The following is a 72,089-nucleotide window of genomic DNA, read 5'->3' as shown; positions in this document are numbered from 1 at the left end:
TTTGGATCCTGGGACCTGGTCCCAAAATTGGTTTTACCACTTATTATCAGTATGACTGTAAGCCAGTCATTTAATTCTAGACCTCAACTTCCTCCTCTGTAAAATAGAGGAGTGTGTATCAGACAACTTTTATGGTCCATTCCAGATCTTAATCTATGGTCTTTTATGATACAAGGTGTATAAGCTGATAGAGACAATACCAAAATGTCAAAGAAAATGCTGACAAAGAAGAGCTTGTAAGGGTACTAGAAGGTCACCACAATCCTAGTCACTTCACACTTTTGTCCTCTGACCAGACACAGACACAACTACAGAGAAAATGCTGGTTGACTGTGTTCCTCTTTCCTGGGAACTGACAAAAGCAATCCTTAATTCTTCCATACTGATGTTTTTCAAAGGATTTGACAGAATTGGGCTTTGGGTATAAGAGAATTCAAATTCAGGGAACACCCTTTTTCTCAGAGAAAAGCATCCAGATGAACAAAATCAAGCCAGAAGCTATCCTTGGCAAGAAGATGAAACTACATTAAGCCACAAATTGGGAATGGATTTCTCTACCACACCTAATCACATTCGTTATTTGTCAACATTAGTTTCATTCATCCATGTGACATGCCAGCACAGACAAATACCCGTGCAGCAGTCAGATCCCATTACAACATGCTACAAGGGACTGTCTTTCTGAGTTGGAATCTTATATCAATAATAGCTCACATTTTATACACCACTTTACAATTTTCCTTAACTGCCTCCTTTACAATAACTGTAAGCTACTTCATAGGGTTATCAAAATTGCTTAAAACAAGTGAATCAATGACCAGAGATTTAAAAACCTTTAAAAAACAAAGACTTTTTTTATTTCAGAAAATTCAAGCTGAAATGGACTTTGGAATCATAGATTTAGAGCTAAAAAAATATCTCAAAAGCCAGCTAGTCCAACTTTCTTTATTTACAGGTTAGGAAATCAAGACTTAGGAAATGAAATGCTTTGACCAAAGTCACATAATTAAAATTCATTAGAGGCTAGATTTGACCCTTGGTCTTTTGACTTCAAAGTCTTTCACTAGGCTTTATTTCCTATGGGATAATATTGAAACCCTTCATATTTTTTCCCAGGATAGTGAGGAGGTAAAATTACTTGCCCAATATCATCCAATTAGTAAGTAATATAACTAAGTCAAGAACCTTATGATTCCAAGTGCTCGTTTAGATATCCAAGTTTTTTCCACTAAACCATGCTGCTATCATCAAAAGAATTTGTCAAAAGAGGATTTGGCCCACAATAAGCAGAGATATTATTTTATTTACAAAGAGTGAAGCTGATGGAGGCCTATAGCCATTGGCCCTGTCCCATTGAGGATGAGCTATTTAGGCCTATTCAGTCACTGCTGGCTCAGACTTCATAGGAGCAGGATTAATAAATCCCTGTCCAGAGGGAACTAGTTAGAGTGTCTTTCTAAATCCTCTAAGACAAGTTCTCGTAGTCATCTTCTCACGGATTTTGATGAGTTGTTTATTGGACTTATCACAACACTTCTCTTTTGGCACCCTAACAAAGCTTTCTCAAAGTATATTGACATTTTAATGTAATTAAAGTAGCTCAGAGATCTTACTTCATATTCTTCAGATTGATAAAAATGACAAAAGATAAAAATTTCAAATAGTGGAGGGACTATGAGAAGACAGGCATACTAATGAATTGTTAGTAAAGATATGAGTTACTCTGCTCATTCTGGAAAATAATTTGGAGTTATACAAAAATCATTAACAGCAAAAATATACAGAAGGTACACCTCCAAGGAGAAAATTCCCCTATATTGTTTTCAGTCATATCTGACTCTTTATGACTCTAAAATACTGAAGTGGTTTGCCATTTCCTTTTCCAATGGATCAAGGCAAACAGAGATTGAGTAAATGACTTGCCTGGTGTCACAGTGCTAGTAAATGTATGAGATTAGATTTGAATTCAGATCTTTCTGACTCTTAGCTCAGCACTATATTCATTGAGCCAACAAGCTGCCTTAATATATATGCCCTTCATATATACAAAACTATTTATAGCAGTACTTTTAGTAGTAGCAAAGAACTGAAAGTGAGTGTAGATTGATTGTGTACTAGCTAAACATATTGCAGTATATTAATGTAATGGAATATTACTGTGCCAAAAAAGACAGAACAATTTCAGACAAACTTGGGAAGAATTAATTGTTTGTTACAATAGCTTGCATGGTACCACTAAGTTGGGGCCACAGGGTTGGGAATCTTAACCAATTGCTTAAAGTACTTCCTAGGTTCATTATCTAATGGTTAACTCCCTTATCAATATAAAAATTAGTCTTCCAATGCTTCAATTCTTTCTCCACCAATTCCTGAAGAACAACTTTATTTTTGGCTCTTGTTTGAAAGAGGAGAAAATAACAAGATACCCAGAGTAAAAACATGATTTGAATAACAAAGAGGCAACTTTATTCCCAAGAAAAAAAGGGAATGAAAGAAACAAAGAATCATAGAATGATTACAGTAAGTTGAGAAACTGGTATTTAGGCTTCCTAGGACATTTGTAATGGAGCTGCTCATTAACCATTTTATATTTTATCTCTGGTCAATACAACTCAGTCAAAACCAAGTATACTCTTTCTTCCCTATGCTCTCTCTCTTCCTCTCTCTGTCTCTGTCTCTCTCCCTTTCTCTATCTCTCTGCTTCTGTGTCTTTGTCTCTCCTTTTTCTTTCTCTCTGCCTTTCTCTCTCTCTCTCTTTTTATCTCTCTGTTTCTCTCTCTGCATGTCTGTCTCTGTCTTTCTGTCTCCTTTTCTTTCTGTTTCTCCATCTTTCTTACCCAGTTCTACCACAACTTCTCCACTTCACGTACCAAAAGAAAATAGACATAAAGAATAAGCAATTCCATCTCAAACACACTTGTCTAGGATGCCATGTGTTCCCAGCAGGGAAAAGATATCTGAGAGGTACAAGATTGCTCATTGATTACATCCATGGAATTTTGTCTCCACAGACAATCAATGTGCATTAGCACATTAAACATGAAAAATTACCAGTATATTTACATTTGCTTAAAACCAGGAGTTGAAGCAGTTGATGAGTCCCATATTCCCTAACATTCCCTTGAGGACAGGGATTCTCATATGAGAAGGGATACATTAATATAAACATATGAAACTGTCAAAGACTTACATTTTAACTGGGTTCTGGCCTCATTCAGCAATGAGGCATTTGATCCGTCTGCCCTACAACAAAGCCATCAGAATTAAAACATTTTTATTCAGAACTATTTAGAAACCTGTTAATTTTGTAAAAGTACCAAATCCATGTAATGGGATGCTAAAACTAGTTACCTCAATTAAATGCTATAATAACCATGATTTAGAATATTTTTTTTTTATATTTCTATTCACTAACTACACATTTCTGCTCAAAGCAATCTATATCCTTCTAGTTGCCCAAGTTTGATTTGGAGTCTACTCTTTCCACTAAGTCCATCACAAAATGTCTGAATTGGAAGGGAGAGCTCATTTCAGGTCCCAACCAATGCCTGAAAAAGAATCCCTATAACATGCTCAACCTGTGGTCATCCAGCCTTTACATGAATGGCAATGAGAGGAATCCATTTCCTCTAAAGATGAGCAAGAGAGATTTTAATTGATCTGTCAGTACTAATGTAGGGTAGAGGCTGATAATAGCAAAGCAAAGCAAAACAAAGCAAAACAAAGCGGAGCAACTGGCTGCTCAGTCAATAGCCATCAGTGAAATACCTAGATATGATGAAGAGTTTTCTTTGTTTCAGTTGTTCTAGATTTCCTGAGTCTTCAGAAGAACTCTGAGATAAAATGAATATCTTAGAGCTTTGAGGCTCACATTTTTATAAGAGAAATCCCTTCCTCAACCTAGTGCAGATGGTAGTGAAATTTTCTAAGACATTCTTGTAAGGATATTATATCTTTGTGAAATAGAGCTAGATCGTAATTAGTGAGAATAATGAATCTCATGATGTGACCATATTATTCAAATTCACCTTGCATATTTCCATAGGGATAGAACCATTTGCCATAGTTTACATAATTATATCTTGAATATTACTAATTTGAAAACTTGCAATGACTTTGTGACATTCCTTGTTTGTACTAATCAGGACATAGCTATATAAGATCCAGACTTCTCATAAGAACACTGAATTTGGAAATATATATATGTAGGTATGTATGTGTGTGTATATATATATATATATATATATATACACACACATACATACCTACATATATTCATACATGTATATATATACATATATGCATACTCAAGATTTTTATATATTTTAAATATTTATTTGTATTTGCATTTCATAATACCATATTTTATAAATAAATTTTCTGAAAAAGATCTAGGAGTTTAGCCTATAAAGCTAATTCAACCTTAAACCATACTAAGAAGCACTTAATGTCCCACTACAGAAAGCACCAGGTCTGAAATTCAAATCTGGGTCTCAGACACTCACTAACTGTATATCCCTAAGAAATTTACTTACTTTCTATTTGCCTTAATTTTCTCAACTATAAAATTGAAATAATCATAGAACCTACCTATGAGTTGTCATGAACATCAAATGAGGTAATATTTTAAAAAATACTTAGCACAGTTCCTAGCACATTATAGATACTCATGCTTTTCCTTTCCCTTCCTCTCCCTCACCCAAGAGCGATATTGCTTCTAGGAATAAGGAGGCAATGATTCCACTCCTGTCTATCCTGGTCTATTTCTATTGCCTCTAAGAAATATTGTGTTCAATTCTTGGAACTACATTTGAGAAATGTTACCAATAAGTTGAACACTATCCAAAGGAGAATAACTGTGAAGGTCATAGGCCTTGAAAATATTCCACAAAAGGATCAGCTGAAGGAACTTAGGAGTCTTTGACTTAGAGAAAAGAACATTCCTGGATGATATGATAACTATCTTCAGATATGTAAAGGATTATCCTGGGGAAGAAAGTTTAGACTTATTCTGATTGGCCCTGGAGGGCAGAAATAGGAGCAATGTGAGGAAGGTAAATTTCCATTTGACTTAGGGGAAAAAAATGTCCTAATTATTAGAGTTAAACAAAAAATGTAATAAATCACCCTTAAAAGCAGAGAAGTTTCTCTCTGGAGACTGTCAAGTGCAAGCAGTATGACTTTGTGGGAGTTGTTCTTAAGAGTATTCTTTTTCAGAAAGGGTTGGATTAGATGGCCCTAAGGTCCCTTTCAACTTTTAAATTTTATGGGATTTTGTATCAGAAGAACTGAGTTTGAATTTTGGCTCTACTTTTAATATGTTTATGACCTTGGACAAATTATTTAATCTCATTAGACCTCAGTCTTTTCATCTGCAAAATGAGAAGGTTGAACAGATGATATTTAAGGTCCTTGTTAGCTTTGATTCCTATGATTATAGATCAATCTTTTTTTTTCCCATTGAATCAATATCTGATCTACCAGGAAAGAATCTCTCAGTGATGCCTCCCAGACAGTATTAAAGTTTCAGCCAAAAAAAAAAAAAAAAAAAGAAAGAAAGAAAAAAGAAAAAGAAAAGAAAGAAAAAAAGTCAAAGAAATAGAGAAAAGTAATGCTCAGGAAATGTCAGCACAAGGACTATAATGAGAAATTTTATGGTTTTTAAAAAAAAGCTAATTCATTATCATGGCAATTGGTAGATTACAATTTCAAGGTCCTTTATATTTATGAACATTTTCCGCATTCATTTAATAATTGGAAATGAAGGTGAATCTTTTAAAGCTAATTTTATTTTTGGCCTGAGCTGGATTTTTTAAAATGGTAATCATTTCAATTTTTACCTTAATAAAATCCAGATAAATTGAGCATGTACAGGACAAATACTGGATCTCCCATTTCAGTGATAGAATAGCAGATGGAACACACATTCCTCTTTGCTCATTCAACTTTGACATTCATTCTATCTTTTGTATTTGTTCATTCCCTAACCAGCCAATCAAAAAACTTTATCAGAAGCTGTAGGACAAGAAGGGACTTTAAAGTCTTCTAAATGACCTTTCCTGTCATGATCTATATTAGCATCTCTCAGAATTGAGGGATCCTTTATATCAGTGATGTCAAACTCAAATGAATATGCACTAAACCATACATAAGCATCCCTGAGGCTATATATTGTTTTAGAAAATTACATGTTAATATTATCTACATTTGATCATATTTTTATTTATATTGTCAAGTATTTCTCAGTTGTTATTTAATCTGTGTCAGGGAGTGTTGTGAGCTGCATGGACCTACAGGCAGGATATCTGACATCTCTGCTTTACATTAAGGAACCAGAAACTCTGAAGTTTAAGATCAAACTTCTCCTGCCTTTGAGCTCCTAACTATAAAATTTAAGAAGTTAACAAAAAATGTTAAGACTAGATTTGGTCTTACAATCAGGAAAAAAATAAGTCCTTTTAATCAAAGAAAAATTCACTTTGAACTTCTTCCTCATTTATGAGAAACAATATGGTATAATGAATTAAAACTTGGCCTTGCAAATCCAGAAGATCAGAGAGCAAGACTCCTTCCAGACATATTGACAATGTGACTTTGGGCCTATCATTAAATCTCACAGTGCCTCAAGTAGTTCTCTAAGATTCTAAATTGCCCATATGATGTTCACCTAAGTTGGTAGAGTGAATTTCTCAACCCTACATTAAATTACAGAGCTGGTCAAAACAAAGATTAATCAAATTTAGAGCTAGGAAGAATCTGAGTAATAAACTCATTTTATCCCCTCTCATCTTGTTCAATTTTTCTCTTTTTCAGATGAGAGAACTGGTGTTTAGAAAGTTGAAGTCACTTCCTCATGTCGCACAACTGGTATAATAACAGACCAGCATCCAAGTCTTCTGGTTGCTAATTCAGTGCTCCTTCTACCATGTCACCCTGACTCTGAAAATTTTTTATGTATCAGTTTATGAAATTAATAAAAAGCAATCAAGGACTAAAGTAAAATCTTCTTCCACTCAAGAAACAATAGTGGTTCCTTATAATCAATTACATCAGTACTAATTTTTCTGCTTGGATACCAGCTGCTCAAACACTACCTATTCACTTGTATCTAATATGATATTTCTCTTTGCTTCCTTCAGCCACCATCTTTACAGAACCTAATAAAACTCCTGAATTTCTTTTAGCTTTGTTCTTCCTTGGTGAAGATCATCTGGAAATGGTGCTATCAAAAAGCAATGGAAATTTACATGGAACATTTTAAATTCAGCCATTTTCCTGGTACTGACTGAAAATTGATAGGAGAAAATGACTTACATGGACAAGTATTATATTGGCTACACTGTTATCAGTAAGCAAAAACAAACAAACAAAAAAACAAAAAAACACCACCACCACCACAACAACAACAACAAAACCCAGCTGTGTTCTAAGTAGGAAAGTGGGGAATAGCTGCTAAAAATGATACAAAGGAGATGATAGACTTCTATTTATATGTTATATACATTGTTACAATCCATTGGGACAGATCAAGGGTTGAGATTTTCTCAGTACTTTTAAAGAATACCTGGTTTCTTCAATGTAGGTACTTAATCCTTGGTGCAATTCACAAATCAGACACTTTCCCATTCTGGGCAGCTCTTGTCTGTATCTGCTCATAGATTTTTCATAGGTGGTCCAATCAGAATATTTTCTTTGCATCCCCAATGCTTAGCAGAATGATCGGCACACATTAAGTACTTAATAAATGTTTATTTTATTAAATAGCTACAAGTGAAGTCCATAAGCTACACTCATTATTTTTTGTTTCTGTTGAACAATCATCCTTCCCCTTTTCTGATTAGTACATATCTCTGATGACATTGTTTACCATTTCTTTTCCATATTTCTTCTTTAGTAATGTATTACAATCTACCCACACCCAACATATGCCTCTCATTTCCACAAGTATAATTTTGGTCTTTTATAACTTCTAGCCATATAGCATTATTAGAAGAATGTTGATGTTGAAAAGGTGGGTCTTTGTTTCAGGGAAAAGATGGAATTCATTAAAAGCACTACATTCTTTTCCAAAGGCAATCTTGCCTATTTTCCTCTACCTATTCAGTTCTTATCCTAAATTAGTGTTCATCTCAAACATCTATCAAAGGTAGAGATTCCAGTTATGATGATGGCATGATAGATTTTAGAGAAGCCTAGCTCTCTCACATATACTCTAAAAATAATCTTTAAAGGGTACCAGATCAAGTAATATTAATAAATCTCAAGAGAACCATCATTAAACTCCTTCATACAGTCTAGAATTATCCAAAAATACAACCAGAAGCTATGAGTGATGAAAGAGGCATCCCTCTAGGAATGTCAACATGAGCTCAAATAGGGAGCTTAGAAACCTAAAGTGGCAGCAAAACCAGGGAAACTGTGGGGAGGATGGAAACCTGAGTAATAGCAGAACCAAATAAACCCCCCAAAAAGATGGAAGGAAGCCTGCAGCTTGGAAAAGTCAACCACAGAGCTCTGTAAGGAAGACAAGGAGAAAATCCTAAAGGCTGCCAATATTCTTAATCCAGACACTTCAAGGGAAGTGGAAGCCAAAAGTAAAAGTTCAGAAAGTTAAGATCAGGGACAAACAAGCCCTGATCACCTCATTCAAAAGCTTGGGAGAAAATAACATCTGTTCTTGACATAACTCAACTGGGGTTGGTTAATACTGCATTTTTCAAACACTATAAAAATATTAATAGGCCAAATGACAATAACAATATTATAGGAGAAAAGACAAAAAAAAAATATTATAGGCCTCATAGTTTTGTTTTGTTTTGTTGATCTTAATAGAGGTAAAAATAAAGAGAAGGAGAAAAAGGAATGCAAGAAGAAGAAGAAGAAATCCCAATTTGTTATGCCTCCTAATTAGGATGTGAAAAAGATTACTATATTAATATTCAAAATAGATTAGATACATACATACATAGAACATTTATTAAGCTTGTACTATGAAATGGTGAGGAGGTATCATTCTTACCAGAATAGGACAAAGGAGAATTGAATACCCTTTCAAATTTATATACACAATGAATTTGGTGTAGTAATTCATTAAACCCAATAAAGAAACAAGCATAAGGAAAGGAAGAGGGAAGATAGAGTTAAAAGAGGGAATAGACACAAAAAAAGACAAATTTCAACTTTGGAGGATAATTCATAAAGGGGGTAATTCAGAGAAAAGAAAATATAATAAGCAGGGATCAGAGTTTAGATATGGGAAAGAAAGGAATGGAAGCAAATTTCTTCAGTTACAGATCACTAGTATTAGCCACGTTATTTATCTTTTACTAGTCTCTTCTTTTTTGTACAGAGACTCTTAGAGGAAAGAAAGAAAAACAAACAAAGAGTATAAATATGATGGTAGAAAAATATAAATAATAATTATGATTTTGAATGTGTGTGATAAACTCATCCATAAAACAGAAGAGGATAATAGAATGAATGAGAAAACAGAATCAATAATTTTTTGTTTATACTTTTTTTTAAATTTTGGCTGAGCCAATTGGGGCTAAGTGACTTGCCTTGGGTCACACAGCTAGAAAGTGTTAAGTGTCTGAGGTCACATTTGAACTCAGGTCCTCCTGACTTCAGAGCTGGTGCTCTATCCACTGCACCACCTAGTTGCCCCTGTTTATACTTATTTTGCTTTAAAAATGGATCTTTCCAAATTCACACAAAATAAAAATGAGGAAATGGAGTAGACTGTATTATTTTTAGTTAAATGAAAAAATTTAAAAAGACAGGAGTAGCAATAAGAATCTTAGGCAGGGCAACAGTAAGGTTTGTTGTTTAGTCATTCAATCATTTCTGATTCTTTGTGGCCCAATGTAAAATTTTCTTGGCTAGAGTGCTAAATGTGCTAGATGCTAGAGTAATTTATTATTTACTTTTTTACAGCTTATTTACAGATGAAGAAACTGAGGGAAACAGGGCTAAATGACTTGCTCAGGGTCACACAACTAGTAAGTTTCTGAAGCTAGATTTGAATTCAGGAAAATAAATCTACTTAATTTTAGGCACAGTACTCTATCCACTGTACCAATTAGCTATTCATAGTAAAGTTAAATAAAATTAAAAGAGATTACTAGGGAAACTAAATTATGCTTAAATGTACCATAGATGATGAAATAATTTAACATTATACACTGAATGGCAGATGTACTTAAAAGGAAGAGATAGAAAAAAAAAATACCACCCTATAATAATTGGGAACTTTGATATACCTCTCTTAGACCTAGACAAATCTAACAAAGAGTTAAAGAAGAAAGAAGTTAAAGACCTGAATAGAATTTTAGAAGAGCAAAAAAAAAAAAAAAATGATCATGCTCTGATGATTACTAAATGGACACATACACATGCAAATAGATAGATAGACAGATATAGATATATAATTATGCATGGCATCTTTACAAAAACTGACCTGTGTTGTTATATATGCACTGTTCATCCAATTATATATCATTGCCTGCACAATAAGTATTCCTCAACCATTTGATTTTCCTATGTCTATACTTAGAGTATATAGTTAAGCTAAGAGTGATTATGGATCTCATTTAGACAATTTTGCAGTGTTCCAAAACCTGAAGCCATTAGCACAATAGACAACATTTGTCTGTGGACTTTACTTATCAACTGGAAATGGTTATTCAATTTGGACTTTAAACTAGAAATGTTTTACAGCATTGCTAAATATCTTTAAGTAGCATACATCCCTTGTTTTATGCTTCACCTGATATTAATAATCATCAAATAAGTTTATCTCTGAAATTTAGCTTTCAAGGAATCTTGCATGATTTTGATATATGCATTGGAAATATGTTTTTTGTCTGGCCTCAGACACTTAACACTTTCTAGCTGTGTGACCCGAGGCAAGTCACTTAACCCCAATTAAGCCCCAATTGGCTCAGCCAAAAAAAAAGTATAAACAAAAATTATTGATCCTGTTTTCTCATTCATTCTATTATACTCTTTTGTTTCATGGATGAGCTTATCACACTCACATTCAAAATCATAATTATTTGTTAAATAATTATTTATTATTTATTTGAAAATTAAATACTTTTTTGCAAACAACAAGCACAGTGTAAATGCTTTTTTTTGTAGTCAAACAACAAGCACAGTGTATTTTTATATTTTTCACATCTATCATTTCTGTGTTATAATCTAATTTAGAATATGGTTTATGAAAGCTTTCCTTTTTATGTCTAAAATCTTTACCAGAAACTCTCACTGTGGTTTATTATTCTCAAAAATATTTTCTAGATTATCCTCAAAAATATTTTCTAGAAATTGGAAAATAGGAATCATGAATTATTTAATACTCTCAACATTTTGTCACCTACAATGCCCTATCATATAGTATCAGCTATAGTATGCTCGAGCTTTCTCTGTTCTTCCCATCTGTTTTTAAAAGACATTTCTTTTTTAATAATATTTTTCCATTTATATGTAACAACAATTTTTAACATTGATTTTTGTTAAAATGCTGATTCCCAAATTTGTCTCCCTTTCACCTAATCTAAAATGGTAAGCAATTCAATATAGGTTATGTATGTTGGATCATGTAAAACACAGTTCCATATTAGTCATGTAATAAAAAAAGAAACAGACCAAAAGGAAACACACATTCACACACACACACAAACAATAAAGAAAGTAAAAATAGTATATTTCAATTGCCTTAAAAGTCCATAAATTCTTTTTCTGGATGTGGACAGCAATTTTTCATCATGAGTTCTTCAGAACTGTATTGCTGAAAATAGTTAAGGTCATCACACAATGTAGCTGTTACTGTGTACAATGTTCTCCTGGTTCTGTTTATTTCAGTTTGCATAAGTTCATGTAAGTCTTTCCAGTAACTTCTTATAGAATAATAAATTTCCATTACATTTCAAGTTATTTCTAATCCATCCTGTATCAATTTGAGAACTATAATATCAGAGTCCAGATGTGATTATTGTGCTGTCATTTATGAAGAAATCATTATTCCATAGAAATTTTTACAGATCTTTTTAACTTCTGCTGTTTGTTGTCCTTCTTCCAGAGTCATTTCTAAATAATCTCAGAATATGGTTTCATTGTGCTTCTTGACAAGTTTTATGTAAACTTATTTTCTCCACTGCTTCTCAATGACTTATAAAGTGATAGTATTCATAATCTTCTCCTCTCTTCTGTAAATTTTTACAAATGCCTTTCTTGTCTGTCCTTAGCTGCCATATTATTTCATTTGGCTACTAGGGTTAAATTTTTTCCTGGATGATGCCATTCTCAGTTATTTTTTTATATCCACCTACTTAAAACTTCTTAAGAAATGGTGACAGTTTGTGTCAACATTTATTCTTATGCCAATCTCTCATTTTTTGACGTCAACAAGTAGCTTGCCTAGATCATATTAGAATTATCATAATTGTAAACAATATTTTCTCACTTTTAATTTAGTATTGGTTTTAATATTTATCCTAACAAGTTAGTAGATTGACTACATATAGACAAATGATTCAGAAATTTTTCCCATATAGGCAATCAGTTTTGTCTTTTCTAATAAACTGTAAGCAAAGTCATTGCTATGATGTTTTTGGGTGCCCACAAAGTCCAACTCTTTCAAATTTTATTTTCAAAGAAAGTGTTCATTTTACACACACACACACACACATATGCATGTATATGCACACACACACATATAGCCATAATTTATATGTAGCACAAAATCTTATATTCTCTTTCATTTCTTACTTCAGAATCAGCTGTCCTAATTTTTAAAAATAGTTTCCCCTATACCCAACATTGCATGTAAGTTATAGAGTTCTCAAGTATGTACTGATTTAATTTGAAGAGTCTTCATAGAATTTTTCTGCTTTCTGATTCTATGCAACAGATGCTGGCACAGAAGCTGCAATTATCTTCAAGGTGGTCTTGTTGCAAATACTTCTCAAGAGCACTGAACTACAAGATGGCCAAGTGTCCCGTGAAATGATATTTCTTGTTGTCTTTGGATATATGATAAAATCTACTCCTCTATTTGCCTCTCCAAAGAGCTGTGAGGCAATTTTCCATTTGACTATAATTTCCATCTTTCCATTTTATTTATACTAAGAATGTTATGATTAAGTCCCTTCAGTAGTTTTGTCTACTCATGTCAGTGAACAAGAATCTCATATTTAAATTTCCAGGGACTAAATTAATGTTTCTAAATAGTTGAAAAATTATAATTTAGCACCCTTCTCCATTACTGACTATACAGCTATCTGTTCTAGCCCCACCCACTTATCATCTCAGAAATAAAAACAAGAATAACAATGATTTTAAATTCTATATTTATGTGTGGTCTATTTAGAACAGGATAAAATAGTGACTTTTTTTTTGTTGTTGTTAACTCCAACCCTGCTCAATTTAGAGCTCTTATTCCCTAGACTTTCTGACCTCGATCCAATGCCCTCCTTTAATCCTTCTAAGTTCCCAGAACCTGTCCCCTCCCCCAGAAAGAGCTCTCCTTATCTGATATCTTCTTTTAATTTTTCAGGTATGAAGTTATGAGAAAATAAAACTATGAGGCTATTTTAAAAAGTAAAACTTAACGGACCATCTATTTTTTTTTTTTTTTAATACTCCCTTGTTAGAAAACTTCACACTGATTTCAGTGAGGGTACCATTTGTCAAAACTATTGAAATTCCCCTTTGGAAACTGCCTCCAAAGTACCTTCAGCCATATTTTTAAAAATATATATATCCTTAGTAGGAGCAAATATCCATCCTTTGAATGAAGATTTGATTTTAGAATCAATAAAAAAGTTTAAACATCATAAACTTAAACTTGGTAGGGATTTTAGATGTTATCTAGTCCAATCTCCTCGTTTTGCAGATGTGGAAATTAAAGCACAAATTGATTAGATGATTTTTCAGAGGTAACACAGGTATTAAAAAATGGGATTAAATCCTACATCTTCTACCTCTAAAGATAGAAATCTCCTTTATCATACCACAAGTTCTTTGGTCATTTTGAGCCAAATTTGATGAATTATATCATATTTGGTCAAACAATTTGATTTTCTTTTTTTAAAATATCATATCTCATTGCCTATTCTTGTTGCCTATTCTTGAAAGGTGACTTTGGATGCATGATAAGAAACAATACCTCCATATTCTTTTAGTGGCTAATCTGTGAAAGACCTGTTAGCCATGCTTTCACTTAGCTGTGATTTTTTTTTTGTCTTCTAATACCATTTATACTTAAAGGACCTAGCTTAAAAAGTACAGGGTCTTCCAGTGCATCCAGGGCCAAATCTAGTTGTTCTGATGTATATCTTGCAACTGGACCCCAGTGATCTAGAGGAGAAAGTGAGGCAGGTGATCTTGCACAGCCTTCCCTTCCTTAAATCCAATTTACTTGTATGTCATAACATCATCTCCCTTTTGCAATGGTCTTCTTAAAGAACAAAGGACAAACAACAAAAGCAAAAACAATCATTCCTGGAGGTGTAAAGTCAAATAAGCAAGTATTTATTAAACACCTATTATGTTCTCTATGGCATGTTAAGAACTAGGGATGAAAAGAATGACAAAAAAAGTCTGCATTCTCTAGGAGGTCTAGAGGTTCTGCTAGAAGGCTTCTAGAAGGGACAACATACAAACAAGTTCAAGATATACAGAGAGTAAATTAGAAATAACCTCAGATGAAAGGCAGTAAGACTAAGGACAATTGTGATATCTGGGAGCTTCCAACAACTGATGATATACCATATGACATGGTATATGGAGTATTTGGGTGGATAGTTTAGTATGAAATATGAGAAGTTGTGGCTATTCTTTGGCAGACTTCTCAATCTTTGTCCAGAGCAATTTTAGGGCTACCACTTCCTATTTTAATTGCTAATACTAGTGGTCCTTACCACAATAACTACATCAAACAGGTTGATGATTCAGATATTCTATGGCTTTGCAGTAGTAATAAATTCATGACCTTCTCCAACATTAAAATTCAAAAGCAGATATTTGATATGTCTTTCTTGAGTGAATAATTAGCTTTATGTCAGTGAAATAGCAGTTACCCTGAAAGAACATTCTTATAACCTTTTGTCAAAAACCTTGCTGGATCCTGTTTGCCTAAGTTTGTGTAAGCATCCTATGGGCTAATTTACTTTATGGTTTCTTGGGTGAGATAGGAAACTGTTTATCCTCTAGAGTCCGGCAGTTGTATTTAGCAAAGATTTTTCTCTAACTCCAGCATTTTGTTTGCTCTACAAGCCACTTCAGCTCTGTAAGGGATATTAGAAAAAGAAATTGAAAAATGAGACCAGTGACCCATCGTAGGTGGATGATTAATTGTTGAGAGATCGCAAGCTTGATTGCTGCGCTTTCATCTCTATGTGACACTAATTAGGTTTTCGGGCTTTCTGCCGGGCAAACGTGACATTCTGAGCAAATTCTCCCTGCAATTCTCTGGACTGGCTTGCCGTGTAAGACACCTTTTATTTATAGTCAACAAGCAAAGAGTCTATATTTTGGAGAAAAAAAAGAAATCTGGAGGCAGAGTGGTAGAATAGAAAAAGCAGTGGCTTGAGAATCACAAGACTTGAGTTCCATTCCAGTACTGGCTTTTCCATGGATTAGGTCTATAGTATTAAGCAAGTCCCTTATATTCTTTTGGTCTCAGTTCCTTCCCCTGTAAAATGAGATGCTCTCTAAGGTCCCTTTCAATTCTTAAATTTTATCCAATTCTCGTTAAAAGCAGCATGTCATTTACATCCACATTAGTGAGAACATGGTCTAGGGCAAATTTAAATTGAAAAATATTCTCAGTTCTTCAGTGAAACAATCAAGCTGTTTACTCATTTCTGCTTCTCTATCTTTTTGAACTGCCTAATTTACACACCACACACATGTACACACACTAGGGGGAGGACCAACAGGAAAAGATGTTTTCTAATACCCAAAGAGCCTTTGTTCTAAATTGTTGAATTAGGGAAATTCCAAAGTCGGATTGGAGACTGTGACTGTCTTTGGAAAGCAGGTGTGTCTGTAAGCAATTTCAGAGGTAGAAAAAAAAAATGAGAACACAAAGGAAGTATAGTGAATTATGGTTACAGATCCTGGTTTAGGACCCAGGACCTCAGATTCTTAGTCTAGTCTCCTTCTCCTTATGTAGGTCTCCCAGAGTAAAAGGAAGCAGATAAGGAGAGAAGACTGAAGCTTTTTTTCCCCCTCCCAATCAAAAGCAGGGAGTGGAACACACTGCTTTGCAATAATACACAGTTAATTAAAACAAAATTTAAAAAGAGTTGGAACCCTTGATGCAGAGTCATTGCCTGTGGACAGATTAGATAAAGAGAAATGAAGGGTTTTATTGAGTGAAATATCAGCAAAAATGGTTCACAGGTCTCATTAAACTGATGGACCATGTTGCTTTTCCAAGGGAGGCATTTTTGGTGTTTGCATGTGACAGGGCATGTTTCCCCAGTGGCCTGTGTGGGCCTAATGCAAATTTCCTCCAGCATAATAGCAAACATCTACTAACTGATGGTTAAAATGTGTCCTTTTCCCTATTATACATCAGTGAAGCATGTTACTTCTTCCACAGTTGGAAATTTAGGACATGTCCTAAAGAAGTAATTTAGTTTCTCCTATGGACAGAGACTCTTTTCTGTAGCCACTGCCAACAGGTAATTAGTGATTCCTGCTGTTGGTGCAAGTTGCAATGGAAACTTCATAAAATATTCTTGTCTCTCTCTCTAAATAATCACACCAGTAGTCCCCTGGAAATAGGCAAAGGCCTAATTTGTGGGGAGAATCTACCAAGCACACTGATATTATCCTAAACGGTCTTACTTGCTCCCCTTTACCAGATAATTTGCCAATTCTCACTGACTCTGCTTCCAGAAGAGCTCTCACAGTCTTGTTCTTTCTTATCTCTTGTCAATTGGTGACTACCCTTATGCAGGCCCTTATCATTTCTTGCTCAAATTATTAAAGCAGCCTCATAATTCATCTCTGCATCCAGTCTCTCAATTTTCCTATCTCTCCTCCACGCAGCTGCTGAAGAGAGATTGCTAAATTTCAGGTATGACCATGGACTCCCCACAAAAGTTTCAGGGGCTCCCTACTGCCTTTTAAATAAAAGTCGAATTTCTGTTTAGCATCTGAAATGCTTTCTAATATAGCTCTTCAGTCTGATCTGGTCTTTCAGTTTTCAGGATGATAATACATTATTCTCTCTCACATAGTCTGTGTTCCAAATGAACTTCCCGGATGTTCCTGCACACAAGTCAATCTCTCACTTTCCTTGATTGCTTTGAACAAGCTATCCAGCATTTCTGGAATCTTCTCCTTTCTCACTTTCATATTCTGGAACCCTTAGCTTCATAGTTCCTCCTACAAAGGACTTTTTCTGATTCCTCCATTTACTAAAGCTTTTTGTATCTATATTGTCTACCTTTCATATTCCCTTATTTGAATACAAGATTTTCCAATTCCCCCCTTCCTCCTATGTGAGCTCCTTCAGGGGAGGTGACTATTTTGTCTGTTTCTATAACTTCAGATCTTAGCACAAAACACGTGCTACATAGTAGGGACTTAAAAACGATTGAATTTGATCAAAATGAATTGGTTTGGAAGGGTGAAAATACTCCTTCCCAAATGCTTGAGGGGCGGGGGGAACATATATATGTTAATACAAGAATAGTTACTATCATCACAGGTACCAATGGATGATTCAGCATTTCAATGACTTAAGAAGGTGGCATTTAAGCTATTTTTATGGAGCTACCTACCATGCATAAACACTATAATACTGATTTCAAAAAATCATTGCATTAAAAGATTTAGAACTGGAACAAAGCCTTAGAAAGATGATATGAAATGCCAATGGTCACGTAATTAATGGCGGAGTCAAAATTCAAATCCAGTTTTTCTGACACTGAACACCACACAGGCTTGATTTTTTTCCCACAACAACATGCTCACTGATAGGATTTTCATTCTAAAAATTATGAAATAGTTCAATCATTTCACTGTACAGGTAAAACACTGAGGCCCAGAAAAATGTGAAGTGTCCTATCCAAGGTTATATGGCCACTTAAATGAGTGGATGTCTTTACTGTCTCCAATGGCTGAAAAGAGCAATTTTTAACAAAATCATTTCCCACTCAGCTTACATATGGAAAATACCATTCAATTTAGTTCAATAAGCATTTATTAAGTGCCTGCTATTTATTAAGCATCATGTTAGGCACTGGAGATACAAAGACAACTACAAAAAGTCCTTCCCTCAAAGACCTTACACTCTAGGGGGAAAGGAGAAGAAGCATAAAGATATATTAAAAAAATAACTTTTCAGACACAATAGTTTTACCTATTAGATTTGTAGTTGCTGAGAAGCTTTTGTTCAAAAAGAACTCCAAATTCCAGAGTGTTATCAATAAGTTAAATATTGTGATTTCCCAGCAAGTTGCAGCAAAGCAAAGTCATATAGAACTATATAACATACTTCATGGATCTGGGAATGGTGTGGATAAAATGGCATGGACTATTCCATGCCCCATCAGGGTATGAACTCTGAATATTGTAGGGATGGGAAAATGCTTTAAGGAAATTACTAAACCATGACTTAAACATACAAACTGTATCGTTTTTTATATTGTCAGTGTATTGATTTGTTGTTCTTGACTTTTTTTTTTTTTTTAACTACAAGGGAGGGTTTCTATTTGAGGGGCTTGGGAGAGTTAGGAAGTAATGATGAAGGAGAGACAGAGAAGAAGAGACAGGCAGACAAACAAACACAAAGAGAGAGAAAAAGACAAAGAGAAAGAGGAGAAAGAAAGGGGGAGAGAAAGAGAGAGGAGGAAGAGTAAAGAGAGGAGGAGGGGAAAGAAAATAAGAGAGAGGGAGGGGGGAAGGAAGCAGGGAGGGAGAGGAAAGGACATAGAACTTGCTTCAAGCCATCTCCTTGCTGTATTCATCTCCTACATCTAGTTACAAATCAAGTCTGTTCGGTAGTGACAGCCAGCATTCTACCTTGAGTAGAAAACAGCTTCCTTGCTCTGCCATGATTCATGAATATCTATGGAAAGCAACTAGTCTGAGTGTTTTAATTAGCACTCTGAATGTCAGGTCATTATGGATTCATCAATAACCCTGACTTTCCTGGATGGATTTTAGCATTTGTGTAGTGAAGGAATATTTTCCCAGGCATCTAACCCTGCCACAAGTCAGAAAGACTATGAGTTCATAAGGAAGCCAATAAATATATATTTATTTTTATATGTGTAGACATATACATAGTCTATGAATTCACACACAACTCCCTCTTCATCTCTATTTTTTTTCTTATACAATAGGTATATACACATATACCTATCTATAGATAGATGTGTATTAAAGTTTAAAACTGCAATAAGACTTTTGGGATACCCTGGATAATTATAATTATATTATAAATATTTAGTATTGATATTAGGGACAATGTGGCTGATCCTAGAACCAGAAAGATTTAGGTTTAAATACCACCTCTGACATATATATATATATATATATATACATTCTGGCTGTGTGATCCTGGAAAGGTCACTTAGCTTTCATTTCTCTGAGTAATTCTTTAAATGGAACAATTAAACTCCAACCAAGAGATTCAAATTCTCCTCCTCCATCATATTCTCCTCCTCCTCCTCCTTTTTCTCTTCCTCCTCCTTCTCCTCCACTTCCTCCTCCTCTTCCTTCTCTTCCTTCTCCTACTTCTTCTTTTCCTCTTCCTCCTCCTCTTCCTCCTCCCCCTCCTCCTCCTCTAAATGGAACAATTAAACTCCAACCAAGAGATTCAAAGAAATTCCACTATCTCCTCCTCCTCTTCCTCCTCCTCTTTCTCCTCCTCCTCTTCCTCCTCCTCCTTTTCTTTCTCCTCCTTCTCCTCTTCCTCTTCCTTTTCTTCTTCCTCCTCCTCCTCCTTTTCTTTCTCCTCCTCCTCCTCTTTCTTTTCTTCCTCCTCCTCCTCCTCCTCCTCTTCCTCCTCCTTCTCTTCCTCCTCCTCCTTCTCCTCCTCCTCTTCCTCCTCCTCCTCCTCCACATATGTGTGTGTATGTGTGTATGTGTGTGTGTGTGTGTGTGTGTCTTCCACACACACTTCCTTTTTCAATCATTTCATGATTTCATGAATATGAAAAGCAGGGCAGATTGCAATTCCTCCATGCCTCCTGTAATTCTTGTCCATATCTTCCCATAAATCCCCTATAGAGGATCTACCCAGCATATTGGAGCCATTCCTCCAGGTCTTTAATACTTTATGAATATAGAGCATCCCTTGAGCATTCCCTTCTCTTGTTGTATGACTGAAACATCTATGTTTCTTAGATGATTTCTTTTATATCATGTCTTATCCATACAACACTGTCAGTTAATATACTGAAGCCTTGTTACACCTACCATACCTCCATTGACCTTTAGATCAACTGCCATTTTGATATTTTAGAGATTTAATTGTTCTACTATTTATAGTGTTAAAAATATGGGCTTTTGCTTTGGGTAGTATTGGATCATTAAAAACCGTTCACAACTTCACAAATGAAATTCAGTTCATACTCCTCCTCAGTTTGGGACTAAGTTCATTATCCATCTACAGTGCCTGTCCAAGATGTACATATTGATAAATTAAATCAATAGATTGCCTACCCAACCTCATATCATTAGTCTGGACAATAAGTATTTTTATCTATTTTCCCCCTTCCTAGATTATTAGGGTGATCTCTCTTGAGTACTTGTGGATATTAGTGGGGACACCTTGTAGTATTCTAGGAAAAACACCATGACTTCTTCAAACAAGAACAACCAAAGGATCTTACCCTCCATAGCAGGAATTCTGAACAATTTTTGTGTCCTGGACAGTTTGCTGGGCAGCCTGCTGGGAAGTCTGCTGAAACCTATGAACATTTTCCGAGAATAATGTTTTGATTACATGAAATAAAATACATAAAATTGCAAAGGAAATCAGTTACAATGAAGTAGTTATTTTTAAAAAACACTTTTAAAAAGTTCATAGACTTCAGAGTAAAAACCCCTGATATATAAAGAATTCTTCTCTAGCTTGGGATCTCTAAATCTCTTTGATGGTAGCAATAAATGTCTTTTTGCAAAATAATATTTTAACAAATTAAAAATTCCTCCTTGTTTTATACTTTCTTTGATATTGATAATCAGGGAACCATTAGCCAAAGTTTCCATAATCACATCTATGAATTGATCATATATGATCTTTTTTTTTCCCCTTGAGGCAATTGGGGTTAAGTGACTTGCCCAGGGTCACACAGCGAGAAAGTGTCAGAGACTAGATTTGAACTCAGGTCCCGACTTCAAGGCTGGTGCTCTATCCACTGTGCCACCAGATGCCCTGATCATATATGATCTTAATATGTACATTGGCAATATCTTCTAGGCTGCATTTTGATCTAAAAGAACATTAGGAAAAAACAGTGCTCCTCTTCCTTCCCAAATACTAACCTGGCTTTCAGCTCAGTCCCCACAGTCATCTGAAAGAGATCAACCTTTGTGGAGGTCTTTGGCTTTGACTTGCAGTTGAGACCTCCTAAACTTTGTGAATCCCCTATTAGAGTAAAAATTCTGTCTTATTTTTCCATTTTTATCTTACATACTTTGCATATAATAAATTACATTAAATATATTAAACATAATTAATATATTCAGAAGCATTAATCAATATTTTTTCATTCATTCATACTAAGGCAACTATCTCAGACTCAAGAATCAGAATGAAAAGTTGTGTTCTCTATATCTTTCAGTCAATTGTGTGATTATAATTATAATAGCTAACATTTATATAGTTTAAAGTTTGCAAATCACTTCACATGTTATTTTGTTTGATTTTCACTCCAGCTGTGAAGTAGTTATCATTATTATTCCCATTTAACAGAGACTGAGACCACTTAAGTGATTTTTCCAACTAGGATGTGTCTGAAACAGAATTTAAACTTTGGTCCTTCAGTTTCTAAGTCTGAGATTTTATGTATTGAACCACCTAGGTGGCATAGATAATAATTTGTTATAGAAAATCATTTATACCTGGAAAGATTGATGCTAAGTAAAGTGAGCAGAACCAAGAGAACATTGTAAACAGTAACAACAAGATTATGTGATGATCAGTTGTGATAGATTTAGCTCTTTTCAACAATTAGGTGATTCAAGGCAATTCCAATAGACTTGTGATAGAAAGTGCCATCCAAAACCAAAAAGACTATGGAGAATGAATGTGCATTAAAGAATAGTGTTTCCACCCTTTTTTTGTTTATTTGCTCATTTTTTTCCTTTCTCATGTTTTTTTCCCCTTCTTTGATGATTTTCTTGTACAGCATGACTAATATAAAAATATGTTTAGAAGAATTGCACATATTTAACCTATATCGGAGTGCTTGCTTTGTTGGAGAGGGGATGGGGGAGAAGGAAAAAAAAATTGGAATGCAAGGTTTTGCAAAAGTGAATGTTGAAAATTATTTTTGAATGTTTTTGGAAAAATCAAATACTACTTAAAAAAAAAAAAGAAAGAAAATCAGTTATAGAAACCTACCATTTATCTTCTTGTTACATATGTAGATCACCAATCACAAAAACAATAGAAATAAGAAATAAATATATTTAGGTCAATATACTGAAATGTTCTAAATAATCTTTTTTGGTATATTATAATAATATTAAAATTTAAAACCAATCATTTGCTTTTTTTTGGCCTTTTACTGATATTTTCAGAATTAGCCATTTGATTCTTTTAAAATTTTGACACTTTTTAAAATAGCTTTTTTTTTTCAAAATACATGTAAAGATTGTTGTCAACATTCACCCTTGCAAGGGTGCTGAATAATAAATGAATAATCAAAGTTGTTTTTCTGACTTTTATTGACAAGTCTGGGCATTTTGTGAGTTCCACCTGCTTAGAAGCTTTTCGTGACTCAGGGCTGTGGTCATAAACCATTCCAGGGAGATATTTCTCATACCAGGCAGAGACTGTGTGAACCATAAGAGTTTCCTTGCCTATTACAGCTGCTACCTGATACCACTATATGGAGCACTGTGACTTGACTAAACATAGCTAGTGCCAGAGAAGGCTTTTGGTAGGCCTCTGGTTTCCTGTGACCACTGTCTTAAATGATTCATGGAAAGGGCTTGTGCCATATTCAATTTAATTCTGCTCTTTCAGGCTAGATCAATGTTTAGCTGTGTGAAGATGAGTTCACACAGCACTATCCCAATGAATCATTCCAATTCTTAATGTGGATGCTTCCAGGGCAGCCAGGAGAGTATTCCCTAACTCAGCTTCAGAATTAACTTTAGAGTTAACTTCAGCCAGCCAATAACCCCTTCTAATATCTTAACCAGACAAGGTTGGACCCTTTCCTGCTACATCTTTCCTTTAGTGTATATCTGGGGAAAACATAACCTTAGCAGCTTTGATAGGATAGTAGTTATAAGAAAAACATAGGTGAATATGATATGAACTTATAATAATAAATATTATATCTATAATTATATATAATTAACAATTTATAGCTAACATTTTGGGAGGTCAGCTAGGTGAGACAGTGGATAGAGTTCATATTATATTCATCTATGTTTTTCCAGAATTCAAATCTGGACACTTAGTAGCTGTGTGACCCTGGGCAAGTCACTTAACCCTGTTTGCCTTAGTTTCCCAAGCTATAAAATGAGCAACCAGAAAAAAATAATGGCAAACTATTCTAATGTCTCTGCCAAGAAAATTTCAAAAGAAACACAACTGAGCATGCTTTAAAGTTAATTTATGTGTATGAAGTTTATAAATATATTCTGTTCCTGTGATCCTCACAACAGTCCTATGACATAGGTACTCTTGTTATCCCCATTGTACAGGTGAGAAAACTGAGGTTAAAGGACTTGCTCCAAGGTTACATAAATAGTAAGTATCTGAACCTAAATTTGAAATCAATTCTTTCTAAATCCAGGTCCATGGGCATCCCATGGCCACACTGTCTTTTATCAGATCAGGTCAAGTCCTTTTGACCACATAAACTACAATAACTACTGTTAAACTAGAATAACACTAGTCATATAACCATTGTCTAGGAAAAGCATGATCTGAATTGTCACCAGATTTGGAGGACCATATGTTTTCCAAGGAGAGTATATAAAATGTTTTTCATTACTGAGATTATTATTGTTATAATCTTCAGCTTCCTTCTTTGTTTTTGCTCTCCTGCCAAAGTTTCATGCTTCTTTATTTTTGCAAGATCAGCTAGAACAAAATATCACAGTGGCAAAGACTTAAATTGGGGTTGTATTTGTCCTCATGTTCCCAAGACTGCTTGCTGGGTTCTTAATGAAAAAAGTCATCATCCACAACATGAATAAATCATAAGGCTATGAGCAATAGTGTCAACACAAGGACAATCCAAACTGGTTCACCAATGGATATGAGCTGGTTGAAAGATATGTATTAAGGAATATATAAGTTTGATGCTTGCTAATTGCTTAGGTCTCAGATATGGTAGAAGAAGACATAGGTTTCATGAAAGAAGCCAATATTCACAATAACATGTCACATTTATGTTCATCTCAAAAGGCCTTCCTATATAGTGTGATAATGATGATGATGATGTTCACATTTTTTTTTTTTTAGTTTGAAACTCATTTTACAGACATTATCTCGTTTAGCTCTTGCAACAACCTTGTAAAATAAATGTTACAGGAAATATTTTTCTTGCTTTGTAGATGAGAACATTGAGACACAGAGTTGAAATAAGTTCTTCCTGATTCTAAATCCAGTATCCCATCTACTATGCTACACTGTTTCTGTCTTAATACCCACAACAGTTCTCTCACCCCCAGCAAGTATCATTTCTCAGATACAGAATAGATGCAGAAAGACTGATACTGGTTTGATGTGTCCCTGTCCAAGCAGTCTTGTAAATAGTTTTCTATTGTATCAATAGTTTAAAGATCTATGATTGGGGGTGTGGATATTCCCTCCACCAATGCAGATACTAAACTCTTCCCTCACTTAAGTAGAAGTTTCCTGAGAATTGTTATTACCAAATAATCTATCATTCTAGAATAGCCAACCTGTTAATTAGCTGTCTGTCAATCAATCATTAAAGATTATTAATTGCCAACCACATGCCAGGCACTGTGCTAATTACTAGGAATACAAAAAGAAACAAACAAACAAACAAACAACAACAACAACAATAAACACTACCCCAGTCTCTGCCTTCAGGGAGCTTATAATCTAATAAGAAAGACAACATGCAAATAAATATATATGAAGCTATTTACATACAGGAAAAATAAGAAATAACTAACAGAGGGAAATCATTAAAATTTTTTAAAAGATTAAGGAAAGCTACCCATAAAAGATGGGATTTTAATTGTTACTTACAGGAATGTAGGGAGGTCAGTAATTGTAATGAAGGAAAGAGCATTCCAGACATGAGGAACAGCCAGAAAAAAAAAAAATGTCCCAAGACTAGAAATAGAGTGTCTTATTCATAGAACATCTAGGAAGTCAGTATCACTACATTGAAGACTATATTTGGGGGAATAAGGCATAAGAAGTCTGGAAGGATAGAAGAGAGTTAGGGCTTTGAAAGTCAAACAGAGTTAGAGAAAGTTCTTGGTCATAAAGGTCACAACTTGTCTGTCTGTTTTAGTATCATTTGTGTTACTCCCAGGGTATTCTGGGAAAAGTTTAACAACCACTGCTAAAGGGGAAATGTATACATGATGCATTTTAATTTAATAAGCATTATTAACATTTTCTTAAATATAGACCATCCACAAAAAAAACAAACTGATTACAATTTTCAAGGTGTAACTATTCACTCTGAAAAATTAACAGTTGAGTCAGTTTAAGGGGGTTCCATTACAAACTTGGTTAATTTCCTAAACATTTTCACTTTGATTCCCCTTCCCATATTTCCTAATTCTTCTCTCTTATCTCCTTGTTCTGTACTCTCTACCCCAGAGCCTTAATAGTCATTAACAACAAACATCCTCAGAGCTCTTCCAGAAGGCAAAGATATAGATGCATGACACTTGTGTGCACATACACACTTTTACACACACACATTCACACACACACACTTACACACACACTGACACACACATACACACACTCTTACACACACATTCACACACACACTTACAAACACTCATATATACACACACTGACTCACACATTCTCTTACACACACATTCACACACACTTACACACACACTGACTGACACACATAAACACACTCTCTTACACACACACATTTACATATACTCACATACACACACACACTGACTCACACACATACACACACTCTCTTACACACACATTCACACACACTGACTCATACACATACACACACTCTCTTACACACACATTCACACACACACATACTGACACACACATACACACAATTCACACACACTCACACACACTGTCTCACACACTCATACACACACTCACACAATTGCACACTTACACACTTTCTGCACACTCGCCCTCTTACACACACATTCACTCACACACACACTCACATGCACTCATTTATACACACTGATACACACATACATACTCTCAACACACTTACACACACATACTCACACACACACTCACAAACACTGACACACACACTCTCATGCACTCATTCATATACACTCACACATTCTCAACATTCACACACTCACATATACTCTCACATACATACACTGATTCACATTCACATATACACACATTCATACTCACACTTACACATACACTCCCTCATGTACACCCACACACTCTCTCTTACACACACTCACACTCACACACTCTCACACACTTATGTATAGTCACTCTCACATACACTCACACGCACACTCTTATACACACATTCACACTCACACACACTGACTCACACACATATACACACTCAGCATACTTACACACACTCACATACACTCATTCACATACACTGACTCACTCACATATACACACAATTCACACTCACACACACTCACACTCCCTCATGCACACTCACATACACTCTCACACACACTTACACATACACACACTCTCATACAATCACACACAGTCACACATTCTCACGCACGCTCACATGCACACTCTTACACAAACATTCACATACACACACACACTCTTCTATCTAGGTCCCTAGGAATATGAGTCAGACCTTATTTTTGTGACTACAATAAAGAGGATGTAGACTCCGAGATGGAAGGCTTCTTAGCATTGATAACTATTCATCTGAAACAACCACAAGGGAAGTTCCCTTTGTGTTCTGAGAACTAAGATTACTAAAAAATCAATAACAATATACAACAAGTCACTGGGTTTTCTATAGAACCTATAATTCAGAGGAACTGTATACATTGACTTGAGATATTTAAAAAAAAATACAGATTTGACCAAATCATTTTTTCCTTTTGTGTTTTTTTCCCCCTTCCCAAGCAGTCATTGCAAATAAGCCAACTTAATTATTCTTTTTTAAAGTCCTTTTCCTGCTCTCTCTGTCCACTTGGCTCACATAAGGCTCACTCTCAGCTTGCTTTCTGTTCCCTGCTAAGTTACCAGATTTGATCCTTTGTCATGGGGTGGCTCAGGAAAAATTCCAAACTCCTCCTGCTCATGGAATCCTTAAAGCCAAAAAAGCTGCCAGAATAAAACCATCATGTGGAGCTGACTCCAGGCAGCTGTTCTGTTGTTAGGAACCGAGGCAGCTAGGCCATTTGCCCTTTCACATTTGCAAGCACCCCTGAGGTTGAACATTCTAGGGCCACCAAAGAGTTAAAAAGAACTGTCCCTGCAAAAAGTTCCAAAGTCTAAAATATTGCAGATTGGAAAGCAAATTGAAAGTGAGATATGAAGAAAAATCAAAGGTCATTAAGCCAGACACATATGCTTGGCAGAAACCAGATGTATCCCCATAGTAATCTGAGCCAGAAGGGAGGAATCTTCAGATTGTAAGCTTTATGCAGAATATTTTCTCCTTGAAATGCCTATCAAATGAGAGAAATTATGGGTTTTCCCAGTATTTTTCTGCCCAGGGTAATGCAGCTGAATTTGGAATATCTTTTCTACATATCCTCTTTCACTTTTCTCATAAATCCCCTTTTCTCTTATATTCCAACCAGCTTCCAGTGTTGCTATTTTAGAGCTATCCAGAATATGTAGGGAAAAGAATAAAATGTGCATCTTGCCGCTCATTCTCCCTGAACCTCCCGCCCAATGGATTCCTCTTTTGGACAAACTATTACAAAATGGAAGACAAACTCCTTTGTTTCCAAAGGACTTTATTTTCCATCATACAGTATAATTCATTTACATTTAATTTGAATAGATCATTTTTCTCCTGAGAAATATTTAACTTTTATATTTTTTATTTTATTTTCTTATTTTTGGAAGATGGGGAGAGAAGGAGAGGTAGAAGCAAAGCTTGATTAAAAGGCAGGACAGCATCTCATACTAATAATGCTAGAGGTGATGTTTTTAGTAAACAGGAATACAAAGAAACCTGATCTCAGTCAAGAAGAGGGTTGTGTGCCATCTCCTACAGGCATCTCAGGGCTTCCCAAAACTCTCCAAGTAACTGAGCAATTGTTGATATACATTTGATGAAGAAATTTCCTCACTGGGTATTGTCTATAATTATGAAATCCCAGTTTCATCCTTCACCACCCCTCCAAAAGATGCAGACAGGGTAGTCCCAAAATCTCAGTATGGTTTACATTAAGATTTTTGGAACACCAATTAGGTGTATTGGGCCTATTGTCAGTAAGACTTAAGTTCAAATGAAGCTTCAGACTTTCACTGGTTGTATCACCTTAGACAGGTCATTTAATGTCTGTTTGCCTTAATCCACTGGAGAAAAAAAATAGCAAACCATTCTAGTATCTTTGACAAGAAAACCCCCTGAACAGTATTGGAGTGCTATGATCTACAGAATCACAGAGAATCGGACAGAACTGAACAACAGCAACAACAATATATGTGATGTAGGCAATTAACTCAACAATATGACTTCAAGGTCACCAAAGAGAAGCCCCTTTCCTCTCCTTAACCCATAATCATCTCACCCACCCATCTTTTCAATCCCTTATGTTTTTATCATAAAAGTTCATTCTTTTCGTTTAAGGTATCGTAGCTTGAGGTTTTAAATTCCCTGAGGATCAAACTCTGTCTTATTGATAGTTGTACCATTCCTAAGCACTTTTATGAACATAAGAGGTATACAATAATTGCTTGAATGAAGGAATAAATGTCCAAAGAAAGGAAATAACATTTAATAAATGAATAAGAATTAGCTTATTCATTATCTCACAGATTTATTATAAAATTAAAGTCTCACCCTATCTGATCATAGACTCAGAAATAGAAAGGAAATTAGACATAAGCTAGTATAAATTCCTCATTTGAGTTCAGAGAAGCAAAATAACAGTGAGTCACTGCATAGTAAGAATTTGGACCTAGATTTAAACACATATACTCAAAACTGCATTTGGATATAGTCTTCTTTGTATTAATGACCTTCTTTTATACATGACCTTCTACTCTCACTTTTTTGTAGACTGGATCTGGGATTTCATTGGTAAAGGAAAAATCTGGGAGGGATGCTCTTTGTACGAAGGATTACCTTGACACACATAATCTTAGAGAATGTAAGGGGAACTTGGGAAGTTAACTTGTCCAGGTTTATTCAATCAGTATGGATTTGAATATAACTTTTCTTAATTCTGAGGTCAGCTCTGTATTCTTTATTTACAACTGCTTGTTCCTCACTTAGCTACTATTATTATTAGCTAATCACTCACAATCACGATTTGAAATAGAAATGATGAATTTTCCTAGGCAGGAATGGAGAGGGAAAGGAATTCAGGAAGCTGCTCATTTTATGAGATCCAACAATAGCATGCAATGTGCAACTTAATGGGGAATATAAAAAGAGCAGAGAAAAATTTTTAAATGAGGGTATATAATGCAATGATATATATATAAAAAGTTTACACCAAATAATGGAATATAACGAAAAGATAGTTTTAGTGGAACTTAGGAAGATTTTTATGAACTGAAACATTATGAAGTGAACACACTAGGAGAACAATTTATTTATACAATTATAATGATGTTGTAAAGACGAGCAACTCTGAAAAACTTTAAAACTTTGATCAATACAATGATTCCAAAGGAGAAAAAAAAAGATAAAGCATGCTACCACTTCCTAACAGACTCAAGATAAACTTAGAATGCAGATTGAGATATTTTTTTTTGATATGGACAATGTTTTGTTTTTCTTTGGGCCAGGTGAGAGGGAAAGAAAATGCATGTTATTAAAAGAAGATTTTGACTAAAAATAAAAAGAGAGAGGTCTATTGTGGAAATATTCCATTAAAGCTCTACCTTAATGTCTCACTTTGGCATTGAGGTGATCTTGAACTCTACCAATGGAAGAAAAATACTAGAGAAACTTTGAACTAGTAATTTCTCTAAAATGATAAGTTTCTTCAAAGAGAAAATAGTCCATAGAAAGCTTAAAATCATTCATTACTTTCTTCTAATTAAGAGGACATTGAGGATATTTCTAGTTTCTTCTAGTTTTAATATGCTATATAATTGCAGCATGGAATCTGATTTGTTTAGCTAGATGGAATAGTGGTTAGAATGCTGGACTTGGAGACAGGAAGACTCGCCTTTCCAACTTCAAATTGGGTCTCAGATACTTAATAGTTGTGTGACTCTAGGTAAGTCACTTCACCTTGTTTGACTCAGTTTCCTCATCAGTAAAATGAGCTGGAAAAGGAAATGGCAGACCAGTCCAGTATTATTGCCAAGAAAACCCCAAATGGGGTCATGAAGAATAGGACATGATTGGAAACAACTGGATGATAACAAATATCTGACAAATACTTCCAAAGATGGAGAACCTCAAAGATAAATTTAGCAATTGATTGTGTTTACTATTAGAATAACAGCTTAAGAATGTAGCAGTTCATCACTAAATTTATTGGAAATAATGGTGGAAATTTTAGTCTGACTAATTGCTAAGAGCTACTATCAAGTCATAGCCTTGTTCCATATCACTGAAAGAGAAAGGAGACATTATGGACACAGGCCTGGACACATGTCAAGTCAGCAAACATTAATTAAACACTTACTATGTACCAGGTACTTTGCTAAAACAAATCAAAAGGTAGACCCTGCCCTGGAGGAGCTTACATTCTTATTTCTAATAATAACATATAAAAAGAAAGTGAAAAGTTGGGGGAGGACATATAGGAAGAGAAAGTAGTAAAGAGTGCTTAAGGAAGAAAGAGAGTCTAAAAAGTCAGGAATGAAAAAGTGAACGTGGCTGGTCTGAGCCCTTCCTTAAAATGGAGGTTGTGGGAGAAATTGAGCACTTGGAGGAAGAGCCCAATAGGATACAGTAGTGAAAGAAGTCCAGAGAGTTGGGAACAGAAAAGCCTGGAGAAATATGAAAGAGGAGGCAAGGAGGATCAGTCCTGAGTCAGGAAGACCTGAGTTCAAATCCAGCCCCAGATAATTACTAGCTGTGTGACCAAAAGCAAGCCACCTGATTCTATTTGACTCAAAAAGAAAAAGAAAGCAATAATGATGATTTTATCAGCTTCCCCATCTCCCTTTACCTCTGTGGCAGGAGCAGTTTTTGAGCCAGTTAGGATGAAAAAATATTACCCATCATGGACCATCCAATAGGCTGATGTCATCCCTATATTTTAAATAAATCTTCACCAATCTGAGAATGTAAATATTCATTTCAGATTTTGAATGTAGAAAAGACACTTGAACAACCATGCTCCCAATTTGGTAAATTTCAATGTTCGTGTTGGTTTGTGCTATCAAAGACTCAAAAGGGAAAAGAGAAGAATTATGGGTAATCTCCTTTGCCAGAGACCTTTAACAATAAGATTAATTTTCATTGATTCAGGCTGCTTTATGTGAGTCTTCCCTGGAAGAAGAGGTAAGAAATAAACTCTAAATTCTTCTGGCCTGAAGATGTTGTAAAAATCTCTTATATTAGTGAGTATTGAAATGACCAATTATTTCCAAAATGAAAATTTTTAAAATTATTTCCAGGTGCATGTTTGGTAAAGATAGAACATGTTCTGATCTTGAAACTCCATCACAACAAATTATTAAACTACAGACCTGTGTAGATGTCATTTCTTCATTAGAAGTTTCTGATGCTTCTACTTAATTCTCTACCTCACCTATACCACCTACCCAATTAGCCCTAACTCTTCTATATCATGGGATGTACTGGCTTGCCAGATATAAATAGTATAAAGTAGCACAATCTGAAATCAGCAATATGCATAGTTAATTTTAAATTAAGGGTGATACGATCATAAGGTAGGCTTATTCTATCCAGCTTTATCACTCATTTACAACTCCTTAACTCAGTTAAAACTGTTTGACCAAGTCAAGGTTGATTCTCTGTTACAGGAAAAAGATTGTCCCCAAATTACACACTTGCTCGCATCTTCCATCTCATCATGCACACACACACTAGTTATCTCATTATAGGAATTACAGCTTCAAAGGAAGTGAGATCACCTTATAAAGAGGTTCTTAACATGGGCCCCAGAAACCCTTTGTGGATCCAAGGATAGATTTCCGGGATTCCATGGACATGGATAAGAAAAATTACTTATTTTCCCTTGTAATGCCATATATTTTATTTCATTTCATTAATTCTTCTGAACTGTCCATAGACTTTGCCAGACTGAAAAAGGAATCTATGAATAAATTTCAGGGAGTCTATGAACCTGGAAGAAATTGAGAGGAAATTATCTCTAGTTCTGTAGAGATAATTTCCTCTCAATTTCTTCCATTCTTAAAACAGGATAGGTTCTGTTGTCTCTTCCAGCTTCACATCTAGGATACTATGACATATGTGACTTTAAATAAGTCAGTTATCCTCTATGTACTTCAGTTTCCTCATCTAAAGAGGGAAAAAGTCAAAGTAGATGACCTCTACTTGCAGCACTAAATCCACTAAAGTTGGATCAGTTGAATCAAACTCTCCATGACGCTTTTATTTTCTTGACAAAGATAATGGAATGATTTGCCATTTCCTTCTCCAGCTCATTTTACAGATGAGGAAACTGAGGCAAACTGAGCTAAATAACTGGGCCAGGTTTCCACAGCTAGCAAATATCTAAGGCCAGATTTAAACTTAGAGGTCTTTTAGATAAAAATGAGAGATCTTTCCAACATTCCATATCACTGTTTATAAAGAAGACTAAAGGAAAGATAAGGGTTCCTCAATGCTTTTTAAAATAAAAAAATGCTGATCAATTATCTATGTCATCTCACTTGAGGCAGATAGTCTATTAGTATTGACTCCACACATTCATTCACTTTGTGAATACACTTGAATTAACTCCAGATATTGATATCTGAACTATGAGCCTGCAAGATCTTTACTGTAGCATACTGAGCTTAGAAATCAGAGATCAGGACACTGGGGACCTAAGCATCCAGCAGGAAAGTTTTGATAAGGATACGGGAGTAAGAAAGAACACTAAGAAACTGTGTGGGGCAATGTTGAAGACAATTCTATTAGGAAATCAGGGGTATTCTGAAATCAGCTTTTATTGACCAGGAGAGCTACTTGTTAAGATTTCAGTGTCAGCATTAACATCTCAGAAATCAACAACAATGCACATCAGGTATTGTTTATCTCGACTTAAGGAAGTCTTTGGGGAAAATATTAATAATGACAATTACACTTAAAATTGTACCAGGCTTCCATTTCTTTTTCTTTTTGGAAAGCCAGCTGTTAAACAGTTACCAGCACACCCATCTTCACCAATGGGGATCTTTGGGCAGCCAGGAGGTCGTATGTGGGGAATAGGTTCCATGTGATAGTGGAGGTGGGAGGGATAATTCACTGAAAATGTTCTTGACCTCTTCATCAATTCTACCTATTACTCTTCCTGTATTGAGCTAGACCTTCATTTCCATGATAAAGACTTCGCTAGGAAGTATGAATGATGAACATTAAATAATATTTCCCTCCTGACAGTTGGATCTACAGCCATTTAATACTGTCATAGTGATGATAATAATAAGTATTGTAAGGGAACCCCTGAACTTGTTTTCTCGTGTTACTCAATTTTGCAGAGATGAAATCCTCATTGAACTAACTTAACAGTGATCTTTTGCAACTGAACTTTATTAAATTTTCAGTACGACTCTAGTCAGCTACAATACTGGCACTCACCAGACTGATAAACTGCTTGTGCAGCTGGGATCCTTTCCAAAAAGCAGAACATCCTCCCTCCATGGTCCAAAGTTCAACCCCTCCTGTTCCCTCTGCTTCCTTTTCTTCTACTGCTCCCTCACTCCTCCCATATCACTCTCATTTGGGAGGGGATTGCTTCTCACTGCTTCCCTCTTTGTGGTCACCCATAAATATCCAAATCATTGTCTGTTGTTCAGTCTCCTTTGTATACGTTCCCACATGCATGTATTTGTTCTTATAATAAATCAAGCTACTATCCAAATCTTGTGGAGTCATGACTTTGGTTAACAATATTATAATGATAGCATACATGGCATTTTCCAGTTTGCAGTTTGTTTTTTACGTATTTTATCTCATCTGAAACTTAAAACAGCATTGTAAGGTTTACAGCATGCATATTTATCCGCATTTTTTCAGATAAAGAAATTGAGACTTTGGAGAGTCTAAGTGATTTGTTTAAGTTCACATGGTTATTAAGTGGTAGAGCTCAATCAGAACCCAAGGACCATATAACTCCAAACTCACATGTCATCGAGGAACAGTAATCTTAACTTTCACCTAAAAGTTCCTGGGTTTCAATTCAATTCTGCCTGCGTGATTCTGGGCAAAATCCTATAACCTCTCTGAGCCTTCAATTTCTCCTGTATAAAATGAAGTTGTTGGACTAAATGACCTCTCAAAATCTTTCTAACTTGGCATTTATGATCCCCAAACTCTATATGCATTGAGCAAATAACAGTGGTGATAAAAGGCCTCTCTAATCTCTATTTTTCCCCAGATTGCAAAAACTTTATGTTCTTCCCAGGAAGCATGCTCATAGTGTTCTCAACAAGGAGATGAAAGACAGTGGATGATTTAAAATAACTTATTGATCTTGACTTGGGAAAAACTCAAACAGAATCTACTGGGGAGGCAGTAATATAGTGAATAGAATACAGAGATAGCTGGGTGGGTCAATGTAATGCCTCAGACCTAGAGTCAAGAAGATCTGAGTTCAAAATTAACCTCAGATAATTATTGTCTAGATGACCCTGGGCAAGTCACAACTCTGCCTCAGTTTTCTCATCAAGGTGATCAATCATCAATCATCATTGAAGGATTGGAATATATTGTCTCTAACATCCTTTCCAATTCTAAATCTATTATCCCATTAGATAAATCTATGTCACTATGACATTGAAGTCTACACAGGTACAGCCATCACCAAAAATATGTTTGTAATCCAGAGTATGTCTGAAGCCCAGAGATTACAAGATCAAAGTCATAGGGTTAGATTCCCTTATGATTTAATCAGTTTAGGGATTTAATTATTTTATTTAACAATTTTTTTTAGTAAAATCTATTTTTTCTTCTTTTTCCTTCCCTCTTTGAAAAAAGGAAAGGAAACTTTTGTAAAAAAAAAAAATGCAGTCAAGCAAATTAAATTCCCTTGCTTTGATCATATCCAGAAAGAATATGTGGAAAGCTATACCCTGAATCCATCACTTCTCTGTCAGGAGATTAGTGAGCTAATTAATTTTTCAGGGGAAAAAAAAGAATTTGTCCCAGAGTCACAGATCATACATACTTCAATCCCATGGTGTGATAGAAAGAATATTAATTCTGTTGTCAGTAACCTTAGATTCAAATCTCATCTCTGATGTTTACTACCTAAGGTTCTGATTTACTTCTATCTCTTAATAGCCATGTGAACATGGACAAATCTCTTAGAATCTCCAAAATCTCAATTTCCTTATCTAAAAAAAATGTGGATAAATATGAACTCTGTAAACCTTACAATGCTGTTTTAATTTTCAGATGAGATAAAATATATTTTAAAAATTTGCAAACCGGAAAATGCAGACTATACATGTTAACCAAGAATCATGACTCCACAAGATACGGATAGTAACTTGATTTGTTACAATTTTGGCCAAGTCACTTAACATTCCTGTATCTCATCTGGAAAGTGAGAGGGTTGCCCTGGATAACTTCAAAGATTTCTTCCAACTCAAATCTGTGATCTTATAAAAATGGGAGCAAGTAGAAGCCTCATCATTGATAAATTAATTCTGATATTATTTTTGGTTGATGATGGATCATCTCAGTTATGCAAAGGATAATGCTTTTTTAAAGGGGTTCTCAAACCTCTGTTTGAGAATATTTCATAGATCTACAATTCTCTTGATATTAATTGGCTCCCTCATTTCTCAACCAAAAATTCTGGAACTCTGCACAGTATGTTAGGCATTGTCTTCTCAATTAGTAATCTTCACATTCTCTCACTAAAAGGAAAAAAAAGATGGAGCTTTAAATAATGAATCCAGAGTCCCTGAAATTTGTGCTTGATTTTTAGATCAGAGACATCCGGGATGCAGAGTGAGGGACTGGGGTAAAAGATGTGATTGTTATGAGATACTTAGAATACTCTTTATTCTGTCCTCTTAAGCGTTGTCTAGTCAGAGTTGAAATGAGTCACATGCTCCTGCCCTTGACCTGAGAGAAGGTTTCTAATGATCTCATCTCCCTGTCTTTGATTCAAACCACTCTCAATTGAATGTTGTCCAGTCATTTTCAGTCATGTCCAAATCTTTGTGATGCCATTTGGGATTTTCTTTGCAAACATATTAGAATGGTTTCCATTTCTTTCTTCAGCTTATTTTACAGATGAGGAAACTGAGGCAAACTGGGTTAAGTTATTTGGCTAAGATCACACAACTAATAATGAGACTGGATTTTAACTCAGAAACATGAATCTTCCTAATTTCAGGTCTGGTACTATCTAGCTACTCAGAATTTACCACATAATGGCTCATAATTCCAAAGTTAGCCCATATTTTCTTTTCCTTTTTTAAAAAAATGTATCCTCATAAGTCGGCCCTTCTGAAGCCTTTAATCTTCATCTGCTATTGTCTTCATTGGGATGCTTTATAAATAAATCAGTTAGTATTTGCTGCAATTTAGCTGGCTCTAACTAAAAAACATTTCTTCCAATTAGATATCTTTCTTTTCATAAGAAAGTATCCCCTTCCCTCCTCAGTCCAATCATCTTTGGTTCACAGTTTATCTTAAAGTAAAATAGCTATTGACCTAAGACCATTATAGTCCAGAAAATGTAAGATATGGAATTAGACATCATTTATTCACTCTCTTTAGTGAACAGATAAAATTATACTCTCAAATGATTGTTTATAGTCATAAAAGGGTGGGAAACAGAATCACTTAGTTTCCATAACAGATGAGATACAGGAAATCTCTAACCAGATGAAGACAAAGTCAGTCTTAAATACCAAATGGAAAACTTGAGCAGGATTATTACTTGTCTAAGTGACTGTGGTCATCCAAAAAAAAAAAAAAAATTCTCTTGTTTTGTAGACCTATTCTTTCTCAAAACAGAATGTCTTTTCTCTAGACATGTCCTTCTCTTCCTCTCTGACACCTTCTTTTCTGGAATATTCCAGGCTACTTCCGTAGCCCAGATAACCTTTAAAATTGGAGGGTTTTTGCCTGTGACCCCACAAATGATAAACCAATGAGATTCATTTAAGTGAGACCCTTCCTTATAAAATTCCTGGCTTTTGTTTCTGACCCAGCTGACTTACCCTAGAGGAAGAATTTTTATCATTTTTTGTATATTATGTTTCCTAGGGACTCTTCAGAACGTTTTGTTGCTAGAGGTTAATGAAAATAAAGATGTAATTTTTCCCCTGATCCAAGTTCACAGACCCTCTGAAATTTATCACCAAGTTAAGAATCCTTGCCCTAGAGGCATGCAGAGTACATTGTCCTGCTAATCAGGATTATACTAAATAAAATCCCTGTTAAAAGTGAGTGAGGATTGGATTTCTCTTCTTTTTTAAGTGTGGGTACATCAGGAAGTAATTAAACATACTCTGCTCTGATCTTCAATTAAGGGAAGGAAATCCAAGAAGAAGAGACGGGTAGAGGGAAGTTGAGAAGGAAATGTGATCACAAATATATGCAAATCCTTAAAGAAAGGTGAAATGGGACTGTGAAAAGGGTGAGAGAAGAGGTTGAAGAAATCAGAAAGAAGGAGGAGAGGGAAAGGGAATAAGATAGGGGCTTTGAAACTCTCTTTGAACTTTACCATGATTGTCCTTCCCCCAACACATACCCCATGTTTATGTCATGTCCATGTATTGCTTCATGCTATTCTCCACCCTTAAAATGCTAACCTAGTGTCTCCAAAATCTAGCCATCTCAAGTTCCATGAAATCTTTCTTGACTCTCAGTCCACATTGACCTTTCCCTTCCTATTAGAATCCCTAAACTATGTTCATCACAGTTTAATACTCAATTATATCTGGTCTTCTAAAAGGGTGCAGGGGATTGAACCCTAGGGGATTGAAAACCCTAATATGTTGGAGTTTCAGACTGATATTGCAATGTGTCTCAAAAGAATTTGTAAGTTTAGACCATCTCCGTGATTAGGAGACAAAGATTTTATTAAGCTGTTGGCAGGAGGCTAAGTTCCAAAAGGGAGTCATTAACAAGGGGAAAGATTTGGGCTAAGTTCCCCAGTGGAATTCAAAATTGGTAAGGGTGAAGATGCCATAAGGAGGATATGGGCTAAGTTACTAATGAACCCACTATTGTGGTGCTCAGTGATCAGGCAAGGTTCCTAAAGAGCTTTCAATGCCTTAAGAGGGAAAGAACTCCAAATAAACTCTATAGTCAAGTTCTCTCTTAAAAAGTTTAGATTATATGACATGAGAGTTTAGATTATATGACATGAGAGACCCTGGCACAGGACTGACCACCATGGCGTGCCCTCATCTATGAACAAAGCAGAATTGAATTAACTCAGAAGAACCACGAGATGTGCAAAGTTAGAGAAGCCATCCCAAATGTTCATAGGGACTATTTGTCTCTGACCTGTGGCTTGTATTGGTCAGATCAGCCATAAGCAGACATACTGAATTGGACTCTATCATTGGGATGTCTTTTTGGTCCTCTTCAACAAAAAAAACAACCAACCTCAGGGATTGCAATACAGGAAAATGAACAAGGGACTGTTGTTCCCAATTAACTTCTAGGGAAAGGCCCTATTAAATTCTACTTAAATTCAACAAAGGTCGTTTTCTATCAGTGCCATCCCTATGACCCACCTAGCCCCTCCAAGGACCTGGTCTTTTGCTGGAGTCTTATTCACCCCATCACTTCTAGAGTAGCAAAGTGGATAGAGTACCAGGCTTGGCAAGGGACTCATCTTCCCGAGCTTAAATTTGGCTTTAGATACTCAGTAGCTGTGTGACTCTGGGCAAGTCACTTCACCCTGCTTGCCTCAGTTTCCTCATCTGTAAAATGAACTGGAGAAAGAAATGGCAAACCAATTTGGTATTTTTGTCAAAACAAAACAAACAAACAAACAAAAAAAAAAACAAAAAAAAAAACCCTGAGTCCCTGAGTCTTTGTCTCATGATTTGGAGATGGTCTAAACTTACACATTCTTTTGAGACATACTGCAACATCAGCCTGAAACCCATGACTAAAACAACATTGTCCTTGGAATTGCTTCTTGGGACTGTTTAGGTTTTTAATTCCTGGAGGATAGGCAACCTCCTTTATACTTGTTCTGTATTGACACAGCATCAAATTTATTTTATCAAATCATTGTTGATTGATTTTGTGTAAGAGAGCCCACTATAATTCCTAAAATAGTAGAGGGAAATGATACCTTCTGTATTATAAAAAATCATCACTTTAGGATCATAAATCTAGAAGGGAACTTAAAGGTCATTCCTCTTGTTTTTACAGATAAGGAAACTGAGGTCTTGGGAAGATAAATTACATCCCCATAGTCCCAAGAAAGTGATAAATGAACAAAAAAAGTACATATTAAGTTCTTGCTATGAACTGCCAAAAACTATGATAAACACTGTAGGCAGGGGGCAGCCAGATGATACAGGGGGTAAAGTACCTGCCTTGGAGTCAGGAGGACCTGAGTAAAATTTTCTTCCATCTATGTGAGTAGAGGTAGATGGGAGTTCAAATCTGGCATGATACTTGATTCTAGCTGTGTGAAATTGGACTTCACCCTGTTTGCCTCATCAAAAAAAGAAAAAAAAAAGGAAAAAGAAAAGAGTAAACACTGGGAATATTAAAAATAAAACAAAATAGCACAATACTTCCTGGACTTACTAAAGGAGAAAACAAAACATAAAGAATATTGATGAGTGAGGAGGGTGTATTGATTTTTTAAATTACAGAATAATTTAATAGGTTTACATATTTTTCAATGACAGAGCAATGACAGAGTTAATTTGATTGTAAGTCCAAAAATTAAAAGGGAAGGGACAGAGACTAGAACAGCATCATGGTGGTTGCTGAACAAGTCAACAAGAAGTAAAGCAGAGCCTGGCTGTAGCTCTTGTCCAAATGTGACTGGAGACTCAAACAACCACCAACTAGCACAGGCAGGCCAGCTGTTCTGGGCAAGAAAAGGTTAAATCCTCTAAAGTCAGTTTGAGGCAGCTGACGAAATGTCCAGGGAATGAGGTGAAACTTGGCTCGAAGCTGAGGTTAGCTGTAGGGAGACAATTGAGACAACCAGGAATCAGCAGGGAAGGAATTACAGGAGTGAAAGTATCAGAGAAAGTATCAGTTTAAACTGAACCTAGATCCTTACAATCCTGACCCATCTAACAGTCTTTGGTACTTAATAGCTCTTCAATAAGCTTAGTCATTTGACATATCAGAATCATAATTTTTCAAGGTTTCAAGATTCATGACTGGGGAAGATGAGCAATTATGGAGTTGGGTATGGCTTTGCTTCATTTAGATTTGAAGATTCAGTGAACTGGAATCCTCTTGCTTTCTTTAATGGACATCCAAAGATCATTTAAATGACAACAAAGACTTTGCCAATACCTGAATGAACAGTGAAATAGTGTTTTTTTTTTAGATTAGATTGATGATTAATGAGGATAAAGGTTTAATTATGAATTTGCTGATGGAACCATGTGCTGAATCCAGAAAGAAAAATGATATACATTAAAAAATAATCCCCCAATTAACATTAGAAATGTGTCACTGAAGAAGGGGGCTAAGGGTTGAGTTCATCTGAGCCAACTTTGAGGTATTTGGGGATTTCTGAAGAAATTCTATGTGGGAGATTGTCTGTATGACTCAGGAAAAATAATAAGACTGTTTTTACAAGGCCAGTGAAAACATAGTCATAGTTTATAAGGAAACTGCAGCTCTGGGCAAGAGGGAATAAAATCATATCCAAATAATACTTTAACAGAAGAATGAACTTGTCCTCCTCTATGATGCTGGTGGTAATTAACAATATAGAGTGGTGAAAAAAGCAATGGAAAATTAGATTTAAATCCCACTCCAACAATTGCTAGCAGTGCAACCTAAATTTGAAGGAAGGGAAAAAAAACAAGCATTTATTAAGTGCCCAGTATGTGCCAGGGATTTTTCCAAATATAATCTCATCTGATCCTCACAAGAACTCTGGAGATAAGTTTTATCCCCATTTTACAGTTGAGAAAAATGAGACAGAGATAAAGTGACTTGCTGACAGTCAAACATCCAGTAAATGTCTGAGGCTACATTTGAACTCAGTTCTTTCTGTTCCTAAGCCCAATGCTCTATATATTTACTGTACCTCCATTTATTGCCTTTAGTCACTCTATTAGTCTTAAACTACTTCTTAGGTAGAATTTTGACCATCTGAGTGAGTAGAGTTAGAAGGGAGGGCCATTGCAGTTCAGAGTTGTTGTGAAAAGACTTCTTGAGTTTAGCAGCAGCAGATTAAATTTTTTTTTTAAGGGAGACCTGGATTGCTTTACAGCCTTGGGAATCATGGCACATCATTCAGTAAGTGCTGGCGAGTTTGATTTGCTTCATGAAAGTGAAGCTGACAGTTATGTAGACACATGTTGTAAAACTTGGTTAGGAGAATATTTTGACTCAAGGGGTTCTTAAGCCACAGGCACCAGCAATAGAAGTTTTCATATAAACAAATGAATGAACATTTATGAAGTGTTTCATACATTTCAAGAAGGCACTAATCTCTGAGTATACAAATACAAACAAGAAACAGTTCCAGCCCTCAATAAACTTGTATTCTAACAAGGGAGCTATATAGGAGAGTGGTGACCAGACAGGATTATTTTGACTTGGAAAGTCACCTTGATAATCAATGGAAAAATATTGAGTTGATTATTGTTACAGAACAGAAAGTAGGTGAGAGGATGATGGTAAAATGAATGGGAGGAAGATAGGAAGATGATACATTTGGATTGTGAAGGGCTGCAGGGAGGGATAGTTTAGATACTGTGAGCCTTCTGAGTAAGGATTGGAAAATTCTTAATACTAGTATCCTCAGTACCTAGCACAGTGCCTGGAAAATAGAATATACTTTAAAAATAAAAAAAACTTATTGATTATTTCAATCAGGCAGCACAGATATCAGGAGTGGAGTTAATAACTAGAAAGGTAAATGGCAAGAAAATACTCGGAAGCATGGGAAGGTCTATGTTCAAATTCAGCTCCAGATACTTTCCAGGATTACTTAACCCCCTAAGTTTACTCCATCTGTACAATGGAATTACTAACAGCACTTACTGCCTGGGATTGCTGGGAAAATCAGATGAGATATCTGTAAGGTACTTTGCAAATCTTAGGACACTATGTAAATACTAGCTGTTATTATCACTCAAATAGCCAATTCTAATCATAATCTTCAAATTCCATTGAACAAATTAAAGAGAGAGGGAGACTATCTATCTATCTATCTATCTATCTATCTATCTATCTATCTATCTATAGTGCTATGGAAAAAGTTTTAGATTGGAAATCAGAACAGTACTATTTCTACCTCTTAAGAACAATAGATTTTGAGCTAAGGGAGAAGGTCTGTTAGCTCAATCAGATCATTTTAGATGTGAGGAAACTAAGGCCCACAGAAATCTAGTGGCTTGTCCAATATCACAAAGGGAATTTGTGGTTTTTAAGGATTGAACCCAGAATTCATGTCACTACATGTCACTAAAAACAATTTCTACATGGTCTTAACAAATTCCCTTCCTTCTCCTAGGAAGTGTGATTGTATGTGTGATTTTTTTTGGTTTTCTCATATGTAAAATCAGAGAGGTAAACTAGAAGACTTCTGTGATCTATACTAGTCTATTCCTATAATACCATTAGAAGTGAGAGATATTGAAGAAAAAAAGAGCTCTTTTTAATCAATGGTTTTTCATTCTTCCATGTCTTGTCCCACTTTTAACTTAATTTGAAATTAGCAGGAATGTAAAGGAAGTCTTCCATTTTGTTATTGTTCAGTCATTTCAGTCATATCTGACTCTTTGTGATCCCCATGTGACCCTAATCCAAAATTTTGGATTTTCTTGGCAAAGATTGTACTAATTGACATTTCCTTCTCCAGCTAATTTTACAGATGAATAAACTGAGGCAAACAGAATTAAATGAATTGCTCAGGATCACACAGTTAGCATCTGAGGCTGGATTTGACTTCAGGCTTAGGGTTCTAGCCATTTCTATTTGGGGTTCCTTTAAATCAGCCTTGTAAAGTCAACTAGCATGAGAACCTCACCCATTGTATCTGAGCTCTCTTACTTCTGCCTCAGGCAAGATCAAAGCAAATTTGTAGCCACGGGCTATTTTTTCTTCCCCAACTAGTTATGATCAGTTTTTCAGTTACCTATCCTTGCCTCTTTTCTCCTTTCTGTGACCTTCTCTCCCCCACAGGGTTTGCAGACTACACTACTAGTGGGGACCCAGCATTATGGGAGTCCTCAGTCTGTGACTGGACAGGCCAGAAAATCAAGGATACCTATTAGGTCCTCCTGGCTCGCATTACTTATCAAAGGCTGAATCTGATTTCTCAACTTTTATTAATCCATGACAAATTTTTAAGTTTTACCCCAGATTGAGGGGTCCAGCCCAAGTGAAGAGTGGAGGGCAAATAAGAGACTTTTTCAAATATTATTAACTTATTCCTAACATATCAACTATACAGGATTAGGCATTTTAGAGAACATAGTAGACAAACTATCAGTAGCTCTGGAGTCAGGAAGACTTGAATTCAAATTCTCTCTTAGATAGTTATAAAACTCAGGGCAAATCACTTTACCTTTCTCAGCCTCAGTTTGTAAAATTTGTAAAACAATTGTTTCAGACATATCTAAATCTTCATGACCCTATTTGGATCAAAAATACTAGAGTACTTTGCCATTTCTTTCTAGAGCCTATTTTACAGATAAGGAAACTGAAGTCAAGTGACTTACCCAAAGTCACACAGCTAATAAATGTCTGAGACTGTATTTTTTAAAAAATATTTTTTTATTATTTTTTTTTCTGAGGCTGGATTTGAGCTCAGGTATTAATGACTTCAGGCCCAGTGCTCTGTACACTCTGATTCCACTAACTGTAAAATAAGGATAATAATAATAATAATAATAGCCTCTACTCAAGTTAATGTGAGGATCAACTAAGCTAATACATGCATAGGGCTTCTCAAACTATAGTGTTTTTATTTCCCTACACTATTCCTATGTGCCTTGAATCAGCAGATGGCAGTTTAATTTTTGTGGGGCCAAGTTTGCTTTTCCCCACCCTAAATCCCACCCAGATCACTGTTCAGGGCTCCAAACTCGCCTTGATTATAGACATATCATCCTCCAACTCACTCCCACTTTCCTGCTGGTGGGCCTTGACTACCCAGTTATTACTTAAACTATTTCTTACAATTTTAGAATCTGCAGATTTGGTTGTTGTTGAGGGGTTTGTTGTTAGTGGGAGTGGGAGAGGAGAAAAACAAAATAGACCAGGAGAAAAAACAGGGAGCAAGAAAGTTTCCCAGCTGTTGAAAGAATCTCCAGAGGTTCATTCTATATTTTCCTTGGATTTTATTTGATAGAACAAAATTCAGGAAGTCCAATATCCAGCAATAGGGTGGAGAGGAAGCTGAATGGAAGTCTCTTGCCCTGTCCTCCCTTTCCCCTCCTCTCCTTTCAAAAAGGTCACTATACTTATTTGGCTGGCGCTGCATGGTTTTATTGCCTTTTTTTTTTTTTTTTTTTTTTTGAGTGAAAGCGGATAAGGAAAGCAACTTGACTCTGTTTTTTGAAAATCTGTGAGGGAGAGAAAAAAAAGTTTTTAAAAGATCAAAGGATTATGTTGGTTCCCCAGTCTCAGATTTCTATTTTGTCTCTGTATTTCAATCCCAAAATGACAAGAGAAGAAGGGCATAAAAAGGAATCCAGCCCCAACTGCTCCAGGAAGCCTGAACCCTAGAGAAGAAAGTCTAAATATGAATTCATAATACTTCATCTTCTCTGCATCTTTCTCTGTTACATCAGGCCAACTCTAGGAAAAACAAGCATATTGCAGCTAGGACCAAGTAAATGTTGTTGTTGTTTAATCATTTTTTGAGTTGTTCATAAAAGAAGGAGGAAGAAAAGAATTAAGAAGAAAGCAAAAGAACAAAAAGGAGAAAAAAGAGAAAGAAAGAAAGAAAGAAAGAAAGAAAGAAAGAAAGAAAGAAAGAAAGAAAGAAAGAAAGAAAGAAAGAAAGAAAGAAAGAAAGAAAGAAAAGAGGGAGGGAGGGAGGGAAGGAAGGAAGGAAGAAGAAAGAAAGAAAGAAAGAAAGAAAGAAAGAAAGAAAGAAAGAAAGAAAGAAAGAAAGAAAAAAGGAGGGAGGAAAGTAAGGAAGAAAGGAGAGAAGGAAGGAAGGGAGGGAGGAAAGTAAAGAAAAGAGGAGAGAAGGAAGGAAGGGAGGGAAGAAAGTAAAGAAAAAAGGAGAGAAGAAAGGAAAGAGGGGAAAAGGAAAAAAATGAAAGGAAGGAGAATGAGAGGGAGGGAAAAGAGAGGGAGGGAAGAAGGAAATGAAAAAGGGAGTAAAGAATGAATAAAGGAAAAAAGGAAAGAAAGAAAGAGATAGAGAGAGAAAGGAGAAAAGAGAGAAAAAGCAGGGGAAAGAGAGAGAGAAAGAAAGAAAAAAGAGAAAGAGGGAAGGGAGAAAAGAAGGAAGGAACAAAGAAAGGAAGAGAAAGAAAGAAAGGGGAGAGAAAGAGAGGGAGGGAGGAAAGTAGGAAGGGAGGAAGGAAGAAGAAAGGAAGGAAGGAAGAAAAAAGAAGAAAAAAGAAAAAGAAGATTGATAGAGTAAATTTGTTAAATACCCTAGAAAGATTATCTCATTTGATCTTTACAATTACTTTTGGAGTTAGGAACTACTTATTATTCCCTTTTTACAAGATTAAGAGCCAAGTAGAGAGTAAGGGAGTTGTTAGATTTCTATAGCTAATAAGTATCTAAGGCAGAATTCAGTCAAGTTTTTTGGGGTCCAAGTCTAGTACTCTAGCCACCACACTAACTAGCTGTCCCTGGGAACATTATGGGGCAATATGAAATAATGGATTAACCACCTAGGAGGCAAATACCCCCTTCCATCATTCCAGGTAACCCAGTAAACTTGAAGTTACAAACAAGTTGACCCTTGCCACAAATGTAAACTGCTCCTATTCTACTCTCCCCCAACTCCCATCTTGACTAGGAAAGCTCCTCACCACTCTATTTCTATTTCAGTTTCTGTTTCTTCCCCATCTGCCTCTGTTGGAATCTTTACAAACTACTAACTCATTAGAGTTGATAGATTATTAATCTGATCTTACAAGAAGATGTTTTGGGCCAGAAATGAAACAAGGTACCAAGTAGAACTAATTGATACAATGCTTGTGTTCACACCTTTACTCATTGGAGTTCACAAGTATGGGAATTCACAAAGTTAACGATGTAACTTTGTGAATTCACACCTCCCTTGAAGTTCTTAGGGCCAGAGAGCACTCTGGAAAGAAATAATCCCTCTCTCTCGTATCCCACAATTCCTCTCTCTCATATATAAGATACAGACAGAGACTCTCAGATAGAATTCAGCCAAATTACATGAAGACAAGAGCGTCAAGTCAGAAGAAGCCACGAATCGGAGTTGAGAGGGAAATTGAGAAGGTTCTCTCAGAGGCAGAACCAGATTCATCTTCATCTCACCCCACTGTAGTTGGTGGCTGGGCTCCTGCACTTCCCCCACTGAGACCAAGCTGGTCTGAAAGATTCACCAGAAAACTAGCCGAGCCCCAAGTGAAGGAGACAAGAGATTCATTCCATCTCTGTGTTGGCTGGAGGCTGAAGAAAGCAGAGGCAGAGGCTGAAGGACAAACCTTTGGATTTGGAGACATTCAGAGGGAGCTCTTGGAACCGAGCAGAGAGAGAGGCCTCTAAGAATCTAGCTATCCGGGCCCAAGGAAAGAGACAAGACTTGGAAGGAGAAATAAACATTTGTATTTTTACCAGCTGGCTGCATTTGGGGTAATTATTGGTGATTATTACTTTTAACCGATACTAAGGCTGCCTCCAGAAAACCTCCCCCGAGAAACCTGCTTTCTCCCAGAAAGAATCATCGTATATTATTTTAAAGAAGAAAAAAAAATCACCACATGCCTCCATCTCTGGGACTCTTTGGAGGAGAATAAAAGATGCTCAGATACCCTCTTCAGGAATCCAAGACAGAGTGTGTGTAATTCTCTCCCTATCTGTCTGAGCTACATTTTAAAGGCCAAGGTATGTGGCTGAGGTGTATAAGCTGCCTCTGAATCAATCGATCATTCTTAATGTGGCATTAAAAGGCCAAAGGGAGTACACAGAACCAGTCATATTCACACCTTATCAAAGAATTAAACTTGTCCAGAGCTCAACATCTCATTAAGGAGGCACAAGAGGGATTTGGGAGAGCCTTACCAGGGTTCTCCTAACCACACCCTTGACAGATATTATTATAATTTTCAACATTGCTAGAATAGACCTTTTTCAGCAAGGGGACTCTTCTTGCTCTTCTGTCTTTTCCTGATATAATAGAATAGAGAACTGTCTGGGAAGAAAACTGTCTTTTGCAGATTAATGCCAGCCTGCTTCTGCAGTTCCCGATTGTCTTCGTAAATACACAGCAAAATTATAGTTGCTATTAAATCACTCACAAAAGGAACCACTGGCAATGAAATTGAACACCAGCCCCAGTGTCCTGGAAATCTGTTAGTGTAGAAAAGTTAAATGGGACATTAATTAAAGTGACAGCTGCCAACTGATTTTACCTCAATATGGGCGGAGAAGGGGAGCAGAGTTAAATTCCAAGATTCTCTCTTCATCTTGAAAATGCATTAGTTAGTCAACAAGCATTTATTAAGCATTTGCTACGTGCCAGGTAGGGGCAGCTAAGTGGTGCAATGCATGGAGTGTCAGAACGGGAGTCGACAAGACTCATCTTCCTGAATTCAAATCTGTCCTCAAACACTTAATAGCTGTGTGACCCTGAGCAAGTCACTTAACGCTGTTTGCCTCACTTTCCCCATCTGTAAAATGATCTGGAGAAGGAAATGGCAAACCAGTGTCTTTGCTAATGAAGCCACAGAGAATCAGATATGACTGAAATAACTGAACTACAATATATACCAGGCACAGTGTTAAGCTTCAGGGATAAAGGCAAAAGCAAAAACATGTGCCTGCCCTCAATGAGTTCACCTTCTAATGGAGAAAGCAACAAGCTATGAAAGCAACAACTATACAGAGAATGTTCTGGCTCTCTCTCCCTGACAAGGTATGTGGTCCCTTAGGATATTAGAATATTGTTGTTGTTTTTTTTCCTTTACCATTTCTTAAGCTCCACCAACTGTGTTCTTATTGTTAGAAGCCAATGACTAACACCCCCTTCCATTTAACCACTTAATACAAAGTGGCTTTTATAAATAGGTATTTACTTCATAGATTTAGTAAATCAGTCATTTAATCATTTATTAGTCACCTACTATATATTAGGCACTGTGTTAAGCCCCGGGTTTATAAAGAAACATGGTCCTTGCCCTCGGGGAGCAAGAACAATTGTACAAACAATTCTCCAAGGGCCTGCTGTCCTCCTATTCCACCTCAGTTTCTTGGGCAAATAGGATCAAAATTTATTGCAACCAATGGGAAATTATTCTTTCCAATGATATAATTAGCTAACTAGCACCAGTTACAGTGTCCAGAGTATGCTTCATGGTCCTTCCAAGGAAAAGCCCTTACATGGCATCCAAATTCTTCTAGGAACAACATCCCAGAATTCTCCATGTGATGGTTACATCAGTTGAGCAGGCTGGCAGGATATGTACATGAAACAAGCCCCCTTACATAGCTATGTACATACAGGTACATCCAGTATAAATGGAAAATAATCTCAGAGAGAAGGTCAAAGGAGGAACAGAAAAGGAAGAGGGAGAAACAGGGATCAAGAAAGCTCTCCCTGAAGAAAATACAATGTGAGCTGAGTCTTGAAGAAAGATAGGGGGAATATGAGATAGAGGTAAGGAGGGAGAACATTACAAACATGAATGATAGTGAGGGAAAATTGGGAGAGGAAGTTTGATGTTCAAGAATTTACACCATGAAGAAGACTGAAGTATGAGACTGAAAGAGGAAGGACCCAGATTTGAAGGCTTTTAAATGGCAAAAAGATTCTAGCAATAAGGAGTCACTGAAGTTTTTTGGTTTTGTTTGTTTGTTTGCCACTGAAGTTTACTGAATATTGTTATTCAAGACGTGTCAGACTCTTTGTGACCCCATTTGGTGTTTTCTTGGCAAAGATACTTGAGTAGTCTTTCCCTCTCCAGTTCATATTACAGATGAGGAATCTGAGGCAAAAAGAATTAAGTGACTTGCTCAGGGTCACACAGCTAATATGTATTTCAGGTCACATTTGAATTTAGGTTTTTTTGATTCTAGCCCAGTGCTCTGTGCACTATGGGCACACACAGCTGCCCTTGTTTAGTGAATAGGAAAGATTGAGTTAAGATTTAGTGATCAGGAAAATCCTTTTGGCAGTTGAAGGTAATGTGGACCGGAAGTGGGGAGGCTTGAGGCAGGCAGACTAGCCAGAAGGCTGGTCTTTCCGTATCTGGTCTTCAAATCTTCCCCCAGCCAATAAATCAAATCATCACCATTATCTAGGCTGCTCACTTAGTTTGATTATCTTTCCTGCTATTTGATTTTCCTTGCTGATGTTCCCTGGGCTCTGCTTCCTGAACATTTCCCCTTGTTTGAGTATCATAGAACCCCCAAATCTCAAGTTTATAACATATTTTGTGGTCGGAACAAGGTCCTTACATTTTCTTAAAACTGAGATTAATTTCCTTTAGAAGAATTGAAATTAATTTCTCCTTCTTGGCCCATGTCTCCTTTGATATTAACAAAATAGCATAAAAAGCCCAAAACCTATTCAACATGATGAATATCCAAAGACCACAGAAATCACCTTTCTGATCATTTCTATTTCCTTCTAAATGAGGGAGGACTTCACTTACAGAAATTAAGTACCACTGTATACATGTTGCATACTCTTGTCATGTCACAGAGGCATTCCTTCTGTTAACTATTTAATTATTTGGTAGTATCTCATTTTCTCCTCAAACTGAAAATTGCTGGTCCTGGAGTCAGTAAGATTTTCATCTAAATCTGATCTCAGACACCAATTCTGTGGCCTTGGGCAAGTCCTTCACTTAAGCCATTTGCCTCAGTTTCCTCAACTGTAAAATGAATATAATAATAGCTTCTTCCCACTCAGGGTGGTTGTGAGGATCAAATGAGATCATTGTAAAATACTTAGAATAGTGCCCAGGTACATAGTAGTCTTACATAAATGTTAGCTGTAGCTATTAATCATATAAATAAATACACACACACACACACACACACACACACACACACACACGTATAAATTAAATGAGGCTTGCCCTTAACAGATCTCCAACCCAGCCTTCCTTTCTCAACGTGCTGAATAGGTGGCTTCTACTTAAACCCCTCCAGGGATGGGGGACTTACTCTTTCTACTGACAGCTCATGTCTCTTCAAGAGAGCTCTAATTGAAAAATTTCCCCTCTCTGTTCCCTGGAAGATTAAAAGAAAATCTGCCTTTATGCAATCTCCACCTTACATTCCTAAATCTGTCCTTTAGGGCCAAGCCAAACAAGGGTTTCCTTAGGAAACCCCTTCTGCTGTTGTTGCTTGTCCCTCATTCTTGAAGAGACCATGACATCAGGCAGATGATGCTGTGACATGCAAGTGAGTTGGATCTAAGTAAGGGAGGGCTGGGCAAGGTCACCTTTCCCCTCCAGAGTCATTGGGTCCTGTGGCCAGATATAGAACAGGACCACTGGAGACGTTTATATACTCTGCCCTTCCTCCTTCTCTCTAATAAGGTTTCTGAACCTCCAGATATGGTCTCTGGTTTTCTCACCAACCACAATCCCTTATTCTGGCATTTTCTAGCTTGACAACATGCTCCCTGAAATGTGGCACAGGGGACTGAGCAGCTGATTTTAATGCACAGAGTACCAGATCTGAAATTAGGAAGACCTCGTTTGAATCCTACTTCAGATAGTTCTGATCCTGAACACATCCTTTTAATTTCAGCCTCCTTTTCCTGAGCTGTCAAATAGGGATAATAATAGCACCTAAATATATAGATAGATAGATATAGATAAATTTTTCATTATCTCTCTCTCTATATATATAAATAGATATCTATGTATAAATATCTAAATATTGAATATAGATATATACACATATATATAGAGAAATATGTATGTATATATCTCCATCTCTCTGTGTATCTCTGACTCTGTCTCTGTCTCTGAAGGAGGGAAGAAGAGAAAGAAGGGGAGGGAGAGACAGAGACAGAGAAGAGAGAGAGACAGAGCAGAGACAGAGACATGGAGACAAAGATAGAGACACAGAGAGAGAAGAAACAGCAGAGAGACAGAGAAAGACAAAGAGACAGAAACAGACAGAAATAGAGAGACATGGAGAGAGATTTTGCAAGCACTTTGCAAACCTGGAAGAGTTATATAAATACTTTCTCTTAGGGAGGTGATGTCATAGATAGATGGTTGGGCTTGAAATTAGGAAAACGTGAGTTTAAATGTGGTTTTAGTCTATTATTAACAGTGGGTAAGTCATTTAACCTTTTTGCCTCAGTTTCCTCTTCTGTAAAATGGAGCTACTAATAGCAACTATTTTCCGGGATTGTTGTGAGACTCCAATGAAATAATGATTATAAAGTGCTTGGTACAATGTCTGGCACTTAGTAAGTGTTATATAAATATATATTTATTCAAAGCCAAATGTCACTCGATGATGCCTTAGTGCATAGAGTACAGAGTCTGGAGTCAGGAAGATTCATCTTCCTAAATTCAAATCCATTCTCAGACACTTACTAGCTGTGGGATCTTGTGTTAGGCACTTTACCCTGTTTACCTCAGTTTCCTCATCTGTCAATTAAGAAAGAAATTGCAAACCACTCCAGTATATCTGCCAAGAAAATACCTAATGGTATCACAAAAAGTCAGACATGACTAAAAATGACTAAACAACGACAACATTGGATTTTTTATGAGAAAAGCAAATTATTTCATCCTCTTTTGCTCCCCCTATGAACTGAGATTATTGGATTTGATGATCTAATTCTGAAAAATCATAACAATAATTCACTGCCAGAATCAAAACTGAGTGTTTTGCCCTTCCAGTAAATATCCAGCTCTATTCCATTTACTTGCCATGTATCTCCAGGAAAGGTTAAACCTTAGAAAACAGTCAATACTATTCTCAAATAGGGATTCTGGTTTTGCTTTTTTTTTTCTCTTTGAGACACAGATAACCATTCAGCACAGAGAGAAGAGACCACACATTCATTAAAATTCCTTGGACAGCAGAAGTATTTCGAATGCAACCTTAAGGGGGGAAAGGATATGAAGTTTTCATTGATCTCCCCTTTACATCCCCCCTATTCCTCCACTCCACATCCACACCCCTTGCAAAAGTTGCACAGTTTCCCAAACCCAGGGAAGACCTTCTCATCCCACATGAAACCTAATCAAAGCATGTAGACTCCAAAATCTAATTTTTCAGCTTCACCATCCTGACAGGGTCCCTTCTCAGCAAGATCCAGCTGCATTTCTGAAAACAAATGACAAGATTTATCATTATCACTGCAAAATGTAAATGATACAAACAAATTCCTATTTATCCTGATTGCATTTGCACATGGAAACTCTTCCAAAAGAGGACATTACATACAGTACAATCTGTTTTGTCTTTTAAGTCTCTCTTGTTGTGCGAAAACAAAATAAAAGCTGTCTTGCCTATGATTCGTCTATTACTATATTTGTATGAAGGACATAATCGTAATTATATCTCTTCTCAAGGAAAGACAAATAGTTATTTACACAGGGGAAAATAAAGGAAGGAAGAAAGAAGGGGGGTGGGGTGGGATTAGAGCATGTACTAAACTACAAAGCAGGGAAAGTTGGAAATCCCATTAAGATCTCTTTAGAAAAGTTCATTCCATTAAGAAAGATAGTTCAACTATCTCAGAGGTTTAGTATAAAAATATCTTCAGGGTCACAAGATCTTTGTTGACAATTTGGCAGAAGATGCAGTCACCCAGACTCTAGAGAGGCTGGAAGCAGGATAAGTGTCCCCCAGGGGTCCTGAACCTAGGGAACCTAGGGACCATTAATCTTAAACCTATCCATGGTTTCTTGCCCCTTCTCTTCAATGAGGGCAAAGTTATAGAACCCCTGGAAATGTTTCCCACTAGGAACTATTTCCCATTTGGCAGGGCCAAGTTTCCACAGTTATAACAAGTGAGAACAATTTTAAATATTTTTTTTTTCACCTAGAGACCAAAAAAGAAAAAAAAAAAAGTTTTGTTCATTTGTACCGGGCACTCAAATCATTGGGCGAGGACATTGAAAGAGAGAGTTGTGAGCTTGGGAGGGTTGGAGAGTTAGCTTTGGGACAGTGTTGGTGCTACCCAGCAGTGATGGTAAATGACTGAAAATTCAGCTAAGGAAAGATGGTCATATAAGAAGGAACTGTTCCCTCCCTCCTAGAAAAGCTTTCTTAATCTAGTTTTTAAAGCAAAGTACCTACCTCATTCTCAGATTTGTTTATTAATCTCTATACTGTCAGAGCAGTTGACGGATGCAGTGCAAGAAGAGCTGGGCTTGAAGTCAAAAAGATCTGAATTTAAATCTAGCCTCAGACACTTACTATGTGACCTGGGCAAGTACCTTAACCCTGTTTGCCTCAGTTTCCCATCTGTAAAATGGGGAACCACTCCAGGATCTCTGCCAAGAAAACTTCAAATAGGGTCAGAAAGAGTTGGCTAGAACTGAACAATAGCACAGACAAATAAGAATATGCAAACACAGAGGAAGGGAAGGGAATCATAAACATATCTCATTAATATTGGACAAAGGGGAGTAAAATATACAGACACAAACATTCTCACATATGCAGAGTTTTAAATACAAGCAGATTATACTCATTAAGGAAAATGAAGGGTATAGAATGAAAAGAGAGTGACTCTTAAGAGCAAAAGTGGAATCATAGAAGGAAGAGTCAAAAGGATAATAAATATCATCTTCAGATGATAGATTGTAAAAGGGAGCATTAGAATGAATAAATAGTGTAAGACAATTCTAAAAGACTCATGAAGTATGTTAGCCACATGTAGATAGAGAATTAATGTACTCAGAGTACAGGTTGAAATATTTGTTCTTGCCCTTTCCCCCCCTTTTTTTTTCTTTTTTTGGTAGGATATAGGACTATAGAGTGTAGAAAAAAGGTTGCTGTTTTCATTTATGGTGGACTCTTTGTCAGTTCTTTTGGGGTTTTCTTGACAAAAATACCAGAATGGCTTGCCGTTTACTTCTCCAAGTCATTTTACAGATGAGGAAACTGAGGCAGACAGGGTTAAGTGATTTTCCCAGGATCAAACAATTAGTAAGTGTATGAAGCCAAATTTTAGTTCAGATCTTCCTAACTCCAGGCCTAGCATCCTATTTACAATGCTACCTAATTGTGGTGGCCATGACAAATATAGAAATATGAAATACACATATTTATCTCTATCTCTATCTATATATATTACAATTACATGTAGTTGAAATGGGCTTTGTTTTCTTACCTTCTCAATGGGTAGAAAAGAGGTGGGGAGAGTTTAGATTTGAAAATAAATATTTTTAAAAAAATAATGGAAGAATCAATGATCAGAATTTGGGAGAGATGAAGAAAGGAGGAACAGTGGAATGGAAGTTATCTGGTTCAATTGCAGATTTTTATTTCATTTTATTGTTATTTGCTTCTTCTTGAAGAAATGAGGAACAAAGAGAGGAGAAATAAGAAGATATGATGGAGGGAAATAGATAATTAATAATAATATTGAACATGAATGGAAAGAAAACAGAGTATAGCAAAATTTATTAAAAAATAAAATTTAAAAATACACTGGTTAAAAAAAAGTACATTGGTTACTAAAAACACTCTTGAAACATATTCACAGAATCAAAATGAAGGGCAAGAGCAGAATTTATCATGATCTTATACCAAGCAATAGTAAAAAATTACACATGGTATAAAAAAAGAGAGAGAGAGAAACAAAAAAACAGTATTATGCTTAAAGATACCATAGAAAATTAATTAATACCAATATAAGATACATATGCCTCCAATGAAATGTCCTCTAAGTATATGAAGAAAAAGGTAACTTAATTGAAGGGAGAATTAAACAAGAAAACGATAATAATCAGAGATCTCATTGTACCCTTTTCAGAACAAATATAACAAAAGATTCAACAAGAAAGAAGAACTCAGGAGAATTTTTCAGAAGTTAGATATTAATGTATCTCTGGTAATTACTGGATGGTTGTTTTGTTGGTTGTCCTTCATTTTCAAAGAGGACCAAAATTATTTCACTATGTTAGAGTTGTGTTACACTGTATCAGACTGTGGTTGATCAGACTAATACAAGCTTAGAATGCTCTGCCCCAGCTTAGACACAAATAGCCCAGATGAGCATTTGGGGTGAATTCTAACTTTGTGCATCTTGCCTTTCTTCTGAGCTAATTCAATTCTGTTTTGCTCATAGAGCACAGCACTTTCTCTGATGAGAGCATGTCATGCTGTGCCAGGGTCTCCCATGTCATACAATCAATTCTAAAGTTCTTAAGAGAGACCTCAAGAGTGTCCTTATATTGCTTTTTCTGACCACTTTGTGAGTGCTTGTCCTTTGTGAATTCTTCATAAAATAGTCTTTTTTTAGGGGAAGTGTACATTTGGCATTCAAAGAATGTGATCAGTCCATCAGAGTTTGAATGTTTGGCAATTTAGCTCAAGAAAGGAATTCAGTGTCTGATAATCTTATCCTGCCAGGTGATCATCAGAATGTTCCTAAGACAATCCAAATAAAAGTGACTCAGTTTCCTGGTACTGGTATATTGTCCAGGTTTCACAAATATACGATAATGAGGTCAGCACAACAGCTTTGTAAACCTTCACTTTGATGGTCAGTCTAATACCTCTCTTCTCTTACACTTTTCTTCAGCCTCCCAAACAGTGAATGAGCTTTGACAACGTATATGTCAATCTCATTAACAATATAGATATCCCTGGAAAGTATACCATCAAGTTAAATGAACTTATCCACATCATTTAAAACTTCTCCATTTGCTGTAATCGATGATTCCCATATAGGAATGGTGTGACTGATGGAGTATGTGTTTTCTTGGTATTAATTGTTAAGACAAATTAATACAAGTAGCAGAGAATTAATCTAAACTTTGTTGCATCTCAACTTTAAAGACTGCTGTGAGTGCGCAATCATCTGCAAACAAACAAAAATGCACCAACAATTCCTCTACTTTAATCTTAGCTTGTAGTCTTTTCATGTTGAAGAATTTATCATCAGTGAAGTAGTTGATCTTGATACCATGTTTGCCTTCATTGAAAGTGCTCCACAACATTATTGAACATATCATGGGAGTTAAAGAACCTAAAAAAGCATGGGAGCAAGCATATAGTCTTGTTTAACTCCATTGATGACAGGGAACTCATAAGAACATATTGTCTATTGTCCAAAATCCAGGCAAATATGCCATCATGAAATTGACATACAATACTGATGAACTTATCTGGATAACTAATTTTTGTTTTGTTTTGTTTTGTTTTTGGACAACTAAATTTTGGCACAATATTCCATAAGCCCCCCTAACTGACAGTACAAATCTGTACAGACTTTTGTTCTGTTCCTGGCATTTCTCCTGGAATTGTTGGGCAGCAAACACCACATTGACTGTTCTTTAGTCCCTTCTGAAGCAACACTGACTTCAGAACTTCTAGGTGTGGAATCAGCCTATAAAAAAGGGACTCTGGCAAGCAATGACTGAGAGAGAGAGAGAGAGAGAGAGAGAGAGAGAGAGAGAGAGAGAGAGAGAGAGAGAGAGACTTCCTGCTCTGTGATTGTCACAGACAATCTATCCCTTTACCTTTATATAGATGAATAATGGAAGCATCCTTGAATTTCTATAGCATAACCTCCTCTTATCATATAATTTGGAAAATTTGTCAGCTTTTATATGAGTAAATCTCAGATGTGATGGCATCTTCACAAAAATTGATGATATACTATAACATCAAAACTTCTTAAGCAACTTAAGAAATATTAAATATATTCTTTGCTGACCACAATATAGTAAAAATTATATTAAATAAAGAATAAAGTAAAAATTGAACTCCCAAAGGGAAGGAGGAGAAAGCTCCCAAAGCTTTACAAGTAAATTGTATCATTCAATAAATTATTGATTATGACATTGAATCAAGTATTAACAAAGAAGTAAAAGATTATACACTATATTTAAGATGAATTTACGCTGAAAAAGTAGGATTTGTTCAATATTAGAAGAATTATAATGGACTTTATTAATAAAAAGAAAGTTACATGATTTATACAATACCCATTTGTGCTTTAAAACATTTAAAGGAATAAACTAAATAGACCTTTCTTTAATAAATAAATAGTATCTATTTAAATTAGGGGTGGAGAATCTTTTTTCTGCCAAGGACCATTTGATATTTATAACTTCATTCATAGGGCATACAAATTACCAAAACCTCAAGCTATGGGAAGTTTTTGTCACATGCAGTTACCTTAGCAGTGATAGACCAAATGATTTCACAGGCTTCAAAGAGTCCACAGACCAGACATTCCCTACCCCTGAAAAAGGGTCAGAATTATCTACAATGAAGAAAAACTAGAAAAATTTCCAATAAGATTAGGGATAAAGCAACTATGTCCATTATTACCATTACTTAATGAGGTTCTAGAAATTTTAGCTATAGTAATAAGACAAGAAAAAAAATTGAAGGAACATTCCTAATCAAAGAAGAAAAAATAATATTGCTTTTTGCAGAGGATATGATATCCTGCTTTGAGAAATCTATAAAATCAGCTGAATCAATTAATGATTTATGCAGAGTAGCAGGATATAAAATAAAGACATATCCAAAAAGGATATGTTGCCAACAAAGAGTGGCTGGAAGACATAAAAAAAAATTCCACTCAAAATAACTACATAATGTATAGAACATTTGGGATCCTATCTTCTAAAATGTAAATAGTAATTATATGATTATAACTACAAAACACTATAGAAATACAGGCAAAAAATTAGAGAAATGTTATTTGTTCACAGTTGGTGCCATGCCAATGACAAAAATACATAAATAATTTTACTTATTCTATTTGATAATAATCAAATCACCCAAGAATAAGACATTTAGGTGCCATGTTGGTTAGAACCTTTAATTTGGCATCAGGAAGAGATGAATTCAAATCTAGCCTTAGACACTTACTAGCTGTGTGACCCTGAACAAGTCAGTTAAGGTATTTTTTTCCTTCAATTTTCTCATCTGTATAATGATGATAACAATGGTACCTATCTTCCTAATATGAGCATTAAATAATGTTATACCTGTAAAACACTTTGTGAACCATAAAATGCTATACAAATTCTAGCTTAACTGCTAGAAGTAAAGCAAGAAAAAATAGGAACAAACTTCTTCTGGAGTAACAAGAAAATAAAGAAGATTAAGGGAAATGATTAAAAAACATGAGAAGGAATGGTGTTAGGAATGTAATGTTAGTTACAATTTCATTATGTTTTCCTAAAACTTTCTTTTTCATTCTTTTTTTACATCATAATAATTTTCTATTATGAGATAAATATGTGGAATGGGACACATTTTTAGACATGGCCAATATGAGAATTTGGTTTTGATTGAATCTAAGTATTTGTTATGAATGTTTTGTTTTTCTTTTTTCCCCCACAGGAGCTTGTTTTCTCCTAAGGGGATAGAAAGATACGAAAGGGTGAAGAAAATAAATTCTTATTAGTTTAAAAAAACTATAGATGAAATCAAAGATGTATTCATTTTTATTTAGTTCCTCTAGTCTCAATTTTTGTGGTAACAAAATGATACTGCTCTTTTAACTTGTCTACATCTATTGATCTAGAGATGAAAGGCATCTTAGAAGTCACCTAGTCCAACTATCTCTTTTTATAGAGGAATGAACCAAAAACCAGAAAAGAGAAATACTTGCCAAAAAGATTCAAAAGATGCAAACACAATGAAAGCAGAAATATTTGGCATCTTTTCATCTTGAATCCCTATCAATCCATGTTTTGTTTGTGTGTATATTATAAAAGTATTTTGTGCTCATGTATGAAAGTGGGTGTAAATATAAAAAGCTGAGAATTCAAAATTGTTTTACCAACCAAAATAAGAGGCTACTTAGATTCCAAAGTGGAGAAAGACATATTAATCATACTTTCTCTCCCAGATACCTAGTCCCATACTTGCCCTTCAATTATTTCTGATTTCTGATTGATTATAGTAATCCTTTAGTTCTATTAGAAACTTGAATGTATTTCTACATTTCTTTGTATCTCTGATGTTCAACAATATTTCTGGCACATAGTTGAGATAGCTGTCATTTACATTCTGACTATTCCTTATCCCATTTGGGATTTCTTTGGCAAAGATACTGGAGTGATTCATCATTCCCTTTTTTAGCTCATTTTACAGATAAGGACACTGAGGTAAACAGGGTGAAATGACTTGCTGAGGCTCACACAGCTAGTAACCACTGACTCAGGTTGAACAAGAAAACAGGAAGTCTAATATGGTTAGACTTGTACTTGGTTTCAGACATGCTTGATACTTAATACATTCAAGATGACTGACTTCAACCACTTTTTTACCCTTATTTATGTCATTAACACTCAAAGACATTTATTGACTATCAATACTACGGCTATATGGAGGATGGGTTGGAAATGGTAGAGCCTGGGTACAGGGAATCTTTCAATAATCCAAAGAAAAGTGATGAAAGGATCTCAAATAAAATGATAGCTGTTTGAGTGGAGAAAAGGGGATATATTACATCAACACGGAAGGGATCAAACTGACAAAATTTGGAAAATAACTGGATGTGGGAAGTAGGGTTAAAGGGTGATAATGTAGAGCAAAGCTTAAGACTATCTGAAATCAATTCTCATAGAATTTTTTTTTTCTTTAGATTCCTTCAGATTTTTCCGACTTTCCTACTTGGATGTGATGAGGGAGAATTGATCAATAGGTGGTAGATAAGTGAGCCTTAATTCATTTGGCATCCACAAACTAAAAGCCATACAGAACATGATGATCACTATTTGGGGTCTGGAAACTATTATATCTGATAAATGCTCAAAGGAACTGGGGCTATTATCCTGAGGAAGAGAAACTTCAGTAAGAACTGTTAGAAATTGACTTTTCATGAATTAGTGAGTTCCATATCCCTTGAAGCATCCACAAAGAGGTAGAATCTTTACTTCTCAAAGATGTTATAGAAATGATTCCTACAGCACTTAACATAATGTCTAACATACAGTAAGATTTTAATAAATTCCATCTTCTACAAGAGGTCTTCTTAACCCTTCTTAATTCTAGTGGCTTCATGACTTCCTATTCATCTTGTATATACCTTGCTTTGTATGTATTTTCTTTCATGTTGTCTTCCCCATTAGATTATAAGTTCCTTGGAAGTAAACATTATCTTTTCTTCTTTTTTTTCCTTTTTTTTTTCCTGAGGCAATTAGGGTTGAGTGACTTGCTCAGGGTCACACAGCTAGGAAATGCTAAGTGTCTGAGGCCAGATCTGAACTCAGGTCCTCCTGACTTCAGGGCTGGTGCCCCATCCATTGAACCATCAAGCTGGCCTTTTTCTTCTTTTTTTTTTCTTTTCTTTTTTTTACAGGCATTATTTTTTGCCTCTTTTTATATTCCAAGTGCTTAGCACAGTGCTTGATCATAGTAAATGCTTAATAAATATTGACTGATAATTGATTGATTGATTGAAAGAATAATAAATAGGATAGGAACTTGAATTAAATGAATTCTGAAATGCCGTCCACTTCTCAGACCCTATGGATATGTTTGACCTAAATATGCATATACTTATAACAGGTTTAAAAAAGTGATTGAAGTCAATCAACTTGAATACATTAAGAATGAATTATGTGTCTAGAACCAAAATAGTTTGTGTGTGTGTGTGTGTGTGTGTGTCTATTTGTTGTCTATACCTACATACAACCCAACAAGCATTTATTAAATATTTACTATGTATAAGATATTATTCTATACAATAGGATATAAAATGCTAAAAATATATATTTTTTGCCCTCAAGGAGATTATCATCATTGCTATGGTTGTTCATCCTTATTCTGGAAGAAGATCAATGACATCACAAGGTTAAATATCTTGGCTTGTGCATGAATTGGATATGAGTGGGGTAGAGATGCATGAAGTCAGCTTCATTCTCTCCTGGAGTTATCATTGTCTAGTGAGAAAAGTACTGAATTGGGAACCAGGAAAACTGAGTCCTCCTCTTGGCTCTACCATTTACTAGATATTATTTTTCTTTCATTTTCAAAAAGGACATGCAAGTGAATTGGGAAGGCTATGCAAGGTTACCTGCCTCACTTTCTCCTCTAGAGCCATCTGGGTCCAGTGACAAGATATATGACCCTGGAGATATATACTGGATGTATATAATTTTGAGTACATCACATAGGCTCTGTGAGTCTTAGTAGTTTGTACTTTCTTTTCCCCTTTTATCATTTCAAAAAATTAGTGTTTTTATCTGTTAAAGGAGGATAATATTACCTGCCCTACCCAACTCACAGACTCATTGAAAGGATCAATGAGTAAATGGTTATGGAAGAAGAAGCAAGATGGGAAAATCAGGATACATGGATTTGGATCTTATTCTTTATTGCTCATTGTTCATATTCGTGTGACTTTGGCTCATTGGGTAAAACATTTCCTCATGTATAAAATGAGAGGAGTAGATTGTGATGACCGCGTATTTAAAATCACCCGGAGTCAGGAATTCAGGTTAATGGAAAAATCTTCAATCTTTATTCTTTTTGAGGTGAAGGGGGATTGTGATAGCAATATGGGCATTTGCGACAGGAAGCCAGCCAGCAGAGATGAAGGGGGATTGCAGTGAAGGGGTGGTCATGATAGCAATGCCAGCAGCTGTGTCAAGAAACCAGCCACAGTCTCTCTTTATGCTTCCCTTTCCATTCTCCTGCCTCCACCCACCAAAATCGTCATTTCCTATACAACACATCAGGACTTGCACAAAGAATAGGTGGGGGCCATTCTTTCTCCAAGCATATATATTAATAGAGTATGGTCCAATTACTATTTAGCCTCACTTGCTTGGGACCTCAGTGCATCAACTCGAGCTTTAGCCCATTACATCTCCTGCTTTCTTTTGTTTTAGAACACAGGTGGTCATGCCATCCCTGACTCCTCAGGGAGGTCAGAGCCCCCAAGGGCAGGTGATCACGACCCCCCTGACTTCTCAGGAAGGGAGATGAAAAGCACCAAAGGGAAGTGGAGGTTGCTAGTGGGTTTCTGGGCTGAAAGATCTTATTAGAAACAGGTATGCACAAATCTATCAGCATGGGAGGTATTACACAAGCACATAGCAATAACGCAGAGGCTATTAGTGATGAGCCTCCCTACAGTCAGTGCAGGCTCAATGTGGTGTAACAAACGTGAATTGTATACGCAAGTAACGGTATAACAAACAATATAAATCAACATGGTGCTGTAATAGATTGCCAGAAGTCCTAGAAGGGGAGTATGTAAACAGCAGTCACACATACACCTTCTTCAGCAGCCAAGAGATAGTCCAAAACCAATCTATTGTCCATTGCTTCACATGTCAGGAATCTTTGAAGTTCTGCAAAAGTCTTTTTATGCATTAGGGAATCTAATGATTCCAGCAGATTTTGAAGTCCTGTAACAATCTTATCATTTCTCAGAAAATCCAATGATTCCTGAGGGCTTTCAAGTCTTATGTCTCAAATTGGCGCAAGACACTAAACCACTCTGGGACTCATTTTCCTCATCTATTAAAGTGAAAAGACTGGACCATCTCTTTCAGCTCTGAATTTATGAATCTCTGATCTGATGCTACCTCATTCACAATTATGATTACACCTTGTTCCTGACATTTAGATACATTTATAACTCAAAGTTCCAATGATATTTTGATCATGGACTATTGTGTGTCAATCTATATAAATTACTATGCAGTATAGAAGGCAATATAGTATAGTAAAAAGAACATTAGAGTTGGAATTATAAAGATGAGTGGTCTAGTTCTGGCTTTACTGTTTATTAGTTATGTACACATTGGTGTAAAAGCCCTAAAAGATGCTTTCTGTCTTTGTCTCTGTGTATATCTCTGTGTCTCTCTTTATCCCTCTTTCTGTCTCTTTCTCTCTGTTCCTGTCTGACTATCTATCTTTCTTTGTCTCTATTTCTGCCTCTCTCTGTCTCTGTCTCTGTGCATGTGTATGTGTATTTCTCTGACTTACTTTCTCTCTCTCCACTCATTTTACAAAAGGATCTTTCTGAGACCTATGAGGTACACTTGCAAGGTTCTCTCTCTCCTAGAGACCAGCTCCTTCTTTCTGCCCTTTTCTAGAAACTTGCATAACCTTGCTATATTCCTTATTTGGCTCTGCCAGGATCTCTTGCATTAGTCATATATCCTTAGTTCTCCATCTGTGATGACAGAGATGATAGACCACCTGATGTGCCAAAGCAAGAAATAGCCTGTGTATTCTTTAAAACCCATGACCTCTGCTTCCCCAGTGAGCTGCTCTGCTGTTGATATGAAGATTGTGAATAGAAAGCTCAGTGGAACTGGTCCAAAAGCCAACTCATTCAGAATCCCAGAAAAGTACTCTGACTTATATACTTTTCTTGATGCTTTTATTTACTTCCCCTCAAGTCTTTTATTTAGAATCAGGCTTCCCCCTTGGTAATAAATAAATACTTATAATAAAAGAGCTGTCATTTATGTATTACTCCTCTGTCTGATTCTCTTGTGAACCTCAGCTCTAAGTTCCTAACAAATAGCCAAGTCATTTTGGGCCGTGAGTCTTAATTTAATTTCACCTTCAGGAAAGTCCTTGGATAGCTTGGGTGGATGCAATGGACAGAAGGCAAGGCCTGGAGTCATGAAGACCTGAGTTCAAATCTGACCTCAGATACTTATTAGCTGTATGTCTGTTGGCAAGTCACTTAACACTTCCTCATTTGTAAAATGAGCAGGAGTAGAACATGGCAAACCACTCCACTACTTTTGCCCAGAAAATCCCAAATGGGTTCATGGAAGAGTCCCATAGGACTGAAACAACAACAAAATCTTTATAATACTGTTTGTACCACTTATCTACCAATAATCTCTCAGAATTGTGTGCTTTACAAATATTAAAAGATATACAAATATCAGTTTTTATTATTAGGATGGAAAAAGGATTTGAACTATGATTTCAATGATAGAAGGAACTCCCTAGAAGAAAACTCCTTCTATCAATGCAGAAGAGCATCTTTTCTGGAACCTAATCTTACGGTTGTCTAGCTAAGGTTAAATGACTTGCCCAGGATCATACAGCAAGTATGTGGGAAAGGCTGGACTTGAACTAGGTCTTCCAACTCTAAGACCTGCTCTCCATTTACTATGACATGATGCCTCTATTTTGTTGTTATTTTATTATTATTGATGTCTCTGGAGCAGTTTCCTATTCTGTAAGATTAGGGTGTTGGACTAGAGGACCTCTAATTTCCTGTGCTAAATCTATAATTTTATCAGCCTAAATGATCTCTAAGATCCCTTGCAGCTCTGACATTCTTGAAAATGATGCATCGGTTTGTAATTGTGGAATTTCATAAAAGTTCATGGTTTAGATGTTTTGAGAGCAAGGGAGTCTTCCCAGGCATCTTCAAATGATACTACTTACTAAAATCATAGCTCTGGGTATGAACATGGAGCTGGAGGAACAGCATAAGAGAAAGTAATGTCAATGAACACAGGTACCTCACTCTGCCAAGCAGATCTGTCTCTCTGCCTCTCTGTGTAGGTCTCTCTATGTGTCTCTCTTTCTCTCTCTCCTTCTCTGTCTCTTGTGCCTCCATCCCTCTCTGTTTCTGTCTTTCTCTTTCTGTTTTTTGTCTCTCTATCTCTATCTGTTTCTCTGTGTACCTGTCTGTTTTTGTCTTTCTGTCTTTGTGTATGTGTGTCTATGTGACTCTTTCGGTCTTTGTCTCTGTGTATATCTCTGTGTCTCTTTATCTCTCTGTCTCTTTCTCTCTGTTCCTGTCTGACTATCTATCTTTCTTTGTCTCTATTTCTGCCTCTCTCTCTGTCTCTGTCTCTGTGCATGTGTATGTGTGTTTCTCTGACTCTTATTTTCTCTCCTTTCTCTGTCCCTCTCTTTCTCTCTGTCCATCCATCTGTTTATCCCTCCTCTCTCTCTCTCTCTCTCTCTCTCTCTCTCTCTCTCTCTCTCTCTCTCTCTGCCCCCCCTCTCTCTTTCCTTTAAGAGAAGAGGACCATACCCATATTTAGTCCTCAAACCCTGCTCTTGCCAAACAAACTTATCTCCCCCTTTCCTCCTCTATCCAGCAATTATCGAGTTGATTCCATATTTATGCAATTTTAAAAACACTCCTATTCTTCCCACTCAACTTACTGCCAACACCTTCTGGTCTAATACAATCCTGGTGTCAAAACATAGAAAAATTAGTACAGTGAATAATTGCTCAGGAAATCACAGGCCTCCCAGCAGACTCCTGAGAGCCTAGAGGCTTAACTAGAAACTCAGAAAGGAACCAAGTCCATGGCAGTCATGGCTGTTCTTTCTCTCCTTGGTCATTAACAAGTACAGCTTGACTGCCAGTTTCAGGAGTGATAAAGAATATCCTGCTTCCTCTTTCTAGACAGAGCAGATATAAAATAGCTAATTTATAAACTTTGTCCTCATCCTTTTTTGAAGAAGGAAGATTGTCCCAAACTGTTAGTTCATCTGGGAGGCATTACCAAAATGTAAATTTCCTTCCCAAATTCAGTTGAGTAACTCATTTGTAATCTACAGTTTAAGAGAGTTGCCTGGGGTCCTGAGATAAATTCCTGATTTGAGTTAGTGAGGGGAATTTCCACATTGGGAACTGGCTCTCAGATCAACTTGCCATTGACCTTATTTCATCCTGGTAGCAACTTCCTTCCCTGTACCCAAAGAGTTAGGACTTCAATCTAGGTCATCCTGACTTTAATGACATCTTCTGTCTACTATGCCAGTTGGCCTTTTTTCCAATCATTTTTCATAGATGTTGCTTCTATTTTTTTTGTTGTTTGTTATTTTTTCATCCACATGATTTTCTCTACTCTAAATCTTATTCATTCCCATGTTTGGGGAAGACTTTTATTTTTAGTGTTGCATTCATATCAAACAGAGGGTATATTTCAACATCACAGATAATAAACTCAGGTTTTAATGTTAAGAAAACTATGAAATAAAGGAGAGACATATAGAGAAATTATTCTTTTCCTTTGCAAGAAAAAAGTAGTCAAAATATGAAGAGCCAGCTGATTATTCTCCCCCAAATTATTATTTTTAAAAAGTCATTTTCTGGAAATGAGTTGCCAGTGATGTCTTGACATGAGCAGCAGAGCATGGCAGAAGCTCATAATGAATATCAGGGATCTAACTATCTCTGAATGGGGCTCTCACAAGCTTCACACTCGGAAAATCTGAATTATCATTAATTCGAGAAATCAACTCATCCCCCTGCACTGAAAGGGTGGGAAATGTCAAGTTGAAGAGAGCATTATCAGAAGATTTCAATTATGATGAAATTGGTATTGTGCACACCTCCTCCAGTGCACCTTTTCACCAAAACTCAAGAAGTGAGTTGGGCACCTCCATGTTTCTATTCAGCACCGACAGATCTTAAATGCTATTTTCAGATAACACCCATTGATGATAAATGGCGGCATTTCAACCTGGTGCTAACAGAAAGCATATCCCTCAGCTCACAGACCGCTATTGTTTGACAAGCCCCATGGCATTTCTTCTAGCAACACAGCTGCTGATTGCTCCAACATCACTGTCTCCATTTCACTCCAGCCCTTTTGAAGGAAAAATAATCCTTAGACACGCTGAGAAGTCAAGCCCATTACAATCTAAACACATTAAAAACATTCACAGAGTGGTAAACAACATTTTCCAGAGGAATAAAACTCCTATTTTCTGTTTTATGCTGGATAGAAATTAGTTAACTATTAACTGGCTCTGAATTCCCCCAATTCCCAAGAAGCCATTATATAAAATCAATGTATTGATTTACTTTCAATGGAAAACAATTGAGGTTGGAGTCCATTAAAAAATAGAATTAAATTTTAAAAACCTTCTAGTCACCTCCCTAAAGATTATAGTCTGGTGTCATTTGGGCACTGAGTTAGAGAAGCATGATCAACCAGTAATTGTACCTGGAGAAAAGGATTATGAGAAGATAAAAATAGAGGCAAAATTAATTTAGTGCTGGTTTTGGAATCAGGAAGGGAAGACATGGGTTTAAAACATGGGCCAATCACTTAATCACTCAGGGTTCCATAGTTGTCTATAGGACACTTTTAGGATCCCAGAATGGGTGCAAGTAATTTCTACATTAAGGGATCCTCATGATGATGGCATAATAGGTCCTTGAGAAATATTGAAAGACAAAATGAATTTCCTGAGCCTTATATTCTACTAAATCTTTTGGCAAAAGAGAAGCAAAGGAGGCTCTTTAGAGATGTCCTTCTTTTCCAAGCATTCACTGCTAGTTGAAGCTCCTTAAAAGTAGCAAAATAAATTAAGCAATTTAGAGGTAACCAGGCTAACTCTCATCTCCATTCTTATTTTACAATCCCAGAGAGATCTCTCAATGTTAACCAAGGTTTTCCAATATTGATACAGTCAATTAATGACTCAATCAATCGATTCAGTCAATTATACTACCTCTCAGATAAATGAAAACATTTTTAGAAACTATGAAAGTAAGATATAGCTTATAACCTGTTATCATGTTATTAATTGTTATTAGATCTCCTCCTGGATTATAAACTCCAAGAGCTCTGAGTCTTAAACATTTTGTAATTCTCATGATGCTTATGACAGTCTTGCACTATTAAGTAATGCTTGTGACTGATTCAATAATCAATAAATCAACACTAAATCTATGTAATATATTAGATACAAGTTAGTGAGACACAGATTACATATTGGACAGATGATATAGTAGTTCACAGTAAAAGTAAACTCAACACAGCTGCAGTTCTCCCATACAAAGACCTTACAAAACAGTTAATGGAGTCTAGAGATGGGCTTTTGTAGGATAGGTTCTCCTCAGGTTCTCCTAACTCCAGGGCATGGTCTCTATACACTGCACCATCTAACTGCCTGATCCTCATTTTTCTTAACCTCTCTATAGCAATGGACACTGTTGACCACCTCTTTCAGGGCCCTCTCAGGGTTTTTGTGACTCCGTTTTCTCTTGATTTTTCTCCTACTTGTCTGACCACTCCTTTTCAGTTTCCTTTGGCTGGATCTTCACCTAAGTCAAATCCACTCTCTTAGAATGACCCCTAAGTCTCTGTCTTGAGTCCTCTTCTCTGGTCCTGGGTCTGGGTTTCTCTCTCATTCAGTGAACTCATCAGCTCCCATGGATTCAATTACTATCTCTATGGAGATCATTCCCAGATTTATTAATTCAACTACAGTCTCTCTCTGGAACCCCACATTATGAGTCCCACATTGTTAATTATATATTATATTATTTATTAATGAGTTCCACATTGAGTACTGCCTAGTGAATAGTTCAAACTGTATGTTCAATAGATATCTCAAACTTGATTTGTCCAGAACAGAATTCTTTCAAAGCTTCCCTTCTTCTCTACTTCTCTATTTCTCTTGCGGGAACCATCATTTTTCAAGTCACCCAGGTCTATGACTTCAGAGACATCTTTGATTCCTCTGTTTGGCACATTCAATCAGTTACCAAAACTTATTATTTCTTTCTCTACAATATCTGTCCTACATGAACCTTTACCTCCACCCACAGAGCCACCACCTTAATTCTGTCATTCCTTGCTACTTACCTGTGCTATTTTTATAATCTCCCAATTGATCTCCCTCCCTCCCCAAAATCCTCCAACTATTTAGTTGAGTTCTTTACTTCCCAGAAGTGATAAGGAAAAAAGGGCAAGGTCTCTTCCTATTTCAATCCATTCTCCTCTCAACTACCAGTGACTTTTTAAAAAAGCATTGGTTTGACCATATCATTTCCCTCCTCCATTCCATCTTCTGACTCTTTGTCTGTTACCTGGTTTTTCTCCATGCCTAGAAGACTCCCTCCTCAATATAGATTTTTAAAATCTCATTCTTTCTTTTAGGAATAAGCTTAAGCACAACTTCCTATACACACACACACACACACACACACACACACACACGTGTGTATATATATATATATATATATATATATATATATTCCCCCACACACCCTATTACACTCTATTAGAGATTCTTAAAAGCAGGAGTTGATTTTTTTCCTCTGTATCCCAAATACATCTCTTTTTAATGTTTTTGTTCAGTCACTTCAGTCATATTCAACTCTTTGTGACCCCTTTTGGGTTTTCTTGACTAAAATATTGAAATGGTTTGTCATTTGCTTCTCCAGCTCACTTTATAGATGAAGAAACTGAGGAAAAAGAATTAAGTGACTTGCCTACAGTTATAAAGCCTTTACATTTCTGAGGCCATATTTGAACTCAGGTCTTCTTGACTACAAGGCCAAGATTGTATCCACTGTGCTACCAGTTGCCCCAAAAAGTTCCTATCCCCAAAGATTGTGATGACCGTGTATTTAAAATCAGCCAGAGTTAGGAATTCAGGTTAAGGGGAAAATCTTCAATATTTATTGAAGAGGTGAAGAAGGATTATGATAGCAATATGGGCAGCTGTGACAGGAAGTCAGCTAGCAGAAGGGGATCAGAGGTGAAGGGCTGTGGCGATAGCAATGCGAGCAGCTGTGTCAAGACGCCAGCCAGCAGTCTCTCCTTCTGCTTCCCTGTCCACTCCCCTGCCTCCAACCCACCAAAAATATCATTTCCTATACAACACATCAGCACTTGCACAAAGAGTGGGCGGGGCCATTCTTTCTCCAAGTATATATATTAATAGAGTATGATCCAATTACTATTTAGCCTCATGTGCTTGGGACCTCAGTGCATCAACTCAAGCCTCAGCCCATTACAAAAGATCACATATTCTAATAAAAGTGGTTGGTGTTCAGTCATGTCTGATTCTTTGTTACTCATTGGAGGTTTTCTTAGGAAATACTGAAGTGGATTGTCATTTTCTTCTCCAGCTCATTTTACAAATGAGCAAACTGAGGCAAATAGGGTTAAATGATATACCTGGAATCACATATCTATTAAGTATCTAAGGCCAGATTTGAATTCAGGAATATGAGTCATTCTGACTTCAGAAAAATAATTATTTCATAGAGTTTTACTGTTGTTCATTTTAGTCATGTCTGACTCTGTGACCCCATCTGGGGTTTTCTTGGCAAAGATAGTGGAGTAGTTTGCCATTTCCTTCTCCAGCTCATTTTGCAAATGAGGCAAACAAAAATATGTGACTTACCCATAGGCATAATTACCATCATCAGCTATAAAAACCATAGTCAAGAAAGTTGATTCTGTATGTATGAGGAAATATCTTCTTATGGAAATTACTAAGATACAGAATCAGGACAGCAGGACTCTGGTACTACTTCTATAATTAGCTAATCGTGTGTTGCTGCACTAGTCACTTCATCTCACTCTGACTCAATTTCCCATCTATCAGACAGGGACAGCAATACCTGCTCTGCTTACGACACAGGGCCGAGGTAATTCATAGATATGGAAGTGCTTTGAAAACCAGAAAGTATTACCCAAATGTGGGCCAGTTATCTATTCAATAAGCAATTATTGCTTGCTTCTTGCATCTTATGCACATTTTCTTAAAGGCTAATTTTTGCTTGAATGAGTCACAGCACTGCCCTAGATAGTTATGTCCTGATCTATGATCATACTCCTTCATTATTATGAATTACAATCTATTCTTCTCATCCTTTATGATAAGATCACATGAAATAACATTTATAAAGCCCTTTTATACAGTACTCAGTAAGTGCTTAATAAATGCTTGATCCTTTCTTCCTCTTTATAATTCCTATTCATCTATTTCCACAAATTTTCTGCACATTATTATGGCTACTACTCTACTATTAACAATAAATGATGACATTAATAATAATAACCCTCTATCTATATATGTAATATATAGAGATTTGAAAGCAAATATACTTATTCCCATTTTCTAGATAAGGCTAGTGAAGCTCAATGGAGTTATCTGGTTTCTCAATGTTATAACATCATCCAACTGTTGTTC

The sequence above is a fragment of the Antechinus flavipes genome, chromosome 1 (assembly GCF_016432865.1).
Source record: "Antechinus flavipes isolate AdamAnt ecotype Samford, QLD, Australia chromosome 1, AdamAnt_v2, whole genome shotgun sequence".
Lineage (NCBI taxonomy): Eukaryota > Metazoa > Chordata > Mammalia > Dasyuromorphia > Dasyuridae > Antechinus > Antechinus flavipes.
The sequence above is the reverse complement of the archived record's forward strand: the minus strand, read 5'-3'. Positions refer to the sequence as shown.